The sequence below is a fragment of the Brassica napus genome, chromosome C2 (genome assembly GCF_020379485.1).
Source record: "Brassica napus cultivar Da-Ae chromosome C2, Da-Ae, whole genome shotgun sequence".
NCBI classification, from domain to species: Eukaryota; Viridiplantae; Streptophyta; class Magnoliopsida; order Brassicales; family Brassicaceae; genus Brassica; species Brassica napus.
Genome location: NC_063445.1, coordinates 13,562,895 through 13,632,659, shown reverse-complemented (window position 1 = coordinate 13,632,659; position 69,765 = coordinate 13,562,895). Strand labels below are relative to the sequence as shown.

Sequence of the window (69,765 nt, the reverse complement as noted above, 5' to 3'; positions counted from 1 at the left end):
GTAATATTTTGATTTTCTTTTTAAATTTCTGCTGAACCTTGTTTCGCTACAACTTATTTTGTTTATAATATGTGAAACTGACTGCTATTTTCTTTCTTGAAGTGCTGTGCAGAGACTTGATCTTTCCAAATCAAAAGCCTCTGTGCTTGCATCGGTTAGTCAACATCTTCTCTCAATATATTTGTGCTTCACTTTGGATCCAGTTCAATTAGAGAATCTCTAAGATGTAGTACCAAATTTCTTGCAGGACATTACTAGTGTTGGAAATTCCCTTTTCTTTTTAGGTAGCCGTTTGGGAGACAGTTTACTGGTTCAATATTCCTGTAGATCTGGGCCCGCAGCATCCTTACCTGGGTTGAGAGATGAGGTGATAGGTCAATCCTTTTTAGGCTGGTCAGGGTATTAGTTAAATGCTTATTCGGAACTTGTAAAATTTCTTGCTTAATTTTATGCAGGATGAAGATATTGAAGGTGAGAGTCATCAAGCCAAACGTCTGCGGATGTCTTCTGATGCTTTTCCAGATACAATTGGAAACGAGGAGCTTTCATTATTTGGTTCAACACCAAATAACTCCGATTCATCACAGGTAGCAAGTTCTGCCTTGGCTAGAGTTTTGTAGAATATCCTGTTGAGTTAGGGTTCTTTTGCAGAACATTCTCCATTTCGCTATCTGTATGTGCTTACAATAGCACATAAATCAATTTAAAAAATAAGTCATGCTGAATAGAAAATTAATGGTTTAGTTACTGAAGAAATAGTTTGCTTTTACAAAAAACTGCAGCATGTATTATGTCAATAAGAGTTAGATAACCTATGTTCTCATTTCCATGAAGTTTCTCATGTTTACTTTTTCAATAAATGCAGAAATCATTTTCATTTGCAGTGAGAGATTCACTAGTTAATGTTGGTCCAGTGAAAGATTTTGCGTATGGCTTAAGGATAAATGCTGATGCAAACGCCACTGGGATTTCCAAACAGAGCAACTATGAATTGGTGAGCCGTTTGTTTAGTAGTTCTTATATAAAACTAGCCGTGGAAATGTTTTATATAAAACAACATTCTTAGGGTTGTCATTCAGAGACGTCTTTGTTCCACAACTTTTAGTGTCCACCTGCCTGCCTCGTATTTTGTCTAAAAACTGAAAACGCCAGACTAAATATATGTATCTTGGCATTTAGGTGTGCTGTTCTGGTCACGGGAAGAATGGTGCTCTATCTGTTCTTCGGCAGTCAATTAGACCGGAAATGATTACTGAGGTATGCATATCCCGAATTGTTTCTGGTATATGAGATGTAGGGGGAAATATACTCCCATTACTATGGCTTGGACGTAATTTCGTATATACCTCTTTCAAAATTTGGATGCATTAGTTTATAGTAAACTCTGAACAGAAGGCTGTATTAGGACATTCTCGCGGGGTTATATCTTTCACAATTACTATCCACCACTGGAATATTTCTGTTTAGTAATATGATCTGGAAAGAAAAGTAAAAAAAAAAAAAATATGTGCGAATGGCAAGTTAAAAGTGGATATTTGATCTTACTTAGTAATGCTATCTATGCGACCTGGTATCTTCGATCCTTAACCACGATATTCTGCATGATCTTGTGGGTAGGTTGAACTTGGAAGCTGCAAAGGAATATGGACAGTTTATCACAAGAGCTCCCGTGGTCATAATGTTGATTCTTCTAAAATGGCTGCTGATGAGGATGAATATCATGCCTATTTGATTATAAGTTTGGAGGCTCGCACTATGGTATATTTCACTTCTCTGTTTCGGTCGTATATCATTAGATCCTCCTATTGTCAATAGAAATACCTTCAATGTTTGGCTTCTCAGGTACTTGAAACTGCGGACCTTCTCACAGAAGTCACTGAGAGTGTTGACTATTATGTTCAGGGAAGAACAATGGCTGCTGGAAATTTGTTTGGAAGGTTAGCTGCCATAATATGTTTTTGCTGCATCTTGTGAGATGTGTTTGTTGTAGAAGCATTTTTTTCCTTTACATCTTTTATATTATTAACCCCATGTGCCGTCTACTAATCTCTATCCATGGCTTCTTTCTAGTCATTGAACTGTATCTACTACATGCAGCTGTAAGAGATAGTAAATGGTATTATAATAATTTCCATGTTTCTTTTTCAGACGTCGGGTAATCCAGGTGTTTGAGCATGGTGCCCGTATCCTGGATGGTTCTTTTATGAATCACGAATTAAACTTTGGAGCTCCTAATACAGAATCCAATTCTGGTTCTGAAAGTTCCAGTGTCGCATCTGTTTCAATTGCCGATCCATATGTTTTACTTAGAATGACAGATGACAGCATTCGCCTGCTTGTTGGAGGTATGTTAGGGAAATATTATCTTCTTATGCAAAAGTTGATCTTGTAGTCTATTATCTTGATCATCTTAACATGTTTTACTCAAGCAGTCTCATATGGAACTTTGAATTGCAGATCCTTCGACTTGCACAGTTTCTTTAAGTACTCCATCTGTACTTGAAGGCTCTAAAAGGAAGGTATCGGCATGTACTTTGTACCATGATAAAGGACCAGAACCCTGGCTAAGGAAAGCTAGCACTGATGCATGGCTTTTGTCAGGAGTTGGAGAGGCTGTTGATAGTGCTGATGGTGGACCTCATGATCAGGGTGACATATACTGTGTTCTCTGCTACGAAAGTGGTGCCCTTGAGATATTTGATGTGCCTAGTTTCAATTGTGTTTTCTCTGTTGATAAATTTGCATCTGGAAGAAGCCACCTCTCTGATATGCCTATTCATGAGCTAGAGTATGAACTCAACAAAAAATCCCAGGATAATGTTTCTGCAAGGAATGAAGACACTGTGAAGACAAAGGTCGTTGAGTTAGCTATGCAAAGATGGTCTGGGCACCATACACGCCCATTTCTCTTTGCAGTTTTGGCTGATGGCACAATTCTTTGTTACCATGCTTACCTGTTTGAGGGTGTTGATGGTACCAACGCAGAGAATAGTGTTCCTTCAGAAAATCCTGCTGCTTTAAATTCCTCCAGCAGTTCTAAGCTTAGGAATCTGAGATTTCTTCGCATCCCCTTGGACACGTCCACAAGAGAGGAGACTTCAGACGGTGTTGCAGCTCAAAGAATTACCATGTTCAAGAATATTAGCGGTCACCAGGGATTTTTTCTTTCTGGCTCAAGACCAGGGTGGTGCATGTTGTTCAGAGAAAGACTTCGATTTCATTCACAGGTATGATACCCTCACCGAAAAAGACAATTTTTGTGTTTTTGCGTCTAAAGCAAACAATGCTATGATTTCAATATTTTGGAGTTCTTAATTAACAATGATACGAAGCTTGTATGGCTTTTCTTGAAAAAGTTCCTCTATCTCATGCTATCACACTTTTTCAGCTGTGCGATGGATCAATTGTGGCTTTTACTGTGCTTCACAATGTGAATTGCAATCACGGATTCATATATGTCACGTCACAGGTTTAATAATGTGTCTATGTCTCATTTATGTTGTTCTTTTCTATTCTTATTGTTGGCATCTAGGCTATGAATTCCTAAAGATAACTCATATCATATTGACATAAACCAGGGAGTTTTGAAGATTTGCCAATTACCTTCAGCACCAGTCTACGATAACTATTGGCCAGTGCAAAAGGTGAGTTCCATTTCATCGCTTACTGTTTCTGTATGTTAATAATAAGTATATGAGGACTGATAACGTTAATGCCTGATATTCCTGTCTAGATTCCTCTGAAGGCCACGCCTCACCAAGTTACTTACTACGCGGAGAAGAACTTGTACCCACTGATAGTATCATATCCGGTACGAATATTAGCAATGATAATATTATCTACGTTTTTCTACCTAATCCGCATTGTATCTTTGGTAGCATTGGATGATTTCTATTTTTGTGGTTGAAATGGGACGATAAGGCATTTAGGCATCACAGGCAACATTACTCGGGATATTTAAATATTTCATAGGTTCCCTAGGCTCTCAGTTTTACCATTTTCAGCTATCTGGAATTTTCTTAATTTAAATCATCAATTTGCCCCTTCTAGAGCAGGCTTGAGAAAGGAAAACAGGTTTCAAGAGCTCTAAATTCAAATGGATGCCACTGTGAATTTCATTATGAATATCACATATACCTGATTTTGGTTGGAGCAATATTATTAGATCCTGCTTATTTGCTTTGTTTGATAACTGAACACTTGAACTAATGCGTATTTATTTGTTTTCTTTTTGTTGAGAAGAAAGGAAGTTCTGTGCCTGTTATGTTTTACCTGCCTATTTAATCATTATTATTCTATCATATTAATACAGGCTATTTGGTCTCTCATTTTTGCAGGTCAGCAAGCCGTTGCATCAAGTGCTTTCTTCACTAGTTGATCAAGAAGCTGGGCAGCAGATTGACAACCATAATCTGAGCTCTGATGATCTCCAACGACCATACACCGTTGAGGAATTTGAAATCCGAATTTTGGAACCAGAAAGATCTGGTGGCCCTTGGGAAACTAAAACCACTATTCCAATGCAGAGCTCGGAACATGCACTCACTGTGCGAGTTGTCACACTTCTTGTAAGTTAGCTACTTAGCCTGCCTAAAGTCATAATATTGTTCTCTGTCTACATTAAGAATGTTAATTGAATAATATTCCTGGGAGCAAATCTAGGGGTCAATCTAATAAGTGTCATTGTTTAAACTGCAATAGCCAATGCTCATTTTATTACTATCTGGATGTTTCAGAATGCAAGCACAGCGGAGAATGAAACACTTCTTGCTGTTGGAACTGCTTATGTCCAAGGGGAGGATGTTGCTGCAAGGGGCCGTGTTCTTCTTTTCTCTTTTGGAAGAAATGGCGATAATTCTCAAAATTTGGTATGTTTAGTTGGGCCTACAACATTTTCATCTTAGATGTTGGATGTATTCTGAAGCCGCTCTTTCAATTAGGTTACTGAAGTGTACTCAAAGGAACTAAAAGGAGTTGTATCAGCTGTAGCCTCCATTCAGGGCCATCTTCTAATATCATCTGGTCCGAAAGTTACCTTGCACAAATGGAATGGCACTGAATTAACTGGTGTTGCTTTCTTTGATCCACCGCTCTATGTAGTCAGCATGAATGTGGTACGTTTTACTTTGTGTATGAGTTTTCTTCTGCGTGATTTGGCTTTGTTGCACATGCTAATTTATATTTCCTTGCGCAGGTAAAGAATTTCATCCTCCTTGGTGACGTTCACAAAAGCGTATACTTTCTTAGCTGGAAAGAACAAGGGTCCCAGCTTAGCTTACTAGCCAAAGATTTTGGATCCCTCGATTGTATGGCTTCAGAGTTTTTGATTGATGGAAGTACGCTTAGCCTGGCTGTCTCCGATCAGCAAAAGAATCTCCAGGTCAGCATCCCTCTTATCGCTTTTAGTGTGTACGTGATGGAAGATAGTGAAATACTCTTAAACTGACGGTGTACTGATCCCCAACAGATATTCTATTTCGCACCGAAGATGTCGGAGAGCTGGAAAGGTCAGAAACTTCTGTCAAGGGCGGAATTTCACGTGGGTGCGCATGTGACAAAGTTCCTGCGTCTGCAGATGGTCGAATCACTTAGCGCGGATAAAAAAAGTCGATATGCTTCGTTATTTGGTACTCTAGACGGCAGTTTTGGTTGCATAGCTCCACTAGATGAGGTCACATTCCGTAGGTTACAGTCTCTCCAGAAAAAGCTAGTGGATGCTGTTCCTCATGTTGCCGGTCTGAACCCACGCTCTTTCCGTCAGTTCCGTTCGAGTGGTAAGGCTCGAAAACCTGGGCCTGACAGCATAATCGACTGCGAGCTACTCTGCCAGTAAGTTTTCTACCGCAGTCTATATGTTACTTGAAAACCGTATGGTAGCATGATCATAGGCGGAGATGATCCTAATTGTTTGAAAATGTTTGCAGTTACGAGATGCTTCCACTAGAGGAGCAGCATGCACTTGCTCAGCAGATTGGGACAACCCGAGCTCAGATTTTCGCGAATCTAGTTGAGCTCTCTGTCGGAACCAGCTTCTTGTGAAGGTCAGATCGTAATGCGTCGTTGTTGTTCACCATGGACGACATGAAGACAAAAAAAGAAAGGCAGTCTTGCTTAATGTTGTACAGAAGCTGTATCGTATGGTAACTGTCATGAACGTTGATGTTTTGTTGCATTTAGATTATGTTAAGAAGATTCTTCTCCAAACTCTTTGTTTGTTTCATGCCTACATTGAATACGTTAAGATCTAGACAGTATCTTAATTACACAACTTTGTTTAGTTTTGAGTATTATAAAATTCGGTCGGTTTACCAATGAAAATGTCATTAAAAACAGTGAAAATAGCGAGACAGTGGAGATTATAAAATGGTAAAAAGCTTTTAAGTGTGTGAAGAAGCAAATGGGCAGGCTTGATGATTATTGTGTCCAGCACACAAATAGCAAACACGTGCGCATACTCACCACTCCACGCTCAAAAGAGATAAGCCAAATGGTACAACAAAGTAGATGAGTCTTTAGTTTTCAAAACACAATCATAGTAACATGTCGTTGTCTCTTTCTGCCCCCTATCTTGCTTTCTTTCCAATGTCTACCAAAGTAATAGCATTTTTACTTACTTTCTCTGTATCTTTTACTCTCTGTCTTTGAGAATCTATTTTGTTATTGAAATTTTATGTTTTGAGAAAGTTTTCGATCAATTCACAAACCCACTTCGCGGTGGGAATTTGTAAACTTCGCCCCTTTCAAATATCCCACTACTCAAAAAGAGACAGAGAGAAGTCAAAGTGCGAAATAAGTGTTTGACATAATAATATGTCAAGCACCATTATGTATTCATAACCACAAATTTAGGGATACATTGGCAACAGATTAGTGACTCAAATTATTAATAATTATTGTTTATAAATTATATACATTAAATGTTGTCACCCGACTAGATATTTTCATAGGAAAATGTCTCATCACATCATATGTGTACTTAAGTGCAAATTTTATGCGGTATGAAACTTAAAAGCATCCTTGTTTTGGGGGTTTTAAATGTGGGTCTTCAGAAATTGTATCTGAAGAGATTTAATTTGAGAAAAGTTGTTTTAAGATTCTGTTAAGTAACAGGAAAATGGTGGTGTTGTAAGAAACTTTCTAACGGTGAAACAAAACTCAGAGACAACATCCAATTGTCAGTTATTTTTTAAGCAATATCCACTTTTACTTGTCGCTAAGTTTTCACACACGAAAGGTTCACATGACAACATTTGCGAATAATTAAAAGTTTGAGAAGAAGAAGAAAAAGAACTGAAAAGCAAATGATTGGAGTCAGAAGGAGAATGTTGGTGAAATGCTTAGCAGCGTGGCTGAGTGTATACTGTTGCAAGTCAGCGATTTCCTCCTTTCTCATAGATCACTTTATGATTGGACTCCCGCTTCTGTTTCACTTCTTATTTTCCTCATTTCTTCTCTTTTAGTATACTGTACTCACAAATTATATATATGTGCTACGAAATACATATTGACTTCAATAATTTTTTATAAAAACCTTTATGTTATTGCGTAAATAATTTCAAAAAAAAATTATTGCATAATTTGTGTGTGTGTGTGTGTGGGTTTCTAGTTTATTCATGACTGGACATGGACGTGGACATGATTAAGAAAAGTTAACCAAAATACGAAATAATAAATAAACTGGATGCAAACCAAAATACATTTTTACAATAAGAATAATAGTACACTTTTTGTAAATATTTTCACAATTAGTATAATATTATATAATTAGAGTAATTACATATTCTATTGAATAAACTAGAAACACACACAAAAATATTTTATGTAATAATAAGAATGTATGCAAGAAATGAACGTAAACATTGATTCAAGAAGACAATTTTTTTCTTTTGTTTCGTGGAAAAGTATGCCTATAAGTGAATTTAACATGTAAATTAGATTTTCATCCGCACTTTTCTTTATTGAATAAATATTATAAATTGTACATAATATCTGTATTTTAATTTTTTACATAGTTTACAATTAAATTTATATAGATTATTTATTTTAACTAGGTTCACAAGTGTGATAAATTTTTGGGATCGGAAATAAAGTGCCATGTATTATATAAACCAAATATTTAATAGCTATGTTAAATTTTAACATGTGATCATAATTTAAAAAACAAATATTATAGTTTGAATAAAATAATCACTATAAATTTTATATGTGTTACGTTGATTTATAATATTTATATTTTTACAGAACAAAATTTGTTCATAAGAACATAATATGAAAATTAGAATAGGATAATCTGTTTATTTAATTAGAAAGATTTAAAACTGAAAAGAGAATAATTCATCTTTTTAATTAGAACTAATTTATTATAATAATTAATATAATTGCAAGATTAAATAAATTTTTAAAAGGAAAAGCTGTTTTAGCAAAAACAATATATTTATATTTTAAGTAAAAACATGGAAATGTTTTATTTTTTGAAACTAATTTAAATATTTTTGACAGATATTTGTGAAAAAAATATAATTGACAAAACTACCTTAATAATCTCACAAAATCTCAATGGCACATAATATTTAATGTAGTATTAATTTTTTTTAGAGAATATGTTCAGTTTTAATAGACGACAAGTAATGTTGTCAAATATTGAACCAATAAAATTAAACTCAAATGTAATAACCACAATCCAATTGGACCTAACAATTGTTTTTATCGCCTGTTATATTTATCGTTTCGGGGTGTTGAAGATAAAAGCATGGATTCAGTGTTAAGTTATTTGAAAGATATTTATTAGAAAATCCACTATAGAAAAATAATTCAGGGATCGGCGAAGACAATAAATTTGACAAGAATAAAATAAATTTATGAAACTCCTAGTTTTTATACCGAATTTTGTGTATTTGTGAATGTCTTGTCTTTTAACGAGTTCTTCTCTATTTATAGCTGAACTCGCCGATTTCTTTTCCTTTTTTTCTAAACTGACGTGTCTTTCTTCGATTACATCTCTTCTTAAATAGACCGAGTTCATTTACATGATGGATCTTGTCAAAGGAAATAGTCCATGTCCAATAATAACCAATGATTTTGCCATCCTAGCTCTATTGATGGTATTTTGTGTTGGTTTGGCAGTGGTTCATGTTGTAGGCATGTCGATCTAGATCTAAGAGGACCAGATCTTGGCAGTTGTAGATCATTCCATTCAGCGGTGTCGACGTAGTGGTGGTTTTGGTGAGGTTGGGAGGCATCAAGGAGGATTTCTTTTGATTGCTGAAGACCATGGGCAGCTCCTCTGGTTTTGCATCTTGAGGATACATATTTCTATTTGGAGTTCCTGGTGGTAGCTATACATCTCTGGTGGTGAGGTGTGGTTGTGTATTTTTCCCTTACTTTCCCCGGAGACCCTAAACCATTCATGCATCTTGGTTCTTCTTTTCTCTCACTCTGTGAATGTATCTTGCATTTTTTCTGGTGTGTGCGATTCTTCTGTTTCGTGCTTTGTCGTGGTAAATTTGTTAGACAAATATCAACGGTCGACATGGAATTACTAGTTGAGGTTTCTCTTTGGCGAGATTTTCGGCTTTACGGTTTGCTCTTTTGTGTTTCGTGTGTAAGTTGGTTTGTTATTTCACCGGGCGTATTTAGGTTTTGGTTTAGATGGTTTTAATTTTTTTTTTAATTTAAAAACAAAATTTCAAAAGTCCACGAAAATGAAAAATCTTTGAAAAAAAAAGAATTTTACATTCAGTATTCTATGCAAAACTGCATTCTCAAATAAAACACAATTTTGACGTGTTTTAAAAGCTGTTATTGAGAATTGATTTTTTGAATTCTATTTATGTGTCATCACCACATTCATTTTCAGTAGAAAAAAATGATGACTCAGTGATAATGATGACTTATCTTAACTCTTATTATGGCATGTCAAATTGCATTCATGAAATTTTACATTTTTGGTAAGATTCTTTAAATATAACAATAACTTATATGTATCACATTAATGAAATTTTAAAATAATATCATAATTATAAATATATAATTCTTTTACATTAACTTACAAAAAATAAAAATATTCAAAAATTTTGGATTTTATCAAAATAAATTGTGAATATATTTGTTAATTAAATGTTTGGATTATGCTTTTATTCATTAATTGGTATGAAAAATTAATCAAATTACCAAATTACTAAATTATGTTTGTTGAACGAATTTTAGTCTATTTACTGAGTTAATTAATAAATTACTTTATATCACATAAATTTAGATGTATTTCATAATTTATTAAGTTAATTAATAAATTAATTTATTATTTTTATATGTTTTAACAAAAACTAAAATTTATACATTTATACATGTATATAAATATAAGATAAACGTAATCATAAATATAAATATAATATAAAATAAGCAAGCAAAAATTATTTTATAGTTTAAATTTAAAGAAATCTAAAAGTAAAAATAAAAATTTATAAGCCAAAAATATAACTTATGAAAGCTTATTTATATTTATAGTGAAAAAAAATCTAAAAGGTTTTAAAAATATTAAAATTTGAATTTTAACTTTAGAAAATATTTTGTTTTTATAAATTTATTATTACTGTTCATGACGGAGAAAACCTTCTAGTTTAATATTTTTAAGGAAAACCGCTTAATATGTAATTTATATACAAAACAAATATCTATCTATATATATGGCAGACAAATTACTTGAGATCATAAATAAAGGTCTTACAAATCGTGAAGCGGGTCAAAGCATACGAAAAACCCCATCGTAGGATGCGTCGTCAAATCTCATAAACTAACTCTCTCACGAAGCTTCCTTCACGTTCAACTCCATAGTTTCAAAGTACGAATACATTCAATTAACCATTTATGTCACATTTGTAAATAGATAAATCATCCAAGTGGTATATCTATAGACATATGTTGATTTTCATGCTAATTTTACGGGATGTCTCTTACTCCAATCACTACAAATCCCGGTGCATCAGCATGATTAATACAATTGATTTGATTTACAAAAATATGTCATGTAAATATTAAAATGTTTAAGTAAATATGCCTGTTTGTTCCTCTTAACAACTGGCCTAACACACAATCAGACACTAGCTATAAGAAAGTAGTCAATTTTAAACGAAAAATACCACAAAATTTTGTTGTTATTTTGCATCGTATTCCAACAAATTAGTGAAGAAAAATAAATCATTATAAACTTGTTAGAAAATAACAATTGAGTATTTTGACGCAAAATGATGGCTGTGGCAACAAATGAACGAAAAATTTACGTTCTTAAGTCATTGTAAATCAACAAGGATATACCAACAAACTATTTCCTTCTACTTTGCAACGAAATGTACAACGGTTTACAAAGTAGATGAACATGTGGATGACGATCCTAGGGCGCAATGCGCAATGAGAATGTTGCGCTCTGTGAGAAATGATGAGTTATAATATTTTGGTTGTGGTATATATTAGAAAGTTTAAAAGAATTTATTTGATCACTTATGTTCCAAAGTGAAATTATATTTTCGGGTACATATTTAGAGATAATTCTAGAGTTAAAGTGTGTTTGAGCTGGAATAATTAAAGAATGTGTGACCTATTAATGTTATTGTGTGAGTGAGGCCAAATAAATGACGATTTTAGGGTCAGTAAACAAACATTCCAAGCCTCCAAAAAATGAAAGCATCATTTATAGCACGTGATAGGACCCATGGGACGAGTGAGCGGGCGTAGCAGGCTCATTACTCATTAGCCGTGGACGATCAATGCGTTACAAGAATTGTAACATCTCGATTGGTGGTATATGTGGAATGGCATAAGAAAATTGATTTGACTGCCTATGTTATCAAAGTACACTTACCTTTTCGAACACTTCTCCACAAAGAACTCTAGAGTTAATCGTTTTTGAGCTGGAGTAGTGGAAGCATGAGTGACATGTCAAAAATTATTCGCGATATCCGTGCGAGTGAGGCTAAAACACGTAAAAAATTCATGTGGTGATTGCATGGTCTGTAAACAAAGTTTTTGTCTATGAAAAATTAAGGCTACGATCGCCGGATGGGATGGAGCCCATGGACCGAATTTGGCGGTCGTGTAAATTATTAGTCGTGGATGATTGGAGTGTTACAAGTGGTATCAGAGACAAATCCCGACGAGTGTGGAGTCATGTGTGAGCTCACACTAACATGAGTTATGATCCTGAGACGTAATGTGGACATTGCATTCTGTGAGAAGTAGTGAATTGTAACATCTCAGTTTGCGGTATATTGGAATGGCTTAAAAGAATTGATTTGGCTACCTATGTCATCAAAGTGTATTTATCTTTTTGGTCACTTGTCCAGAGAGAGCTCGAGAGTTAAGTGTGCTTGAGCCGGAATAATGGATAGATGAATAACCTATCAGTAAGTATTTTGCGATATCGTATGAGTGAATAAAAAACATAGAGAAATTAATTATTATGTGATGATTGAAGGATGAGTAAAAAAATCTTTCAAGGCTTTGAGAAATTAACGTTACGACCATCACGCCTTATAATACCCATAGATTGAGTAAACAATGTAGAAAATTCTTTAACCGTGGACAATCAGAGGGTATTACAAAAATACAAATCGAAGTTAGAGAGTTTAGAACGTTTAAGTTTGAAGTTAATGTAAATAAGCTCATTTTAAAGAATATAAACCATCTGTGTTTAGAACGTCTAAGTCTAAGTTTGACATTCTACTCTAGGCAAAGGATTGAATCTTGAAGCTTTTCCAAATTGCCACCTGTGTTGTAGAAGATTTATCAATAAACTGTTTTTACGACTCTCGCGAAACACTTGGCTGAGTTGCTTAGGTTTATTTTATTTAAATATTTTTTGTCTTGTTATTTGCATTGCAGGACTAGAAAGGGGCGTTCGGATACCCGTTCAGGTTTGGATCGTGTATTTTGAATTTTTGGATATTTCGGTACAGAGGTATAGAAACGTTCGGGTATTTGTACATTCCGGGTCGGGTTCGGGTATTTTAAGTTCGGGTTCAGTTATTTCGGGTCGGGTTCGAATATTTAGATTTTGAAGAAAAAAAAAAAAATTTCTTGTTTAAGTTTTTTGTATTTAAAATATATACTTTTAACTTAACTGGTTTTATAATTTTTAATAGATTAAACTATTAATAGGTTTGAAGATAAAATTTTAAAAATAGAAAGACACTAATTTAGTTGTTATTTTAAAATTTTGGATGAAACGTTTTTTAATGTAAGAAACAAGAGTTTAATATGTATTTTAAGTGAATAACAAATGGTTTTTTTCATAATTATATGTATATTATTTGATTTTGAGCCATGTGCAAAATCAGTATAAATTTTTTGAATAAAATTACAAAAGTAAACTAGAAATATAGGATCAAGTATTCATATGTTTGATTATCTTTAGATATCATTCGTGTTTGGATATTATCCGTTCGAGTTCGGATATCCAATATATCCTAATTCAATATCCGTTCGGATACTTTGCTACTTCGGTTCAGATTTTTTGGGTTGGGTTCGGATACGGTTTCGGATATTGGGTAAAGTGTCCACCCCTATGCAGGACTGTGTGTAGTCATGGGCATTCGGGTATTCAGTTCGGTTTCGGGTAGGAACCATTCGGTTCCGGGTATATCGGATAAATCATTCTTATACCCAATAGGTACTTATGAGATTTCGGTTCGGTTTCGGTTCGGTTTTGGTCGGTTTCGGTTTGGTTTCGGATACCCATTTAATAGATGAATCAAATATACATAGACAAAATATATGAGTTAAATTGTTAATCTAAGTGATCTAGTGGTTACACGCTTGCATATTTGTCGATCCAACTAGAGTTTGAATCAATAAAGTGCTAGTTTTATAAGTATTTATTGAATTTTAATATAAAAATACCATATATATATGTATAATATAAGAGAGTACATAAAAGATAACATGGTCCGGTGATAACAATGTTCTTACTCTTTCTGTCCGAGTGGGGTTGATGACATTTTACCTTATATTAGAAAGTGGATACTTGTTTTTCGGATATTCGGGTATCCGTTCGATTTTCGGTTCGGTTCCGGTTATTCGGATATAGAAATTTAGGAACCATTCGGATATTTGAGAGTTTCAGTTCGGTTTCGGTTTTGGGTAATTTGATTCGATTCCGGTTCGGTTTTTCGGTTCCGGTTTTTTTGCCCAGGACTAACTGTGTGTGTGTTATTTTTGAAGATGCCGAAAAGGAGAAAAAAAATATGAAAAGCACATATGTAGGTTTTTATGAGGCATTATTAGTCTATATTTGGATGAAGTTTAAATCACAAAATAGTCTATTTTAGTAGTTTATGTAATAGAACAAATTACTAAATGACAGTGTTTAAGCTTTCGTATTAACAAATAAGTATTTGCTAATCTATAGCTCTAATATAAAGGGGGTGTATTCAATATAACATTTGAGGTGATTTGATTTTTAATGGATTTTTAGATGATTTCAATAAGTTCCAAAGATTTAGGTGATTTTTGTTAACCCACTGTAGAATATAACCTAAAACCTTGGGATTTGAGTTTTAATTTTTTTAGGGAAAACTGTTTTTTTAGAGCAAAAAAATAGTCACTATGTCCCTTTAGACTAATCTATATTTTGGGTCATATTTTCCTATAAAACCCTTTAATATTTATGAAAATAATTTTAATAAATAGTTTTACAAACAAATTTTTTTTTGGAAAAATAGTAACATTTGTTAAAATACCTATATGAACTTAATGGTATATTTTCCAGTTATAAAAATGTTAAAATTATAAATTTCAGATTATGTTCTAAAAAAAGTAGAAATGACATTCTACGAAGTAGAAAACGAAATCTACTTTTTTCATTGAATCTACAATGTTTAGAATACGTAATCTACGTAAATAGGAGTATTCTACAAATATGTAGAATACACATTCCGCGCTTAACCTACCATTCTAAAATTCTTAGAAATCAAAATCTACACATTAATCTAATTCTAAAACATGTAGAAACCGACTTCTACAGATTTACTATAAATCTAAAACATGTAAAAATCAAATTCTAAACATTACTATAATTCTAAAAAACTGTAGAAACTGATTTCTACATATTAGTTGTATTCTACGGATAAGAAATCAGTTCCTAAAAATATGGAAACAAAATATTTGAGAATATTCACTTTTATATTTTTAAAAAAAATCGATTTAAAAAAAAAAAACGAAAAAGGAAAAGATTTTTTAAGCGTAAGAAGTTGATTTCAAAGCACACCCACCGTTTGACCATAGATGTGGAGGAAAACATTGATAGGAGAATTGGAAAGGGAAAAACTTTCAGAGTTTACCCTGTAACTGATAGCCAGCTGCTTGTTAAAGGCGATACAATTGACTGCTTTGTTGATTTGGACAAACGGACTTGTTCTTGTGGAAAGTACGACCTCTTGAAAATCCCTTGTAGACACGCAATAAAAGCTGGTTTCTTTGTTGGTAGAGAACCATATACATTGACTGATTTTTTGTATACCACGGGAGCTTGGAGAGAAGCTTATCAAGAAAGCATAAATCCCATTTCAGTTCCTGAAGATGGTTGGTCTGTCCCACAAGTTGTGGAAAATTCTGAAGTGCTACCGCCTGAGACAAGAAGATCTCTTGGAAGAAATAGAAAACGCAGATATGAAACTGTTGAAGACAAAATCCGATCATCACAAGGATCACAGGGGGGTCAGTCTCGTAAGTGCAGTAGATGTGGTCTTGGTGGTCATAATAGAGCAACTTGCAAGATGCCAATATAGTGGATTTGTTTGCTGTGTTCTTCACAATTTAGTGAAAGTTTTCCAAACTTCATTTGCTTGATTTCTAGTAACTTTGTTTCTGTTTGTGACAACTTTGTTTCAGTTTTTCTGATTATATTTGCTTGAATTTTAGTAACTTTGTTTCAGTTTGGGACAACTTTGTTTAATTTTCATGCCGTATTAACTTGGTTAGAAGAATGGTCGATCCATCGGTCGATCCTGATCAATATGCAAAACAAACAAAAACACGGACAATCTTTTGATCGACCTGGTACAGTTCTCTCGACCGGCAAAGCTCGATCTCGTACCGACCGATCGATCGAAAATATGGATCGATCGATCGGAAATTTGGATCGATCGATTGACAGTTTGGAACGATCGATCCCATACTCTGATACATCTTATTTGAACCGAATTTAACTCAGCAAAATAGAGAGAATATGATCAAAACCTCCATTTATCTTCTCCTACATAACTATACTTTCCTCGATTTGGGATTCTTTCCTCGGCACGGGATCGATCGATCTATTCTTACAGATCGGTCGATCTGTGTAAATCGACCTTCACTGATCGAGTGAAATAGACCAGGTCGATCAGTATATATTTCGCGTTTTTTTTTGTTCTAAATAATGATCGGGATCGATCGATCCACTATAACTTGTAAAGTGGGATCGATCGATCCCCCTTGTCGAACTCAATATATATCTTTTTAAAAAAATTACAATTTTAAGGGCATTACTGCCATTTTGGAAAAAATTAGTCTAATAGGACATAAAGTAGTATAAATTAGTCTAAAGGGACATATTTACCATTTTTTTGCTCTAAAAAAACAGATTTCCCATTTTTTAACTAAGAAACTCCATCCAAACACCCCAAAATCACCTGAAAACTTTAAGGGGGATGTATTCAACCGAGAGTTTCAAGTGATTTGTATTAAAATGACAAATCCACTGTTATTGAAACATGAATTTTAAAAACTCATTTAAAGTCCACTGTTATTGAATTTGACATTTCTTAAAGTACTTTGAAATCCACTGGTATTGAAAATATTTTAAGTTGTGGAGTTTTAAAGTTTTCAGGTGATTTTAGGGTGTTTGGGTAGGATTTCTTAGTTAAAAAAATTAAAACCCAAATCTCATAGTTTTAGGTGATATTCTAGAGTAGTTTAACAAAAATCATTTAAATCTCTGCAACTTATTGAAATCATCTAAAACCCCATTAAAAATCAAATCACATCAAATGTTAAATTGAATACATCCCCCTAAAACTCCACAAACTAAAATATTTTCAATAACAGTAGATTTTAGAGTACTCTACGAAATGTTAAGTTCAATAACAGTAGATTTTAAATGAGTTTTTAAAATTCATGTTTGAATAACAGTGAATTTGTCATTTTAATACAAATCACCTAAATACACCCCCTAACTGTTTTTCATCTTGTTGCTTAGCAATAATAACTATGCGTATGAATCACATATGTTTTGAACTCGTTTATTTCGTTTATCATGAAAACATGCAGTTGGAGTGTCTTTTTCTTTAAAGTTCGTTAGCCTTCGTCTGACTGAAATCATCAAGGTAAGAAAAAAAAAATCATCAAGATAAGTATGCAAAATAAAAATTCATATGCCACGGAAATATTTTCTTAATATTCAAATACGTATATAATAAGATTTTATTTTTGATCAAACAAAACAGATTTTCAGATTTTATCCCCTGTTCGGGAACGCATTAAGCGCTAGTCGGTCGGTCAGGTTGGGCCTAGCGCTTAAGGAGAAAATCGGAGATTAATCGAAAATTATGCAGGACGGAATTTTTAGATTGTTTACTATTTTATAAAACATGTTAATATTTAATTGTGTATAACATTAATACATTTTCGTGTTTAAGACTGAATAAAACACACAAATAGAATATATAAATTTAATATAGTGTAATGTTCATCAAAATTATGAATATAAATGATATTTATAAAATTTTAGATCAAATAAATAAATAAAAATATTATTAAAAAAAAAAAAAAAAAAGATTAGGCGGCCGTCTAGACTGTCATTTAGGCGGTCTAGGCGGAAAAAATTAGATATTCGATTTTTTAAATCGATTTAGCATAAATCGGGACGGAAGAATAACGCGTAGTGCCTAGGCGGCTAGGCGGCCGATTTTTTAAACATCGATTTTATCGGAGAGGTTCTAAAAACGAAAGAGTAAATGATAGAGGCATGGTAAAGATGTTCTTGCCTCAGAGTTTAACGACAACACATCTCTTCCGCGCAAATGGTTGTTTTGCCATTGGTTGGCATTCGCATGCACCCCCAACTTATTTTAACTATCATTGTCGTTAATATAATAAACTATAACTCTAATTATGACTATGGTAATGCTCTTGGTACGCCTTTATTTGCTCCTCATGCGCTTACTCTATAATTCATTTTCCACTGTAATTTATTCAAAGAATGTCTCAGTAAAAGATCGTCTACACTTAAAAATCATTCCTTGTAATTTAAAATATCGAGCAAGTCTAAATAAAAACGAAACTGCATTTTCATGGAAAAGTGAAAGTTATGAGATAAATATCAATTGATAAAAAAAGGTAACTAGGAGTACTTAGAATTTTATATACAAATATACAGAAAAATTATACTCCGTCTATTTCATTTTAATTGTCATTTTACATTTGATTACACGGATTAAAAATATATTTAATTTATATATTTACTAATTAAAAACATCATTATCGCACCTAACGATATTTCAACAAATAGAAAAATATATTGGAATATAAAGTCAATAAATTTTACATTGAAATTATAAAGCGATATTTATTTTGAAACGAAAATTTTACTCTACAACGACAACTAAACTAAAAGGGAAGTAGGACAAAATTTAATATTCTATTTTATCCATGGGTTTTTACAATTTCATGTATTTATTATATCTTTGACCACAGAAGATTATATATCTATGTAAAAACAAAGAAATCTGGTAAAATATTGGTCATTTAATCTAGTGTGTACGTATAGAGAATGGAAGAATCATAATGAATAGAATAAGAATTTTGCTGAAGAGGACTCCTCTAACATTCATTCCAAAGTTCCAATCATTTAAATAATGTAAACGAATATCAGAATACATTATTTCACAATTCGAATACCAAAACTTATTCCTTTTTAAATAATCCTAAAGTGTAATGATGAGTAGAACACCCCACGAGCCCATTCACACATCAACTTTATCATTCCCCTAGAAGAAGAAAACTATAGCTTATATCTTAAATCTCGTTACCTCCCACTCACTCCATCAAATCAAATCATTCACTTTGCTTTGCCTCTCCAATGGCTCTCGAAACTTTCCTAATAAAACTCAAAAACGCCATTTCCTCCAAACCCACTTCTCACCGACCAACCCGATCAACATCTCCTCCGACCACCACCACTTCCTCCGTCGGAGTTTTATCGTTCGAGGTGGCACGTCTCATGACTAAAGTCCTCCACCTCACTCACTCTCTCACCGACTCCAACCTCCTTAGTCTACGCGACCACTCTCTGTCCTTAGAAGGTCTCACCAAGATCGTCACCGGCGACGAAACCTTCCACCTCAGCCTCGTCTGTGCTGAGCTCGCTGATAGTCTCGCCCACACTGCTGATTCTGTTTCCCGGCTGAGCCTCCGTTGCACCACCCCTAGCCTCCGCTCTTTCCACCGCATGTTCCATGAGTTCGCCGACATGGGTCGTGACCCTCATGGATGGGTCATCAGCTGCAAAGATACTGAATCTAAAAACAAGAAAATCGAAAGGTAAAGAAACTAATTTGCACTTAAACATTTAAAAACATGAGTCTTATTGAGTTTGTTAATGGAAACAGATACGTGAGCGTGACGACAGCTTTGTATAGAGAGATGGAAGAGATGACGAATCTGGAGAACTCCCTGAGAAAACACAGTTCACAGATTGGGATCGAATACGAAGAAGACAACAAGAAAGATTCGACGAGAGTGATGGATCTGCAGCAAAAGATTGAGAGACAGAGACAACACGTGAAGTATCTGAAAGACAGATCTCTATGGAACAAAAGCTTCGACACGGTCGTGTTGATCCTCGCCAGATCGGTGTTCACCGCACTCGCGAGGCTCAAAACCGTCTTCTCCTCCGCCGCAGCAGCATCCAGCTGCCCAACCGTCGTGTCTTTTCTCCCACGCTCTCTCTCTTCCTCCTCTTCATCGATGAACCTCGTCCACCCCAGCCCAAACGACGAGGAGAGGCTCAAAACGGCGTCGTCCTCTGCTTTCCTCGAAGAAAGCGCGAGACTCTTGAAACCGCCGGAGACGACTCTGGGCGGGTCTGGCGTGGCGCTTCACTACGCGAATCTGATCGTCGTGATGGAGAAGATGATAAAGCAACCACAGCTGGTGGGTCTCGACGCGAGAGACGATCTGTACTCGATGTTGCCGGCGAGCGTGAGGTCGTCGCTCAGGTCGAGGCTAAAAGGAGTTGGGTTCACGGCGACGGACGGTGGCCTAGCGGTGGAGTGGAAAGCGGCGTTAGGTAGGATCTTACGGTGGTTGTTACCGTTGGCGCAGAATATGATAAGGTGGCAGAGCGAGAGAAGCTTCGAGCAGAGACACGTGGCGACGGCGGTGAATAGTCAGAACAGAGTGATGTTGGTTCAGACACTTGTTTTTGCGGATAAAGTTAAGACAGAAGCAGCCATTACAGAGCTTCTTGTTGGGTTGAATTATATTTGGAGATTTGAAAGAGAGATGACTGCTAAAGCTCTGTTCAATCTGCAGTCTCCTCCTAATCACAGCTAATTTTACTGTAGTTTTGTTTGTTTGCTTTTTGGTGGGTTACTTTTGGTTTCATCTTCTTGGTTTAATTTGATAATACGCATTATGAAAAATGAAAAAGTTATTTGGGTGGGGTTATTTTCTTGACATTTAAGAAATTATATAAAATGTTTGTAAACAATGTAGATATTGGAATGAATTTGAGTGATTATTTTCTTATTATATGTATTCGTGTAATCGTTAAAGACTGAGTACATGCTAATGCTCTGAGTTCTCAAATACCGGGTTTTAGAGGTTACTAATCAACTCATAAGACATGTAATCTGAAAGAAACATGCTTTTGGAATGAAATATTTGGACTATAATTATAAACCGGGTGTTTAGGTTATTTTATGTTTCGCATATATGTAGGTCACTAATAGTGTTGTTGATATGTCATAGGCCTAATTTATATCTATAAAAATGTGTTACTTGAAGACGATTATAAGAAAGTCATCTAGTTTATGCAATCTACATGACTGATTTCTTATCAATAATATGAATTTAAAAATTAGAACAACTCGAATAATCAAATATATAATATTTTTTTTTATAAAAACAAAATATGACGGTTACATCTAAGCATTTTAAATTTTTTTTTTAAACTATATAATTTATCCGTTTGTGTGTTATACGTATGAAAATAGTGAAGTGTTTAAGAAATTGGAAAACATTATTGGAATTATATATTTATTTATTCTAAGTTTTTCTTTCATATTTAAAAATTCTCCGAGAAGCCTAATGAAAGAATTTAGTAGGTATACATTTTAAATCTCCTAGAGAAAGTTGTTTGCTTTACTCTTTCAGTTGGAAGAGCTGAAATTTAAACGAAATATACATATTTTGATGAAATGAATCTAGAGAATAGAATTAGATGTCGAATATATCTAGTGCACCTAGAATACTTTACCTTTAAAGTTTGTTTGACTTTACAATTTAAAAGTACTAATCATTTAATCAATAGCCAGATCGGTGCAACTCATGCGAGATATTAAGAGTCAACTAAGTTCTGTTTTTTCATTATCTTTTCAATTAGAATGTTTCAGAGAAATATAGACGCACCAATTGGTAATGGACCCAGATCCCGCATCCAACCGATGGGTTTTGGTTAAACTAACTCGTGGGTTGACGATGGGTTCACTTGTGGGTTGACGATGCCAATCATGATTATGAATCCAAGGTGTATGCATGTTTGTTGTTCTGGATTTGATTATTTGGATATAGTGGTTTGGTTTTCAAGTTCTTTTATTCCTATATCTAAGTTTATCAATACATTTTAATTTCTTAATTGGTTTCAAACGGATTGATCAGTGAGGGAAGCGGCCTGTAAGTTTGTATCCTCAGTCAATGGCCGTAGCTCCTCCAAGCTTAAGAAAGTGTGTGTTTCTATCTCCTTTTGTTGTGAAAACATTCACATGTATATATATATATATATATCAGTTTGATTACAACTTGACATAACCTTGAAAACGAAATTACAAGTACAATTTTCTTATTTGATCATAAGCTTAACTTTTTCGATCATTGATTCACACAGAACATAAACCATTTGTACTTATACCATTGTAAACAATAGTCTTAAAAGCTGGATGTATAAATATTCAAACCGCAGTTACAGCAAGAGCACTAGCCGTGTTAGGATATATCCAAAGGAGTGACTTCAAACTCAAAACAAAATTCAAGAACTAACAAATTCCAAGTGCACACTTAAACATTGGTGGTCAAGCTTAATTCAAAACATTAAGATATACACTAAATAAAAATAGTATGATGATTGATTTATCGCTTTAGCTTCCCGGTAAGAAGTCATTGTAATGCCAAGACTAATGAAAATTCTGCGTATCAATCAATCATGCATATCTTTTATCTTCAGGTAAGCTATAATGATTAAGGAAGATGGGATCAAACGAGGGTTTCTTCTGTGCTAGGATGTTTGTTATTCGCTCAACTTCAAAAGCAGCGTCTCTTGACATGTTGCATAAATGAATCTAGTGAGGTTGTACTTCCTTGAGAATCCGGTTCTCCCAAAAATAACACACACACTCTAACTTTGACTTGTCTTACACTCCAAGATAACTTGTTAGTCAAGAAACTCCTCAAAATCCCAAGACGCTCCATCAAATGTAAAACTCGTTTTCATTTGACTGAGGAAAGAGTAGAGATAACAACACAAGTGAGACTTTATGTGCGAATGACAGTCCACTAAAAGGTGAAGATCAAGTATAAAATTGAAGTGTCACTTTTTAATCACATAAGCTTTAATAAAAGCAGAACCAAACTCAAATGTATTCAAGGGTTTGGGTAAAAGTTACATAGACACGGACATTATCTGTCGAGCAATGCTCGGTTCTTGCTTTCCACCTCTGCAGTCTTCCAAGACTCAAAATTTTCCTTTGATGTCTGACATTGTTCATCCGCACCGAATTATGTTTGTATGTCATATAGAAAAACCATCAACTCAATCCTCTCCTAGTATAACTTATCAGATCCTCAAAAGATTTGATGTACCTGAAGAGAATCAATGGCAGCCTCACCGTCCTTGAATTTCTGCTCTTGTTCACCCACTAGAAGAACATGCTTCAACCATATAACAAAACAAAACTATATAACTCCGTCTCCCGCCAAGCAGGTTACGTCGGTTCCTTTTTGTTGGGCCGGGTATGATAAATGTGTTAATGTATATATTTGGACAGTTATTGTTACAAACGCTTTTGAATTGTTAGCTAAACTTCTTCTTCTTTTTTGGTAATCAAAAGGCAGTTAAGTTAAAGAATGTCAGGTAAACTTTTTACTTGAGTTTTTAGTATTGCTACATTTGAATGCATTTATCAGTATATTTCAAGAAAACATTCAAAACTCATAAAGTCAAATGTTTATTGCAATCCGAAAATGAAAATTCATAAATAAACTACAAAATTGGTTATTGTTGTACACATTAATCATCATATTAGATTAAATTCCCATTAAAAAAACTTTGGCTATTAAGCGCATTATGGCCAAAAGTGAGAACAAAATTAAACGAACTTAGTTGCCAAGTTTGACTGTAGGGATTTTGCGTCCACACGTCAATAAAGATTTTAAAATGTCGAAAAGAAAGAATATTAAGCTAACTACACTTTACTCTGCAAAGAAAGAAAGAAAGAAAGAAAGAAAGAAAGAAAGAGAGAAGATTGGTTGTTGGATAATACCGGAACAAAAAGTAGACACATTTGCTCTCCCAGACATACTTGTCCAGAAAGGTCCTTAGAAAGTTGACTTCGGTAGTTTTCCCTTTTTAACCACTGGTTTCTTTCCCGTTTTGGTTATTTTTCCCTGCAAAACAGAATTTTTTTTCAAATTCTTTCCTTTTAAGTCTTTACCCAGTGGTTTCTTCAGTGCTTCCCGTCCTTGAAGCCTCATCCGCCGGGTTCTCTCCCCCGACTCCGTTCGGCGGGCCAGCCATGCCAGGCCTCTGCATCTCGTTCCCGTCGGCCACTGTTATCTCGGCAGCTCTCATGGACGCTTGAGGACTTTTCATCCTTTTGGTTGTAATAACCTTTCAGACTTTGCCCTCCTTTGATTATCTCTTTGGGTTGTAATAACCTCTGGTAGTGAAGTTCCAACTCAGGTTTAAGAATTTCACCACTTCACCGAAATGTCTCGTCGTTTGTCTCGGTCCGACAAGGATAAATGGGTAGCTGTTACCCCTCCTCCGACTAAACGCCTCCCGCTACGTATCCCAGCCAGTGATAATACTGACCTCATCGCCGCCAATAAGCTAACCATTATTGGCAGAGTTACAAACCCATCGATACAAAACACAAGAGCTATCCTTAACTTCCTCCCCCAAGTATGGGGCTTGGAGGGTAGAGTTGAAGGAAGAGACCTAGGTCCCGAAAAATTTCAGATCCGCTTTCGCACTGAAAGTGATATGGAAGTAATCCTCAGTAAGAACCCCTACAACTATAAAAAATGGATGCTCTTGATGCAAAAATGGGAACCCACTGTCTCTGAGACGTTTCCCAGCTCGATATCCTTTTGGATAAGGATTCATGGCATTCCTCTTCACTTCTGTAACGAAGCTACTGTCACAACCATTGGCGAGGAGCTTGGGCTCTTAGCCGATAAGGTGGTAGAAGAAGCTAAAGTTAGAGTTGAGCTTAACGGTTTTCTCCCGCTGGTGATGAATATGGAGATTCAACTACCCTCTGATGAAATCATCACAGTGGAGTTTGAGTATATTAAAATCGAGAAGCACTGCTTCACCTGCTTCTCACTCTTCCATGAAGATGAAACATGCCCAGTCAAACCCCGTAATTCTCTCCCTGTTAAGGACAGGAAGCTAGGCATTATTCAAAGGATTGCCCTGCAACGGATAGAAGCTGACAAACGTCGTCATGATGACCGTCGAGGTTATCGTCGTTCGAACCAATTGCCACCTCCTACAGGCAACGTTAGAGACGACCACAGGCAGCGGAACACTCATTACTCTGATCATAGAGCATCTTCAAGAACCACTCAGGACGCTGCCTCCTCGAGACACCGAGAACCTCACTACCATGGTTCATCCTTTCATCGCTCGCCTCCAAGAGAGAGCAGAAGATCTATTCGAGAGGACTCTAGGGTCTTATCTAGTGGAGTCAAGGTTCAAAACCAGGATGTTCCTATTGACCCTTTATCAAATCCAATTGGGCCTTCTCGCTCATTGTCATCTCATACCCCTTCCCCACGTAACCTCCGAGAACGACTTGACTTTCCTCCAGAGGCAGGGGGTTCAGGGGGCGTCTCTCTTGCTAACTCTAGTGAAAGAAGATCTGTTCTGGCACGTATTGGTAGATCAAGCCCAGGTAACGCCCCTCCTACCCGTGGGCCTGCTAGTTTTGACTCGGCGAGACTCCAAGAGGTGGAGATTATGTACGATGGGTCTGCAGGATAGGAACATATCAGCCCTTTCCATGCGAGCGCTACTGACGGTGGCCAGAGCTTGCGCATTCCTGTGGCATTACGTCTGGGAGGTGTTAGTGACCCCAGCGCTTCTATATCTGCAAGAGATACCTCTCCACCTCCGGTCCTCAACTTCAACACTAAAACAACCGGTAAACGGAAGGTATCTAAAACAACAGCCCCTAGGAAGCGGGTTGTGGCCAGAAGCCCATTAAAAGGAGTTAAGGTGAGGAAAAATAACGTGGCCCGTTCAGTTAACCCCCCGCGTAAGAAGCAATGAGTCGAGAGGGCACATTCTCTACCTTGTGATAAGGCTGGTCCAAGTGCAACTACAAGAGCTACGACCAGGGCTAGGAGGACGGATTTTCGGCCTCCTTCCCCTCCTCTTCCTTAGCGGTTTTGAGTTGGAATTGTCAGCACATGGGGAGCGTATTGACAATTCGACGGTTACGGGAGATTCACAAAAGGATTGTCCCTGACGTAACTTTTCTTATGGAAACCAAGAACTCTGATGAATTCATAAAGAAGAAGACTAAAGCTTTCCAGTTCCCCAACTACTTCTCAGTACCGCCGGTGGGTCTGAGTGGTGGTTTATCTCTCTTATGGAAAGAAGAAGTAGACTTAACGGTCCTAGAGTCTGCACCTAACTTGATCGATACAAAGATCTCCTTTAAAGGAGTAACATCTTACATTACCTTCGTATATGGAGCGCCAGCCGCTGAGAACAGAGCAGCCTTTTGGGCCAAACTGAATGATGTAGGCGCAAATCGGGAAGATCCTTGGATGCTCACGGGTGACTTTAATGAAATACTCGATAACTCCGAGAAGGTTGGCGGACCTGCCCGTTGGGAGGGTTCTTTCACCGCGTTCAGGTCCTTTGTCTCTCAAAATGGTCTTTGGAACCTTAAACATTCCGGGAATCATCTGTCGTGGAGAGGCAATCGATATACGCATTTCATCCGCTCTAGACTTGATCGCTCTCTTACTAACTGCTCTTGGAGCGAGCAATACCCCATGGGAAGGTGTAGATACCTACGTTTTGAAGGCTCAGACCATAGGCCTCTGGTGACTTATTTTAATGGGGCTATGCCTAAGAAGAGAGGAGTGTTCCGCTTTGATAGAACATTAACGGAGAAGGAAGAGGTCGAGGCACTGGTAGAAGAGGCGTGGAATCATGATCCCCTGGAATCAGTTATCGCTAAGCTCAATGCATGTAGACGCAGTATCATCAGATGGGCGAAAGAGCAGAACTTAAAGCATAACATGGTTATAACCAAAACCAGGAAGCTCTTGAGAGGGCTCTCTCAGCCGCTGTTCCAGACCCCGCTCTGATCGGTGTGTTAACAGACACCCTGCGGGAGGCTTATAAAGAGGAGGAGCTTTTCTGGTTACAAAGGAGCAGGATTCTGTGGCTGAGAAGTGGAGACCGTAACACTGGTTTCTTTCATGCCATTACACGCCAGAGAAGGATGATGAATACCTTATCGGTGATCGAAAACGACGAAGGGAAGGAGGTCTTTGAGGAACTACAGATTGTCTCCGTTATAGCGGCCTACTTTAGGGACATCTTTAGTACGGTGGGAGATGGAGACTTCTCAGAGATTCAGAACATCCTGTCTCCGCAAGTCACCGAGGAAATGAACCGCTCTACCGAGTGAATCAGAGATCCATGCTGCAGTTTTGTCAATCAACGGTGGAAAGGCCCCGGGTCCGGATGGTTTTTCGGCCAAATTTTATCAAGCTTATTGGCATATCATAAAGGCAGATGTAGTGAGAGACATCACACAGTTCTTCACGTCTGGCTATTTGCACCCGCAACAGAATGAAACTCACATTCGACTCATTCCAAAAGGATCAGGACCACGACGGGTTGCTGATTACAGGCCCATTGCGCTTTGTAACACGCATTATAAGATCATCGCGAAGATCCTGTCTCACCGGCTCAAGCCATTGTTGCCGAACCTAATCTCAGTCTCGCAGTCCGCCTTTGTTGCTGGTAGGGCAATAGGAGATAACGTCCTAATTACTCATGAAACATTACATTACCTGCGAACCTCGGAGGCCAAGAAATATTGCTCTATGGCCGTGAAAACGGACATGAGTAAAGCATATGATCGCATGGAATGGGGCTTTGTTCGAGCAGTGCTGCTGCAGCTTGGCTTTGATCAACAATGGGTCTCTTGGGTTATGAGTTGCATTGAGTCTGTTTCATATACCTTTCTTGTTAACGGGTCTCCACAAGGTGCTGTCAAACCGTCACGTGGTATACGTCAAGGTGATCCGCTTTCACCATATATTTTCATCTTATGCACCGAGGTCTTGTCTGCACTATGTGATAAGGCTCTTCTCGATGGGACTTTGTCTGGGGTTCGGGTATCTCGAGCTAGCCCGGCTATCAATCACTTGCTGTTTGCCGATGACACTATGTTCTTCTGCAAATCAAACCCGACTAGTGTCAATACCCTCCTGAACATCCTACAACGCTACGAGGCTCTCTCTGGTCAGCGGATTAATTTCGCGAAGTCGGCCATAACTTTTTCTGCGAAGACCCCTCCTGAGGTTAAAAGACGAGTTAAAACCATTTTGTCTATTGAGGCTGAAGGGGGAGTTGGGAAGTATCTTGGCCTTCCAGAGCTGTTCGGGAGGAAGAAAAGAGACATCTTTGCGGCCATTCTGGATCGTATTAGACAACGCGCCCACAACTGGTCTACCAACTTCCTACCTGGGGCGGGGAAACAGGTCCTCTTGAAGGCGGTTTTGGCGGCTATACCTTGATATGCCATGTCTTGCTTCAAGCTGCCGAAGTCTCTGTGCAAACAGATTCAATCACTATTAACCAGATTCTGGTGGGATGCGAACCCGTCTAAGAGGAAGATGTGTTGGGTCGCTTGGTCAACCTTAACTCAACCGAAGCACGCTGGAGGTCTCGGGTTTCGGGATATTGAGATGTTCAACGATGCACTGCTGGCTAAGATAGGCTGGAGAATCCTATCTAAGCCTCAATCCCTCGTCGCCCGTGTTCTCCTTGGAAAGTATGTGCGGGACTCCACCTTTATGGACTGCCCGGTGGCTTCGTCTGCCTCTCATGGCTGGAAGAGCATTTTGGCAGGTAGAGAAATTTTGCGATTGGGCCTCAGTTGGTCAGTAGGGAATGGGGAGAAAATTAGAGTGTGGCAAGATCCATGGCTGAGCTGTTAAGCTCCATTAGTACCTATTGGCCCCCATACGCTATCCTCCTCTAATCTCTTAGTTAGTGATCTGCTGTGTAAACTCACTAATGTGTGGGACTTGGAAAAGATCAGACACGAATTGCCCCAGTATGAAAACGCTATACTCAAACTGATTACGAGCTCTGCTACTGCGGAGGATCAAGTGGCATGGTTGTTCGAGAAATCAGGCTCCTACTCAACTAGATCAGGGTATGGAGCGGGTATGGAAAGGGAACGAGCGGCGTCTTTCATACCTACCCCCTTCGACTGGAAAAAGAGTATATGGAATGTTCAAACAGCTCCTAAGATCAAGGATTTTCTTTGGAAGTTGGTCAAGAAGGCTATTCCGGTCAGTGCCAATTTAGCTTCCCGTGGCATCAATTCTTTCCCATGTAAGACCTGCGATGGGGTTGAGGATGATCTGCATACTTTCCTTCTCTGCCCCATAGCTAAGGAAGTGTGGGAATTGGCTCCGATCACCTGGGCCCAGCCCCCTTTGTCTTCCTCAATGATGGTCTTTCTTTCATCCTGTTCCAACATTAAGAATCTCCCTCTAACCGGGGTCTCTGCGCCACTGTGGCCTTGGATCCTTTGGAATTTGTGGAAAGCACGTAACAAACGATGCTTCGAAGATAAAGTCTACTCCAGTATGGAGGTTCTGATCAAGTCCATTAATGACGCCCGGGAGTGGCAAGATGCTCAGGCTCTCGTGACGGTGACGTCAAAAGAGTATCACGGTTCCTTGCGAAAGGAGAGCTACCTGCAACAACCTCCATCTTTCCCCAACACGGTTACATGTCACGTTGATGCGGCTTGGGACAGTGGTTCCAACAACTGTGGACTGGGTGGAGTTTTCTCAGGACATTCCTCAGCGCGGTCTCTCCCTCGGCTCTGTGAAGGTCGTTCGTTTGTTTCTTCTGCGCTCATGGCTGAAGCGCTTGCAGTTCGTCTTGCGGTTATGACCGCATCGTTTGCAAACATTAAATCCCTTCTAATCTTGTCTGATTCCCTCGATCTTATAAAGCTATTGAGAAAGAAAGAGTCCAGGCCTGCATTGTTTGGTGTTGTGTTTGATATCTACTTCTTTAGTTCTTATTTTGATGCAATCTCCTTTGCTTATATACCTCGTCTGAGTAACGTTGAGGCTGACTCGGTGGCTAAATCAGCCCTTGCGTTGCTTGATGTAACCTCCGTTGGTGGAGAGTAACCTCTTTATGGAATGAATTTATGTTTGATCAAAAAAGAAAGAGATGGTTTCTCAATGGGGTGCGAGAAAAGTTCGCTCCTCTAAGGTTAGATTGAACGTACAAGATAGGATAAGCCAAACAGATAACTCTGTGATGATCTGTAATGTACTCTCCCGTCTCCCGACAAAGGATGCTGTTAAGACAATTGTGTTTTATCTACAAGCTGGAGAAGTCTCTGGCTTGAGTCTCCTTGTTGGGAACTGAGTTCTCTAGATTTCCCAGATCTCAGTTCTTTTCGCAGTTTTGGCGACAGGGTTTTCGATCCCACTAGGGTTTCGTGCATACGTAAACTCAAGTTAGCTATTGGGGAGAAGGATGCGTCGTATCTCACTCCATGGTTTTCTGCTTCAGACAGGCGTAAGATCCAACACCTACATGTTAAGTGTTGTGCACATGAGCATATTCCCGTGCTCCCAATAAGCATGTATGTCTTTGAGTCACTGGTATGCTTAAAGCTTTATCTGCTGGCTTTGGTTGATTCAGAGTTTTTTGCCTTGCCTTGTTTGAAGAAGATGCGTTTAAAAGCTATTTTGTATCCCAATGAGGCCACTTTTGAGAGACTTGTATCCTCCTGCCCTGTCCTGGAAGAGTTAGAGATTGACGAATGTCTAAATGATGATGCACTTATCTTCCGGGTGCTCTCTACGTCGTTGAAGAAGCTCAGTATAGACATCCATTTGCTTATGGATGGTACAGAATCAGGAGTTGAAATCGATGCTCCTCAGCTAAGCGCTTTGCGCATAAGTGACATCTTATCAGAAACGTTTCTAGTAAAGGAAATTCATCCCAACGCCAAGGTAACCATCTCTCTCACCTTTGGCTTGGAAGATTTTGATGTAGCTAGCGTTTTATCAAAGGAAAGTAGCATCAGCAACTTTTTACAAGGGGTTTCTAAGGTCGTGGATATGACGATATGTAGTGACACTTACAAGGTGGGTATCATCAATATCTCAACTCATTAGGTCTTGGTAATGTTAAGTTTCTTACTCTTTTTTTTTTTTTTTTTTTTTTTTTTTTTTCAGCTCATCTGTCAATACTCAAAATTTAAACGGCTGCCTCGGTTTGGTTATATGTCCCGCCTGAATATTAGTCTCACGGTATCCGGGTTGAAACGTCTTACAAAGTTTCTTGAGAGCTTCCCAATCTTGAAAACCCTCATCTTGGTGATGATTCCTCTCTTGAGTATTTTTTTTTTTTTATTTGTTTCATCTCTATGAAGAATGAAGATTCAGCGTGATCTTTTCATTGCGTACTAATCTTTTTTTTTATAAAATCCTCAGGTATGCGAAGGTGATTACGATTATATGAATGAAGAAAGTCTATCATCTGTGCCTGAGTGTTTGACATTGTCCCTCGAGTTTGTTTATTTGGAAGTTCCAATCGAGGGACATCCTGGAGAGATGAAGCTAGTGAGATACTTTCTACAGAATTCGGCAATCCTCAAGAAACTCACTCTACATTCAGTGAGAGAAAAGTCTACTCTCATTGAACTCCGCAGAATCCGAAGAGGCTCTACACAATGTGAATTAGAGGTTCTGCAGACGAACTGAACAGGGTTTTGTTGGGATTTGGTTAAAACTAACTTGTGGGTTGATGATGAGAATGAATATATGTAAGAGGTTTTAGGGGCACAAGGATGAGCTGGATTACTATTATCATGATTCTGAATCCAAGTTGTTTGTGTGTTTGGTGTTCTGGATTTGATTGTTTGGATAATACTGGTTTGGTTTTCAATTTCTTTGTTTTGGTGTTATGTTATTTGGAATACTTTGGATTTAGTGTTTTGGTTTCCAAGTGTCTTATTTCTATATCGAAGTTTACCAATGCATTTTAATTTCTTAACTGTTTTCAAATGGATTGATCAGTAAGGGAAGCGGCTTGTAAGTTTAATTCAAAGGATTAATGTAGCGACTAAATTAAAACAGGATGATGATTGATTAATGGCTTTAGCTTCCCGGTAAGAAGTCATTGCAATGCCAAGACTAACGAAAATTCTGCGTATCAATCAATCATGCATGTCTTGTATCTTTAGGTAAGCTATAATGATTTAAGGAAAAACGAGGGTTTCTTCTGTGCTAGGATGTTTGTTATTCGCTCGACTTCAAAACCATCTCTTGACATGTTGCATGAATGAATCTAGTGAGGTACTTCCTTGAGAACCCGGTTACCCAAAAAAATAAACTCACTCTAACGTTGACTTGTCTTACACTCCAAGATAACTTGTTAGTCAAGAACACAAGTGAGCTTCACTGAAAGGTGAAGATCAAGTATAAAATTCAAGTGTCACTTTTTAATCACATAAGCTTTTAATAAAAGCAGAACCAAACTCAAATGTATTCAAGGGGTTGGGTAAAAGTTACATAGACACGGAAAACCGGCTCCTTCTTCCGCAAATGACCCACCTAAGCTTCCACAACCACCGTCGGAAACCTCCAAGACTCCTCCATTACCACCTCCGGTTCCAGTTCCGGTTAAGCTGGTTACATCCGTTCCATTCAATTGGGAAGAAACTCCCACCTGACCCGTTGGACCAACCGCTGTACGGTTGTGAGGCTGAAACCAGCAGTGATTGCTTCAGCTCTGTGCCGATTTCCGGTGCTTTTACAGTGGATGAATTTGATGACAACCTGAACAGGGAGACGAGCTCGATGCCAACTTCGCCAGCCTAATCCTATGATACCGATGACAGTACATGACGGGAGCTTCCAGTCTCGTGGGAGCTTCGTTCTTGGAAGAGCTGTTTCCACGTCTTCCACAGGAGAAGGTCGAAGCTGCTAATTCTCACGCTGTTCAGGTTACTACAGCTTCTACTTTGGCTTTCCTGTGAGGACGCAATATACACTCCGGGAGTTAATCATGATGAGCCGAAGGAGGAGTTACATGAGAGAGCACAATCCTTCCGTGGTAGAAGGACGTGAGTGGAAACGATACAAACAAAGGCTGAAGCTCCTTTAGAAGAAAACACTTAACAATTTGTATCAAGAAACAGAACTTGTCGCAAAGTTGTTCTCTTTTCATAGAAGTAGAAACTTGTTTTGGTACAAACAGAGCATGATGAGTTTGAATGCCAAACTCTTTTCTTCTGCAAACAATAAAGTTACATCTTCTAATTCATTCCCATCTTCCATACCTCTAAAGAACTAACTTGCGAAAAGAATGTGTAACAATGGCTTACTAACCCAAAATCTAACTCGGCCTCAAGATGTGGATGATTCAGCAAGCAGTTTGATCCGTTCCATGATCACTGGGATGTCTTCATCAGCCAAAGCCGTAAAACAGCACCTAAACCAACCCGGTTCTATACAATAACAAGCTGTTCCAGGAGTGGCATTAATCTTAGCAACACTCAGTAGCTTCTCAAACAACTCGAGCTCGCCTTTCTCGCTGTAAGACGTCAGTAAACTGCTCATGTCAACCCAACAATACAACCCACCACCACTCTCAGCACACGGAATCCCTAACTGCTTCAAACCTTCCACAAAGAGAAAATGCTTATCTCTGATCCTCTGCCTGTGGGCCGCCATGTATTCCTCGATAAACCTTGTATCCGACAGCAGAGAGATGAGTATCCTTTGGACTGGAACAGGCATAGAACAAAATCTCATCAGCTTCTTGGCCGCGCTTACAACGTCTTCATGAAAGGAATAGATGACTCCAGTTCTAAAACCGGGAAGAGAGAGGTCTTTGGACAAGCCGTAGATGATATGAACCCTACTCTTATCGAAATCCCCCGAGGCAGCTACCTCCGCCATGCTAACAAACTCCTTGTCCCCGTATACAGAACCGGCGAATATCTCGTCAGAGATGACGTGGATGTTCTTCTCCTGAGCAAAGCTCAAAATAGCGTGTAGAGTCTCTCTTGACAGTATGTTGCCAACAGGGTTTGAAGGGTTCGAAAAGAGGATGCCGGAAACCTTACTCCCTCGCTTTCTAGCTTGAGACAAGGATTGTTCAAGCGCGGAAACCGTTACAGTGAAATTGTCGGAGCTGCGACAGTGTACTGGTATAAGCTCGATTCCTGTCCTGAACTTAATATCTCTGTCAAAGCTGCAAAATTTAGTTTCTTTAGAGAAGAATCAAACACTTTCACCAGAGAGATAAACGGTTGAAAAGCATATGCTAAAAGTTACCCTGGATAATAAGGGGAGGGAATGAGAAAAGCGTTTCCATGATCAGCCAAGCAGAAGGCCAATACTTCGACAGCAGGAGTCCCACCAGCTGTGATCACCATGTTTGAAGGGTCAAAGGACACGTTGCCTCCCATTATTCGTGACATGAAATCAGCAAAAGCCTGCAAATATCAAAACATAAGATAAAGAAAGTAGAGCTCTCTCTCCTCTACACTACACAACAAGAAGCTTCTGATTCATATAACAACACATACCACTCTGACCTCTAGCAACCCTTCGAAAGGTTGATACATGGCGATGCTACTGACATCGAATCCACCATCAACATCAGATTGAATCATCAAAGACTCCATCAGATTATCAGACATCCATCTCTGAAGCAAGTCAAAGCACAGCTACAAAAACACAAACCAAATCATCTCAGATGAAACATTCGCCTCAATCTCCCAAATTTGTAAAGAACAAAATTATTAGGCCCTTCAAAATATCGAATTTTTTTTATAAAATCGTCTATTATCCCCAATTTTTTTATATTAAATAAGTCTTTTATCCCCCAAAATCTCACCGTGCTCTCAGCCAAACCAAGCTGGATAATCCCATCCCTATTAGTAACCCGATCGTACGGATCGGTCTTGACTCTCTCCAACCCTATATAGTACGGCGAATCGGGAGGCTTGGCGAGAGGAGCCGCTCTGGAGGAGACTCGAACACGTCCGATGGAGTTCCCTCGGGTGAAGAGGCTGGACCGAGACGAGGTCCTCGGTAACTCCGTCGAGTCGGAATCAGGAGGAGGAGGAGAACGGCGTCGTTTGAGGTAGAGCTGGAGGAAGTAGAAGAGGCAGCAAGGGATGAGAGAGCCGACGAAGAGGCCTCCGCGGCCTTGAACCACTCCCTGGAGAGGAACTATCAGCCTCATCGCCAAGTGCTCCGGCGTCAAAGAGATTCGAGCCGTTCGTTGAGGGTAACGAAGACGTGTCAAGTGTGAGCGTACTAAATTTCCTTTGGGAGTTGATATTAGTAAATTTTGTCTTTACTTGAGTACTCTTCATACAATTTGGAATAATTATTTTATCCGAATTTGGTTCAAGTATTTTATATATAAATTATTTAAATTTATCTAACTACCTCCCAGATATATATGTAAAAAAAAAGGATGAACATGATTTAAATCAATAATTTTTATCCGATTATAACCACGAGCATAAAGTACCAAAAAGTAGTTGAATTATCCAAAAATAAATAATGTTTCCATAGTTATTTTTGTAGTTTTCAATATGTAAATTAATAGTCAAAACCTTTTTTAACTGAAAACTAATCAGTGATTGTACATCGTATATTTTGATTATTTTCTTAGGCAATAAAACTATAGGCAAATCTTCAAAATAGCATATTTCTAAGTTTATATCACAAAAATAGAACTCAAAAACTAAAATGACCAAAATAGCACCTTTTTAAGTCTATCCTTTGAAAATTTTAATTTTTTTATTTTTTAAAATTTGAAATCTTATCCCCAAAACCTCATTTCTCAACTCTAAACCCTAAACCCTAAACTCTAAACCCTAAATCCTAAACCCTAAACCCTAAACCCTAAACTCTAAACCCTAAACCCTAAACCCTAAACCCTAAACCCTAAAATTTAAACCCTAAACCCTAAACTCTAAACCCTAAACCCTAAACCCCACCCTTTAACTCTAAACCCTAAGTTTGTGACTTTTGATAAAACATTAAGTGCTATTTTTGTGACTTTTGACCTTGAGTGCTAGTTTGGGAACATAAACTTGATTTAGTACTATTTTTGTCTTTTTCTCTAAAACTATTAACAATTATTCTTTTTTTTTTGTCAGCCTTTTAACAATTATTCAAATTAATGGAAATAAACTTACACAATATCTTCATCATTATACAAGAACCGTCAATCGTGAAAATTCATAATAATGTTGTTATACACAAATCCTCATAAAACAGATACACTTATCGGTTATAGAGTTGTACATATAATATTTTCACAATTTGTAACAGGTTAATAATTCAACTTAATTATTATAATTAAAAATAAATATATAAAAAAACTGGTTTGGAACTACTCATTTCAATTGGGGTTAAATCCAGAACCAATTCATTGGATGCAATAATTTAAGATCAGTTTGAGTATTTAATCTAGGTCCAATTCTTCGGATCATGATACTTTGCCAGTCCTAATCAAAATCACTTGAAGAGCATGCAAACATTTATCCATATCTTTATGGAAGGAAGCATTGAAAACAATACAATGAGCATTTTAACCATTACATATTATCTGTTATCGATGATATTGTTCCATAAGATGGTAATAATTCTTTTGAAAATCAATTGGAAACATATCAGACCGCTTGATCGGCGCTGCTGCTGCTGTGCCAACCTTTGGTACAAGGAGGTATCTCCATGAACTCGTCGAACTCTTTCACGTGAACATCGCAACACTTCCACTGCACAACAACAACAACAACAACAAACACAATCAAAAACAGTTTAAAGAGAAGAGTGTTCTGAGGAAAAGAAAGGTATTACAAACGCACCCCTCTCAGTCTGTCGTGGAAGACCGCAGGACCTGGATGATAGCTACAAGCAGTCTCGTGATTGTCTCTCTCCTTGAACGTTTTGCCACATCCTTTGTTTTTGCACACTTGCGGTTGATTAATGTCTATAACAACCTTTTTAACCGGAGCTGGGGCTAAGGACTCAGTCTTTTCTTCTTGAACTTGTACTGGTGTGTTCAGGGAATTCTGCATGGTCTGTTCTTTGGGCTGGGAGCCTGTGTGGTTAGGGACACAAGGTTAGAGATTTTGTTGGATTCACCAGTGTAAAGAGAAGATGGAAAACGGAGAGAGAGAGTGGAGATACCAACCATGGTCTGAGCAGAAGAAGCCTTGGCGGCATCTGGAGCAAGAGTCTTTTGTTGAAGCATTGGCATGTGGAGATGAAGTAGGAACCGTGACAGGCTGTCTTGGAGCCGGTTTGGCCAAAACTGGTTTCTCAGTTGTGTGTTTACCTGTCTTACATCTTTATTTGCAAGAAACAAACAAAAAGTATCAGTGTGTCTGCGATCAACCACAACACAAAGACGGCCATGAGGTTATTATATATGATGAGGATGTTATTGTTACCCAGGAATTTCCAAGAACAAAGTGAAATCGTGACTTCTTTGCTTGCAGCAGCTCCATTCTTTCATTCCGTCATGGAAAAAAGGCTGCACGTATGAATATTCTAGCTTTAACTCTCTGAGGAGATGAGTGTAACAAAATAATAACTAGTATTTGAAGAGTAAATTTGACTTACTCCCTGCTTGGTCAAAAACCAGCCGACAGCAAAAAGCCAAGCCAAGCCAGACCGGAAAAAAGTGTGGTAAATGAATATGTAAAGATACAATGAAATCTCCAAGCAAGCATAGATGAAGAGTTGTAAAGATGTATTCTATTGTTGGTACATCGCTAACAACAAGACCTACTTCTGTGAACAGTAGTTCTTATAGAAGGACTACATTATTTTGTTCTCTCTTTTTTTTTTAAAAAAGCATAATTTCTTGTTTGCTGGCCTCTCCAACTCTAGGTTTCATTGTCACCATGGTAGCTACCTTATATGTCACAATGGTGCCGGTGCTATTCAACTAAATTCAAAGGGATAATAAAAAATATACAAGCAATTGAAAAGTCTAATGTTTGGCAATTCGAGAGTTAAAAGCTAATGTTCTTACTAGACCTATATGATATGTAAATAAAAAAAAAACGAACTGAATCAATTAAAGGAGGGAAGAAGACCGTACAGAGGCATGAAACCGACAAGAACCGTCTGGATTGTCGTCATCGGTGAACATGGCGTTGCAGCCAATACGTTGGCACTGTAGCTTCGTTGCAGATCTTACTTCCATTATAGAGCGTCAAAGAGTACGTTGAGTGAGTGGAAAAACTCGAAGATCTGAGCAGCGCGAAACTGATTCTATGTATATCGGATTCAGATCGTCTCTGACCCTAAGAAGATTGGAGAAGCAATGCGCAGCGAAAGAGGAAGAAACGCTGTAATAGATATATTATGGGCCTGGAATGGGCTTTTGTGTTTTTCGGCTTTGGAACAATCTCGATTTTTTTTGACTTTCGTACAAGACTATGTTTTTTCTTCCGTGGCACAGTGGCCTAATAGTTCCACTTATTAGTGGCAGTTGCATTGCAGAATTCGAACCGTGGCTTGGTGAGATGGCAGCAGAGGTGGTGCAATCTGAATAACAAATTCAGTATTTTCTCTGTCATCTGAATACTTACGAAGAAAACAATTAATTAAAATTCAAAACCAATAGAAACAGACCAATAATAAAGTCAGTTTCTTTCTCCAAAGATATTTTTCTGATTTAATAATGTAAAAATATTTTCTGGTTTAATAATGTAAAAATATTTTCAAAATAGTAGAAAATAATATTTTGCATATTTTAAATTTGAATTTTTTTTTAAACCAGAGTGGATGAAAAGAAGTCCTATCCCTATTGTTAGGGTAAATCTATGCGGACTGTTTACGGAAACGAGAAGTAAACAATAATAAACAGGAACAAAGATCAAAACTAGTTTATTATTGATCAATAGAGCATGAAATACAATGTATTAGACAAACCCTAGTTCTATCCGCTGAACTCTATAGTCGAAGTCTAGAATAGCCTTCATTGTTCTAGGGTTTGGGTCTCTCGTACATAAGTTGTTTGTAGTCGGAAATTAGTAGAAATATTCCATTTAGCCGGAGGCATGAATTGACGCGGATCTGGAGCCGAGATTTGTTGAGGCAAGAATTGACAGGAGTCTGGAGTCGGGATTTGTCTAGCCAGGAATTGAAGGCCGGTGTTCTACTCGAAAGCAAGAATAATAACTTCTTGAATTATTTATTCTCAACAGTTTACCCCTTATCTTTTGATTTCATGGATGAAGTCGGGATATAACATATGGTTGACCAGAATCAATCTTTTTCAACAGGTCTATCATGAGTGTTAGGGTAAATTTATGCATGTACTTTGTTGGTACTACATAAACAGAAAGCAATAAACGAGCATGAACAAAGTTCAAAAGTAATGTTTTATTGATCAAGAGATTTGGAACTACAACAAGGTGGAAGATAAACCATAATTCTAGCCGGTTATCTCTAATTTGTTATTGCAGAATAGTCGACCCCTTTTCTAGGGTTTGGGTTCCTAAGATGATTTTGTTATTCTTCAAGTATGTGTTAAAAGGTCATAAGTGAAGCATGCATGGTGTTCTGTAAGGTGTGATTATCAAATCTTGTTGAAGCTAAGAATGAAATTTTACTGTATTAATCAAATTATCAGATGTTTCAGATATATTTTGTAGTTAATGTATATGTATCAAAAACTCACTCGGATATTTTTTTTTTCGTTTATATATGAACATCAATTTGCTTATGCTTTATTCTGTAGATTTATGTTAATTATTCAACTATATAACCATTAGTATGATGTTATTATGTAATTAGGTAGTTGAACAAAATAAATATATAGCATAGCATATTAAATTAGTATTTTGATATTTCCAAAGTTTATATTTTTTTGATGGGAAGAAATGCATGTTAGAAACGAATTGACAACTTATACATTTTTGTCCACTCCGAATCCCGCTCAAGAAAACATTCAGCATATTGAAGTTAACCTACTACAAAAATAGAAAATCAAATTACCAACTTCTGGATTGTACAATTTTAAATTGATTACTGTCGATTCTGAGGTTATTTGTTTAGCTAAATTTATAATTCTCTGCTATGTCGTTATTATTTTAGAATAATTCGTATCTTGTAGAAATGTATATTTTTCTACAATGTTTATTTCAAGGGAAGAAAATCCAAAAAACTATTCTTCATGAATGTGTTGTATATTTTCTCGATGACTTCCAAGAAAACAATTGATATTCTAAAAAAGATTTAAAGATAAAGACAAATGTAGAACCAGGACAACAAGTAACATATTTAAATTCAAATTCCGTATATCCTCCATAGTTTAGTCCATTCCTTTTTTATCCTCTTTGCTGTGCTTCTATCCTTCCAAATTCGCTGATATTGTCCATATGAGCCTTGACTTCAAAATTGTTGTTGGTGAGTAATAATATAAACTAATTTTATCAAAATAGTTCTAATCATTTTGTATTTGTTTAGTGACAATATTGATTTCAGATATTATCGGCATGTTAATTAGTTATACACCAATTCAATTTGTTGTGAATTCAGAAACAAAGGAAAATTATATTGCTTTTCGGAGCTTTTCTACCGAAGATGAGAGGTAAGTCACTCTCATTGTATACTCTACATATACATAGAATATAAATTGTCATAATATATTTTTTATATATAGTGAACGTAGAAATGAACTCCGAGCATTATATGACAATGTCGTTCAATTTTAGAGAGAAGGAGTTCGTTGTCAACAATCACTAGATGCTGAAATTTGTATTTGTTTTACCATTTTGGTATATTAATCAGTTTTCAAATGATATTTTTTATTTTATAGTTATTTGGTTAAATTACTAATAACCCTCATTAATATGACTTATTTGATTTACCTCCAAATATAATTATTCTTACAGGTTTCAATAAATACAACCCAGGGTCTAAAACGCGGCGAGTTGATCCGAGAACTCGGCGGTTAATCGCTTAGCGGTAGATCACCGTGGCGAGAAGGTGATAATCAGCAGGGTTAGACGGTGAGCCGTATTATGCCCGTGTTATCTGTGGAAGTGATCAAATCCCCGTTTAGTTTTGCCAAAATCGATTTGGTCAATTCAAGAAAAGCTTGTTAATCTCAGATTTTCAAGTTCGAAATCACAGGTTTTGTGTTAGATATGCCATATTTATGTAAAACCCACAAAAAAAAACATGTGAAATGGTGAAATCGAAGAGAAAAATGTAAACGACATATATTAGGTTACATGTTTCAGAGAAGACAGGTTGAAGATATGGATATAAATGTAATTTTTGTTCATTAAACTGAAAAAAAGAAAAAAAAAGGAAAAAAGAGACACCAGTGATATCTTGCATATTTACATTGTTTTAATTATCTTTTCTTGTGCACATTGGTCTTTTGGAATAACATTTACACATGTTTAGGTTGCATTTCCATGCATTAGTCCTTATCAGGTGTTGGAGAGAGTTTCATGATGAACTCTGTGCCCCAAGGAGTATTTTGATGCCCAAAGAATGTAGATGAGTCGTTGAAGGATCCTAGCGGCCAGGCGTAGCGGCAAAGGCTGGTCGCTACAGAAGATAGAGCTGAAAACCTGAGGCACCCAAGTACCGTAGCGGGAGTGTGTAGCGGGCTAGAGAGACCGCTAGTATTGAAGCGCCTTCTACAGCGGCCAGCCATAGCGATTTCACGAGGTCGCTATGCGTTTAAGACTTCTAAAATCTCCTAAGTATCCTAGCGGCCACACGTGGCGGGCTGGAGAGACCGCTAGAATTGAAGCGCCTTCTACAGCGGCCAGCCATAGCGATTTCACGAGGTCGCTATGCGTTCAAGTATCCTAGCGGCCACACGTAGCGGGCAAGACAAGTCGCTATAGTCGTAGCAACCTCCGGTAGCAACCTTTTCTAGTCACTACGGAGAAAAATATCTATGTTTTTGTGGGTCAAACCAGGCTTGTTGGGTTGGCCCAGCTCGAGTTTTAGTCTTTTATAAATACTTTTTAGACCAAAATTTGGGGGGTTCTTGTTATCTATCTAATCAAAAGCCACTTTTGGGAAAAAGATCTAATATTGATCATAATTTCTTATCTTTGCTTGATTATCTTGCTCTCTAATCATGTTTAACCTTGAATCATCCATGGTTTTGGGGTTATTCATGTCTATTAGTGAGTAGACTAATCTTGGATTCATGGGCTAGGGTGATTAAGTGTTATTAGAGAAGATCTAGGGTGTTTAGTGTTAGATTTATTTGTTTCCTTGCTTGTTGAGGGTTCTCAGTGTTATTTTAGTCTTGATCATACTAAAATAGATCTCAAGGCATTTCCTGCCCACAAGGTGTATGATGAAATGCCTGAACCAACTCTTCAATGCTTTTAGCTTGCTTTACCTAAGAGATTAGTTGCTAAAGGAGTTAAGATTGCTATTGGACTTGTTCTCCATGTTTGCTTTAGTAACATTCAACCTAAGAGATTAGATGCTTGAGTTGCTTTACCAAAAGAACATTCATCTAGAGATAGAGCTTGTTTAGCTTAGTGTCTAGGCATAAGGAAAATGTTTGATTGATACCTTGCCACCCTTAAATTGGATCTACATCACCTGAGATCAAATGTCTAGCCCCATGAGTCCTCTTGCTTCATATTGAGAAAGAAAGATCATTACTTTATTGCATTAGCTTATTAGTTCTTAGTTCATACCATCTTTAAAACCAGATTGCACTTAGCTTAAGCATGAACTTGCATTCCCTTTGCTTTAGAATCACCTAGGATTGGTTCGACAATCTTTTATACTACATTGATTTGATCTTGGACCCTTGAAAAGTTCTGCATCAAATTGGCGCCGTTGCCAAGTTCTAGGTTGATCGTGACATTGGGATTTAGTCACTTTTTCTTTTATTTTGTTATTGGTTCTCCTTCTTCCTCTCCCTTTGCATTTCAGGTGTATGAACTTGAGGAGCAGAGGTTCATCAAGCCTAGTTCCAAGAGTTGAAGACATTAGAGCACTTGAGAGGGAGATTGCAAGACAGAGAAGAGAAGTAGAGCATCAGGCTCACTTGCAAAGGTTGGAGTTTGATATGGAGAATCTGCCTCAAGATGGTGATGCCCTAGGGGGCATTGATCCAAGAGCTGATCATCTTAGACCACAGCACCAGCCACAACATCCACCGCGCCAAGCTTGTGTCATTGGAGCCTATGATCAACCTCATATTAATGGTCATAAGTTAGGAATCAGAGCACCAGCTGTGGAGAACAACAACTTTGAGATCAAGTCAGGACTGCTTAACACCATAGAGAACAACAAGTATCATGGCCTTGCTGCTGAAGATCCTTTTGATCACTTGTACAAGTTTGATAAATATTGTGGCTTGTCCAAGACCAATGGTGTTTCTGAAGATGCATTCAAGTTGAAGTTGTTCCTTTTTTCTTTGGGAGACAAAGCACATCAATGGGAGAAGGCTCTTCCAAGTGACTCTATCACAACTTGGAATGAGTGCAAGAGGGCATTCCTAGAGAAGTTCTTCTCTACCTCAAGGACAGCCAAGATCAGGAATGAGATCTCTATCTTTCAGCAGAAGAACCTAGAGGGATTTAGTGAAGCATGGGAGAGGTTCAAGGGCTATTGGTCTCAATGCCCACATCATGGCTTCACCAAGGAGAGTTTGCTTAGCACCTTCTATAGAGGAGCTCTACCACAATGCAGAAACATGTTTGATACTCCCAGCAATGGTTTCTTTTTGGGAAGAACTGAGGAAGAGGCAGAAGAACTGGTAGAGAACATGGCCAAGAGTGACTCAGTCTACAGTGAGGAGCATGATAGGGTCAACAGAAGTGATGATCAGCAGACAAAGAAAGAGATCAAGTCCTTACAAGACAAGATGAATTTGCTTCTTTCCAACCAAGCTAAACAGGAGCAGATGAACTTTGTGGGTGGTCCTAGTCAAGAGGTTCCTCCTAAGGTCAATGAGGTTGATGGTTTAGAAGGCCAAGAGGAGTTGTGCTTCATCAATGCTAATGACACATGGTACAGGAAAAAGCCCAATTTTCAGTACCAAAACAACTATCAGCAAAGGCCTTACTACAACAATCAGCAAGGAGGTTACCAAGCCAAACAAAACTATCCTCAAGCCAACCGGTCTCCTCAGACTCAAGGAAACTCTTCTAAAGCTCAAGCTCCAGATTCAAGTGTGGATTCTATGTTCAAGCAACTCTTGGAATTTCAGGCCAGAAATGGGAAGACCATGATTTATGAGTTCAAGAACATCCATGCAAAGATTGATGAGAACTATTATGACCTCAACAACAAGTACATGCAACTTGCCTCTCATCCCAAGGTTTTGGAGAGTCAAGTTGCTTCCATGCCTTCATCCTCCAAGCAGCCAATGAGGTCTCTACCAGGGAAACCAGAAAAGAACCCCAAGGAATCTTGCAATGTTGTCTTCTCTACTACTTCTCCAGAGATTGAGCTGAGTGATCATGAGAAAAATGAGGATGAGATTGAAAGACTGGTATTTGGAACTGAGTTTGGGGAAGTTGAGAGATTTGTTGTGGCCACAGCTGAAGCACAGATTGTGAAGGACGCTGTCAGGAAGGTTGAAGCAACGAATCTGCAAAGAGCTGAGCACAAGGCTAAGAATCAAGTTGAGAAGAGAGCTGACAACAAGCTGAAAGAGGTTAAGCTAAAGGAAGCCACTGAGGTTGAGCTATCACCCTATGATAAGCTCCCTTTCCCCCAAAGAGTTTTCACCAAAGAGTTTTCACCAAAGCTCAGAAGAAGGTGCTCTCCAAGTTCAGGAAAGATCTTAGTGATGTTGGGGCCAGGCTTCCAGAAATCTCAGGTATGCGTGAAGCCCATGTCAAGATGATGCTCATCAAGGACATTCTAGACCACCAAGCTGAAGTGGTCGAGCTTTTGGACATCTCCATTCTGAAGATTGATCCACCAATCCCTCCAAAATTCCTCCCTAAGCTTGAGTTTGAAGGGATGTTCACCTTGCCTTGCTACCTTGGTAAGCTCACTTTTGATGATGCTCTTGTTGATTCTGGTGCAAGTGTGAATGTGATCTCAATGGAGATGATGAAGAGTCTAGGGATTGAGAGCATGGAGCCAAACACATCTTCTCTACAGTTTGGAGATTCCTCTTCTACAACCCCTATTGGTCTCATCAAGGACTTCCCTTTGAAGATTGGAGCATGCACCATTCCTATAGACCTCACTGTTGTGAAGATGGCTACTGAGAAGAGAGTCTCATTGATCCTTGGCACTCCATTCCTCACAACAGTGGGAGCTTGCATAGACTTTGCCAACAAGAAGGTACACTCCTAAATGTGAACAAAGCTGTCTCCTATCCACTACAATCCCCAAAGATGAAAGCTGAGTATTGTGGAACAATCACTTGTGGAGCATCCTCCATTGAGAAGACCAAGGCTGAAGGGGTTGGTATTGAGAAAGAATGTCTTGATGGAAAGTTCTCTAAAGAGTTGTGTGATGAGCACTTGGAAAGTGCTAAAAGGGAGGAGGTGAGTAGAGCGACAAAGGCTGCTCATGACAAGAACAAGATTGTGAAAGAACCTCATCCTACACCTTTTGATAAGACTCCTCACACTCTCACTCTTCACCCAATGAAGCTTAAGGATGGGGCCATTGAGTACAAAATCAAGTGCAAGGGAAGGTCTAGGCCATTTTCAAGTGCAAGGGCCATCATCACTCTTCAGCTCCAGAATGATCCAATCAAGCTTCAAGAGCTTCTCTCTCATATCCTCACCATCACTCTTGAAACCGGGAAGGATCCTCCTCCTCCACTCTCCGCTTGAGGTACCACTCAAACCTTTCCACTGTATATACCAGTTTATCTTTGCATATTGCTTTCCTTTGGGTATCTCTCCCTTACTCACACAGAGACTGTGTGATTTAAGTATGGGGGAGGTACCAAGTATTTGACCATGTTTGCTTTGATGAATTTGAGTCTCATGCATTGTGAATACATATATGCATAGAAAAACCAAAAAAAAAAAAATTAAAATTTTTGAACATGTAGTTGCATTACTTGCATTCTTAGGATTGAGTCTAGAGCATATAGGATGCATTCACATGCATATGGAGCAGCTGATTGATATTGCCTTGTATAGAACACTGGTTTTCACTGAATTTGACACCCTAGTTAAACATATCAAGTAGCTTAAGCATCTTTTGAAAGACTTGCATGCTTCGAGCCTTGAAAACTCTTCTTGAAACTTGTTTGCTTGCTTGATATTGACATTGTTCTTAAGATCAGCTCCAATCTGAACTTGGTTTAAATGAACTTAATCTCTCTTCCATATGGGCATTTGCATACTTGATCATGGGTCTCATACACATTTGGGTTATCTTTCCCCATTGTACCACTCTTTGTTAACCCAAATGACACTTCCTTACCCTTGAACCCTGGCCATTCTTTGAAGCCTACATTGAATTGCATGAGTGAGGCCTTTTTTGATAGCTTGTCATGTGCAAAATCTTGAGAGTATTGGAGGTGACATAGATTTATTCTCATCTCTTGCTAGCATAATGAGCTAGCATTTGAGGATGGTGAGAGGGTTTTATGTGTTCTAAATGTCAATATCTTGGGTTTGGGGAGTGAGAAAGATGAGAGAGATGAGTAAAAAGGGTATCAATAGTAAAGGAAACTCTAGGGACAAAAAGAAAGTATGAAGCTCTAGATTATGCAACAAAGAACCTTCCCCCTTATAAAAAAAAAAGAGAAAAAAAAAGAGAAAGAAAAGTTGGGGAAGGAAATGAAAAAGAGTTAGAGCTTGTAAAAAGTGAATAAAAGTCCCTAGTTAGTTGAGTCCAAAGAAAAAGAGAGTTGTCCATTGGGTGAGTGATGTGAGGGGTTTATTTTGCTTTTGAGATGATGATAAAAGGGTAGAACTTGTTGTCACTTATATAAAGGGTAGAATGATGAGAATGAATCTATGTATGCATGAGTTGCTTCTAATCTTAGATAAATTTTGCATAATGATCAAGCTCCTTGTTTCGAGTGATAACCACCTTTAAATGAAAACATTTGAACCCCTCTCTTCATTCATATTAGACCATGCTTAACTAGCCAAATGATTGAGATCATGTGTCCATTTGTGAGAATTCACCTTGTGTGTGTGTGTGAATCAATGTGAGAGATGGTTGAAGGAACTTGTTGGTGATGAGTATTGCAACTTGAGTAGAGGCAAAAGAATATGGATAGGCCTAGAGAAGCTAGAGTATAATAAAGAAGATGCTCATGCTATTTGCTATGTTTCTTTAGGATGTTAAGTTGAGTGCTAGGAAGTGTTACTTTTGGCTATGAGTTCCCACCTTCAAACCTCTTTTCCTTATGAGTTCTTGCAAAGTCACTTGAGGATAAGTAAAGAACAAGTTTGGGGGAGTTGATATCTTGCATATTTACATCGTTTTAATTATCCTTTCTTGTGTACATTGGTCTTTTGGAATAGCATTTACACATGTTTAGGTTGCATTTCCATGCATTAGTCCTTATCAGGTGTTGGAGAGAGTTTCATGATGAACTCTGTGCCCCAAGGAGTGTTTTGATGCCCAAAGAATGTAGATGATTCGTTGAAGGATCCTAGCGGCCAGACGTAGCGGCAAAGGCTGGTCGCTACAGAAGATAGAGCTGAAAACCTGAGGCACCCAAGTACCGTAGCGGGAGTGTGTAGCGGGCTAGAGAGACCGCTAGTATTGAAGCGCCTTCTACAGCGGCCAGCCATAGCGATTTCACGAGGTCTCTATGCGTTTAAGACTTCTAAAATCTCCTAAGTATCCTAGCGGCCACACGTAGCGGGCTGGAGAGACCGCTAGAATTGAAGTGCCTTCTACAGCGGCCAGCCATAGCGATTTCACGAGGTCGCTATGCATTCAAGTATCCTAGCGGCCACACGTAGCGGGCAAGACAAGTCGCTATAGTCGTAGCAACCTCCGGTAGCGACCTTTTCTAGTCACTACGGAGAAAAATATCTATGTTTTTGTGGGTCAAACCAGGCTTGTTGGGTTGGCCCAGCTCGAGTTTTAGTCTTCTATAAATACTTTTTAGACCAAAATTTGGGGGGTTCTTGTTATCTATCTAATCAAAAGCCACTTTTGGGAAAAAGATATAATCTTGATCATAATTTATTATCTTTGCTTGATTATCTTGCTCTTTAATCATGTTTAACCTTGAATCATTCATGGTTTTGGGGTTATTCATGTCTATTAGTGAGTAGACTAATCTTGGATTCATGGGCTAAGGTGATTAAGGGTGATTAGAGAAAATCTAGGGTGTTTAGTGTTAGATTTACTTGTTTCCTTGCTTGTTGAGGGTTCTCAATGTTATTTTAGTCTTGATCATACTAAAATAGATCTCTAGGCATTTTCTGCTCACAAGGTGTATGATGAAATGCCTGAACCAACTCTTCAAAGCTTTTAGCTTGCTTTACCTAAGAGATTAGTTGCTAAAAGAGTTAAGATTGCTATTGGACTTGTTCTCCATGTTTGCTTTAGTAACATTCAACCTAAGAGATTAGTTGCTTGAGTTGCTTTACCAAAAGAACATTCATCTAGAGATAGAGCTTGTTTAGCTTAGTGTCTAGGCATAAGGAAAGTGTTTGATTGATACCTTGCCACCCTTAGATTGGATCTACATCACCCGAGATCAAATGGCTAGCCCCATGAGTCATCTTGCTTCATATTGAGAAAGAAAGATCATTACTTTATTGCATTAGCTTATTAGTTCTTAGTTCATACCATCTTTAAAACCGGATTGCACTTAGCTTAAGCATGAACTTGCATTCCCTTTGCTTTAGAATCACTTAGGATTGGTTCGACAATTTTTTATACTACATTGATTTGATCTTGGACCCTTGAAAAGTCCTGCATCAACCAGACACGTTATCCCCTTCGATCTTAGGGGCAGCAAGAAAGTTTTAGTACACAGACCACCAAACCAGTTGCAACATTAAGGCAAATTCACCATATATAAAATATATATATCTCTCATTTATAGATAAAACAACAACAAAAATCCTCGATTAATCCCCGTAAAATCTCCGATTATTCGATTCGGCGCTAGGCCCAAATCAAGCGCACGCATCACGCCTAGCGCAATTTTGAACATGGAATACAACCATGTATTGTGGACCCCTAATGTGCTTGAAGATAATGAGTTACAGTGATGTTATATACTCTTTCCGTTTTTTAATATAAGTCGTTTTAGAATTGTGCACATAGATTAATAAAATTATTAATTTTTTATATTTTCTAAAAAAAAATCATTAATTATTTACCTAACCACAAATCAACCAATAATAAAATAGAAGGTATATTATCATTGGTCATATAACCTTAAATGTTAATACATTTTATATAGAAAAGTGAAAACGTCATATAAATTGGAACATAAAAATTTCTCTAAAACTATTTATATTAAAAAAGAGAGGGAATACTTTTTAGTTAACTATATAACAAAAACATATTATTTAATGTATTTAATTATTGAATTTAAGATCAGGTTCTTCTTGGCAATTGAATCAGCTGAACACTCCTCAGACTGAAGTGATGTGGTGTTGGAAATGAAAATATCGTCTATGTTATCTTGAATTTTTCTTTATTTAAGTATGATTAACCAATAATTTAGTGCTTTTAATGAAACTATAATGCGATGATATTTTTGATATATTTCTTTTTAGACCAAGTTTTATATGACTGTTTAATACTATATACTAGGTTAACATGCGCCTTACACGGAAACGAACATTATATATACTATTTTATGTATTATATGTTCTTTTACATATTTATAAAATAATAAATATATATTGAATAATTAAAAAATTAATAATTATTATATATATAATTAAATTGATGTGAACACACAAATAATTTCATAAATCCAAACAATTATTTTTTCTATTTTATATTGTGTATAATTAAATTTAAATGACGTTAACATATATATATTATGTATTTTTAGTATTGATATATATTAAATGATGTTTTCTACTCATATGGTTATTTTATCATTTGTATTTTTTATAACAAAAACTTTAAATAACTGATAAAAAAATTTTCGTTGTGTGATTAATAGTTTTAGTAATTTTTAAAAAAATTCAAAGCTAAGTTTAAAATTTAAATATCAAATTATCAATATTTGTTCAATAACTTTTACCAAAATATTTGTTAAAATAAAATTTCAAAATTAAAATATTTATATATTTTAGATGGTATGCAATTTAATTTTAATATATATATATATATATATATATATATCTTTTACACTTAATATTTATTAAATGAGATTTCTTACTTATATGATTTTGTAATCATTTATATTTTATCATAACAAAAACTTTTGAACCATGGATCGCAAAAAATTGAATGTGAGAATTTTAACAGTTTTAGTAATTTATAGTCGTTTAAAAAAATTAAAATATAACATATACACAAAAAATTAAATTTTTATTATATGGTTAATGTAGTTGTTTAATTTATTTCATTAATTTAAAGTAAACAAATATGATAGATAATACACTAATTTTTATCAAATCTTTATTATTCAAAATCATTAATTTTCATATATATATTTTAGCCACATTTGACAATTCCGTAATTTTATTTAAAGAAAGAATTAAAAACATTAATAACGAATTTATGGTTAATTTAATAAAAAGTTTATTATATATTTAGAAGGACCAACAAATTTTTTTAAAGATTCTAAGATTAATTGTGGTGATGACAAGTGGCTACCTCAAATGTTGTAATGTTTCTCTTTTAATATACAGGGGATAAACATGAACAAATGATTACATAAATATATATGATATGTTAGCATAGAGAATACAATTGATCCTAAATCATAGAAATGTAACTATCAATATAAGAATCATATTAATGTTGCACATGCCCGCACCGTCCACCTAGTTTTATTATAAAAATATTTACTTATATTATTCATTTTAAATCATCAAAAATAAAATCACTGCAAAACAAGTTAAAATAAATCCAAGTCATTCAGAATTCTCAAAATTTTAACCCACCTTATATAAATAAATAAAATAAATCATACGAAAAAATTTAAAAATAAATTTTAAATAAACTTAAAATATATAAATTATGTATAAATTTTAAATAAACCAAAAATAAATCTCGGACAGCGCGGATCTAGTTTTAAATTATTTTCCGTCATTTTTGTGATACGTCTAACTAACGTATCTTCATCTCCATTAAAATAATTTTGTCTGACAAATCTTTTTATTTAATTATTTGCTCAATCCTCAAGACTGCAATAATTTTCAACTTTACATCAAAGCCCTGAGCTGTTTCTTCTAAAAGACTAAGATCAAACCAAGATCACAAAATCCTTAGGAGATCAGATCTTGCTGTCTCAGCATCATCATTAGGAGAGAATCTCTTAAAGAAATATAATACAACTAGTTAAGAGCATCAAAGCTTTTTGATGGACGATTGTCGGGAGAAAAGAAGACGCTGTACGAAACTAAGAGTAAGTACTGATAACAACGACATGGAGAAGATGATGCATAGAGAAATTGAGAGACAGAGAAGACAAGAAATGGCTTCTCTTTATGCTTCTCTTCGTTCTCTTCTCCCTCTTCATTTCATTCAGGTCACTCCCTAATTCCTAAAACCCTAATCTTAATTTTGATTTTTGATGACTCCTTTACATCTTATAATACACAGTCTTTGTCATTTGACTTGTCTACCGTGTAAGAAAATGAAAAGGGATCATAGCAGGTGTTTTGACTTTGTGTTTCTCTTACAAGATTACTTAGATCTAAGCTCTCTTGTCGCTTGTCTTGTCTTGATATTTTACATTCTGTAGGGTAAGCGTTCGACGTCAGATCAAGTGAATGAAGCGGTTAACTACATAACGTATTTAGAGAAGAAGATCAAGGAGCTGAGTTTGAGGAGGGATGAGCTGATGTTACTGTCTAGAGGAACCCGCTTGGATGATTCGAAGGATGAGATGGAGACAATGAATCATGTGGTGGTTCGTCAGTGTTTGGTGGGTGTGGAAATAGTGTTTAGCAGTCGCTCCTGCCGTGGCCAACCGCGGCTTTCGAGTGTTCTTCAAGTTCTTAGTGAAAATGGTCTCTGCCTTCTTAACTCCACCTCCTCTATTGTTGATGATAGACTGATTTACACTCTACAAGCTGAGGTAAAGTTATCTTACTCCTATATAACTTCAGCTATGCCGTTTTGCGTTTGCATTTACATGTTACAATATATATAATTTTCAACTTGCTACTAAAACATAGCAATTTTTAGTTTTCATTTAATACTTTTACAAAATGAAAGAAAAGTTTTTTTTTTATGTTTTCCGTTTTGTATTTAGTTAATATTATTACTTTCATTAAAAACTACATGTTATGGGTTCCTTTATTTAAAGATTTAACACAATTTTATAACATGTCAACTGAAACACAGAGAATATTTTTTGAAGTCCTAGTAATCAGAAGTTGTTAAAACGCTAGTGTAAATATATATAGATATCCAGATTGATATGCATGAGATTCAAGAATATACTATCTTACGTATCCAATATGTGTAAGAGATTAATCATAACTACTGCGGTCATATTTATTTCAAGAATACGTTTACACATTTCACATGTGGGTAACAGTCTTTCGGCCGCACTTTTTTATGTAATATAAATCCCAGCCTTTGTATACGAGCATACGACACTATGCATAAAGTTTATGATATGTTCTAGGGTACAATAATATGGCTAGTTTTGTTTGCAGGTCAACGATTCGAACTTGATTGACTTATCAGAACTGGAAGAGAGATTAACCAGAATGAAGTAAATGGTTTTTACTGTTTGTTAAATGATATTCTGAGTGATGTACATGGTTGTTGAGTTGGTTTCTCTTAACTTGTCAAGCAACAACTAATATAAATTACGTGGTTAGTTTATTTGTACTTGTATTGTTGTGTTGTGTTCACTTTGCATCTATTTGACAATATGTATGTATTTATCTTCTTCTTCTTTTCTCAAATGTAAATATCATTTCATAAATGAAGTTAAGATGTAATCATCAAATATAAGACATTTAGATATCCATTGCAAAAAAGGTAAAAAAAAACATGGAAGCAAAAACAATGGATATCTTAACCATTTTTCTTGAGAGCGAACATGACTAATAGTAGCGCTACAATCTTGAATAATTTGAGTTGGAGGTTGAACCGAGCCAGGCAAAAAAATGGAAGAGCCCCGAAGACAATCGAATGAGGTACACAACGCTAACAAGAAATTGATTCATCTGGCTTCATGAACGACTCGCTATTCCTCAAAAGAGTAGAAACAAGCCTGCTCAAGGACTGTCTTCCTTAGGTCAGAGCTGGGAAAACGATTTGAACTAAGTTCCCACAAACGACAAGATAACACTAACCACATCAGCTAAATAGTGCTCAACTTGTTCAACCACACTTGTCCACTAAACCGGTAAAGAGCAAGGAACAACATCACCATTTCCGGGCCTTACCCCTCTTTTTAGGAGCAAAGTGAAACCCGACGATCGATAAAGAAAGCGAAGAACCTCCACTACTGATAGCAGTTAAACCTGGAATCAAACTCAGACCAACAAGCAACGCCAAATATGGAGCAAAAGAGCGGGAATGAGCTTTTCATGAATTTATCTATTCTATGTGGATCACGTGTAATTAGGTCCCTTAGAGTATGATTATTTATAAGACGTCTCTTAGCTTTTTTAGTTAAAGAGTAAGAGACGTATTTTATATTACGCTAAAAACTCCAACCTAAGAGACCCGCATTAATCATGCTCTTGGTTGTTTCTATGATCGACATCACATTCTTTGTACTGCTCTCTTTTGTTTTTTACTATTTCTAAGTTTATATGATATGAATCATATTATTTAAATCATATTATTTAAATTGTATAAGTCAGATTGATTCAAAATTAAAATTACAAATATTTATATGACATGATCCAAATTGTATGTTAGATTATTTTTTTTAAAATTTGGATTTATTCATTAAGATCAAAATTACGAATAAGACTATATTAATAGCATCGAGGCCACATATGCAAGACTTTAAGGGTCGTAACATTTTCTGCTGATTTTATTCTTTAAAAAAACAGTATAAAGTCCAAATAGTATTTACATCATATAATTATATTCTTCCAAATCTAAATACTTACAAACTAAAATTGTTTATTTGGTAAAACTAATTTTTGCATTTAAAAATAGAAAAACAATGACAATAATAAGTGCGGATTAAACTCTAGTCTATACTAAATTTCATTACATTTTTTTTTTTGGTAACTTAGGCTTATTAATACGTTTATTTAAATTGTAGGTTTTACAATTTTCATAGATATCTTGAGGTAACTGATATGACCGATTATATACTCAAAACTTTCATTATTTATTCTCTTCCCAAACAATTGAATATGACCGTTGCTATGATCACAAAATCAAAGAGACGTATCGAGACATCATCACAAAAAAAGAGTCCACGATATATATTTATGTTTTCGGATTGCATGTGTATTTCGGTTCTTTACACCATATATATGTTTTTGAACTTTCTCCTGTATGTTCATTTCGACAACAGAATTTATCAATATAAATAGTCAATAAAAATGTTTTCCCATTGTGAACTTAACTAAATTGTTTGTGTTAATACCTAACAAACCTAAACAAGAATTAAAACGTAATCTGGGGTTTTGCTTAGTAATGGCATAAAATAAAATGTGATATCTGGAAAAGTGGAATCCATGAGCATGCTTAGGGCTGGGCAAAAAATCCAGATCCGAAAAATTGAACCGAATCCGATCCAAAAAATTAGTATCGAACCCGAACTGAAATTGATTAAATATCCGAATGGATTCAAAATTTTGGTATTTAGAGAACCGAAACCAAACTCGATCCAAACCGAAGTATTTCGGGTACTCGATTATATCCGAAATTGATTTATATACCTATATATATTAAATACTTTTAGATTTAATATATATAAAGAACATCAAAATATATATAAGATACTTTTAAGTTGTCCAAACTACTTATAAATATATACAAATAGTCAAAAATACATGTCTAAAATAGCTAAAGTATACTCAAAACACCAACAATACATAAAATATCTATTGATTCTCAATCCAAATATTCAAACCAAACCAATTTATATGTTAATTTTAGGTGCTTTAACATATGCTATTCAAATTTATATGTAATATATTGTTTTGTTTATAGATTTTGAGAAATTTAAAGTATATAATAAATTTTAAAATTTTTAAAATAATTTAAATGGGTTATCCGAACTCGAACCGAATCTGCAAAGATCTGAACCGAAATTTAGATATACCCGAACGCTCACCCCTAAGCAGGCTGGGATATTTTGAGATAGAATTGAAACAGCTGGTCTCCATCTATTAAAGTTAGGATCTTTCTTGTCTCCTCTTTCATTCTGGTTCCAAAATTGTCCGAGCTGTCTCATCTTTTAACTTGTTCCACTCCACTTCACTCATGCTATCTATTTATACTTTATTTATATTATTCAATTTGTCTTCATCGACGGCAGTTTTACTTAACTTGTCTTCATCGACGGCAGTTTTACTGTTTAAGTTTTTAATATTTTGACTTAGGCTCCGAATGGGAAAAGCGGATCAAGCGGATCAAGTGGATCGAGCGGAACAAGAGTGGTTCGAGCGGAACAAGAGTGGTTCAAGCGGATCTAGCGGTTCAAGTGCGGATCTAGCGGATCTAGCGGTTCTAAACTTATGTATGAATGGTGAAAGTGGATAAAAAGTGGTTCAAAGTACTGTTTAAATTTAAATTAATTTACATAAATTTTAAAATACTACTTATTTTCATTATTAAAAGGACTTATTTTAAAAAATACTTTATAAATGAAAAAATCAAAATATAGGATCTGATAAACTTAATTATTTAATAGAATTATGATATACTATGAGAAATAAAATTTATATAGTCTTTTCTTTTACAACAAGCTTATACAGTGTTTTCATTCATTAATAAAACTGTTAGATAGAATTAGAAACATAATTTATATTATGTTTTGTACATCTAATAAAACAAAATTACATTGAATTAAAAGTAAAACATAATCCTATTATATTTTTAACTTATAATTTTAATATAAATTCTTATTTAAAGCTGACCAAAGTACTGTATAAAATTTAAATAATGTATATAAATTAAAAAAGGTTTTAAGTACAAATATAAATTTTGATATATATTACGTAAATATATATATATATATATATATATATATATATATATATATATATATATATATATGATTTGGAATGATTAAAATAATTTTGTTTATTTTGCAGAAAAAATAGTATTCTTATGTTTGCTTAAATGGTAACTAGAAGATCAATTTTTAAATAATCAAATAAATTCAAAACTAATGTAAATTCAAATTAAACATATAAAAAATCCAAATACAATAATCAAAGAAATCAATACATACGGTTTTTATTTGCCCATAATGTATTTGCAATTTGTTCTCTTATATTCGCCATTGCATCGCCTTTAGGTGTAACAATTGTTTCCATATCATTTGAATTATACTCCAAATCAACGTTATCAGTAGGTGATTGTCCTAATGTCTCCGCAAAGTCATCATCGATAAAATTTGAAATTCTGATAAAATTGTGTAAACCCATTGTAGCAACCACCACTCTCTTCTGTACTTCAATATTATATCTTGGAAAATCACAAAGAATCCTCCATTTCTTCTTCCAAACTCCAAATGTCCTTTCAATGACAGAACGCAAAGATGCATGCCACCGGTTAAAAAATTCATGCTTATTCCGAGGAGGAGGAGCATTTTCGAATTGTGACATATGATACCGAACAACCATGTTTCGTGAAGATTTATATGGAGCAAGAAAACCTTGTTTATTTGGATAACCAGAGTCAACCACATAATATTTATCTGCGGGTGGCAAAGGAAATTCAGGATCATTATTTTGCGCCATCGTAAGAACAGCCCTGTCATGACAAGATCCTGGTGCTCCGTTCCAAACATATGTGAACAACATATTCAGATCACATATTGCCATTATGTTAAATGATGTTCTGTCATGTCGATTCCAATACATTCCTTGTAGTTCTGGCTTTACCTTAACACATACATGAACACCATCCATTGCCCCGACAAATCCACTAAAAAAAGGCAAATATTTTCCATCCATTAATCGGTCAGGAATCCTGTGTAATTCTTGCGTTGTTGGAGTGTGGATATAATCACAAGCTAGTAACTCAGTTGCTCTAAGCACTTTAAAAAACTTTCTCTTCACTATTTCTTGATTTCGTCCAAATCGTAATCCAACATCCCGCTGAACTTCGTTGTGTCCACATATTCGTAAAAACATGGCCACACTCTCTTCGATGCTTACATTCAATGTTGGTCGTAAGCCATACGTTGTCTCAAATTTATGACACAAAGTTCTAAAACAGTCAAGTGACATTCGTAGTAACTGAAGACAAGCAGCATGATCTTGTTGTAATCGATGCCAAATATTTCTCCATCCCATCCCACTATCTGTTTGGACTTGTCCTCTTTCAAAATATCGATTATAATAACTCAATGCCGGTTCAATAATCAACTCTTCAAATTGTGCGTTCTCTAAATTCCATAACTCAATTCTCTCTTCATAACTTAGAAATTGAATTCTTTGTGCTCGTAGTTGACATATGCGAAAAGCCTATATTTTGACAAATTTTTTTTTAAAAGGTATTAGATTGATTAAAAATAAGAAAAATGATCGTATTACACATAATAAAAGTAACAAATATTAAAAAAAACTTAAATCAAACATCAAACATCATCATTATTATAAAAGCATTTAAGCTACTAACTAAGCGTAATCATCATCGCTTTGATGAGTTTCATTTAAATTAGGTCCTCGTTGGGTTCCCCATATGTTAAATAATCCTCCAGTTTTACGTGTTTCTGGTATTTCCCTTCTTGATGATCCTTGCTGAGGATTTGTTGTACTTCTAGTTTGCGTTTCAAGCGGAAATCCATGTTGAACATTCGTCAAAGAAGGCCAATGTGAAGTATTTGGCGATGAACCCCACTGTGAATGATTAGATGATGAATCCCAATTTGGAGCCACCGGTGATGAACTCCTCCATTGTTGTGTATTCTGATATGCTCCCCGTTGCTGAGAATTTTGTTGTGTACTCCATTGCGGAGCATTAGGGGGTGTACCCCATTCATGTTCTTACGTAAGGTATGCATGTGTAAAATTTTATTTCCCATGTTCATGTTCTTACGTAAGGTAACATACATATATATATATATATATATATAATATTCTAGATACTGAAATTATATAAAATCTTATTAATTTAGAAAATGGTATATCTTATATGTAATATATGGATACTCATGCTCATGTAAATATTTATAACTATAAATATCACATTTGTTTTAATAAAATAGGTATATTTATTACATTTATATTTAAACTATAAAATTTGTATATAATGAATAACAAATAAACTATATATAATTTTAGTTTTTTGTTATATATTTAAGTTACAAATAAAGTTATTGTAGTTCTTTTTATAATTAGATTCAATTAAAATTATATGTAATGCATCAAAACTGTGCAATTATTTTATTTACTAGTATAAATATTATTATTATAAGTTTATATTGTATTAAGTAAACTCAAAGTATTATGTTGCTAAAATTAGTTTAACCTAATTACAAAATAACTATATAATATTAATTAACTAAATTCATTTTAATTACCATAAATTATAAACATATACATGAATGTACCTTAATAAATAGTGGAAAGGAGAATGCTGAAAAACACGTTTTAGAGGATAAAAGACGGTTCCTCCACCCTTAGTGGATGCCCCACTTATGCATTCACATTCACAAAACTGTTGAAAATAAATAATGAAAAGTGGGTGCTCCACTTGTGTTCAGAAGTACGTTGAATTGCATTGCAAAAAAAGAAGAACTGTTTTTACTTTCTCTCTTTCTCTCTTTAAAATTTTCTTTCTTTGTTATTTTTAAAACGTGTTCTAAAACGTGTTTTTCAGCATTCTCCTTTCCACTATTTATTAAGGTACATTCATGTATATGTTTATAATTTATGGTAATTAAAATGAATTTAGTTAATTAATATTATATAGTTATTTTGTAATTAGGTTAAACTAATTTTAGCAACATAATACTTTGAGTTTACTTAATACAATATAAACTTATAATAATAATATTTATACTTGTAAATAAAATAATTGCACAGATTTGATGCATTACATATAATTTTAATTGAATCTAATTATAAAAAGAACTACAATAGCTTTATTTGTAACTTAAATATATAACAAAAAACTAAAATTATATATAGTTTATTTGTTATTCATTATATACAAATTTAATAGTTTAAATATAAATGTAATAAATATACCTATTTTATTAAAACAAATGTGATATTTATAGTTATAAATATTTACATGAGCATGAGTATCCATATATTACATATAAGATATACCATTTTCTAAATTAATAAGATTTTATATAATTTCAGTATCTAGAATATTATATATATATATATATATATGTATATATATATATATGTATATATATATATATATGTATGTTACCTTACGTAAGAACATGAACATGGGAAATAAAATTTTACACATGCATACCTTACTTAAGAACATGAATGGGGTACACCCCCTAATGCTCCGCAATGGAGTACACAACAAAATTCTCAGCAATGGGGAGCATATCAGAATACACAACAATGGAGGAGTTCATCACCGGTGGCTCCAAATTGGGATTCATCATCTAATCATTCACAGTGGGGTTCATCGCCAAATACTTCACATTGGCCTTCTTTGACGAATGTTCAACATGGATTTCCGCTTGAAACGCAAACTAGAAGTACAACAAATCCTCAGCAAGGATCATCAAGAAGGGAAATACCAGAAACACGTAAAACTGGAGGATTATTTAACATATGGGGAACCCAACCAGGACCTAATTTAAATGAAACTCATCAAAGCGATGATGATTACGCTTAGTTAGTAGCTTGAATGCTTTTATAATAATGATGATGTTTGGTGTTTGATTTAAGTTTTTTTTTAATATTTGTTACTTTTATTATGTGTAATACGATCATTTTTCTTATTTTTAATCAATCTAATACCTTTTAAAATTTTTTTTGTCAAAATATAGGCTTTTCGCATATGTCAACTACGAGCACAAAGAATTCAATTTCTAAGTTATGAAGAGAGAATTGAGTTATGGAATTTAGAGAACGCACAATTTGAAGAGTTGATTATTGAACCGGCATTGAGTTATTATAATCGATATTTTGAAAGAGGACAAGTCCAAACAGATATTGGGATGGGATGGAAAAATATTTGGCATCGATTACAAGAAGATCATGCTGCTTGTCTTCAGTTACTACAAATGTCACTTGACTATTTTAGAACTTTGTGTCATAAACTGGAGACAACATATGGCTTACGACCAACATTGAATGTAAGCATCGAAGAGAGTGTGGCCCTGGTTTTACGAATATGTGGACACAACGAAGTTCAGCGGGATGTTGGATTACGATTTGGACGAAATCAAGAAACAGTGAAGAGAAAGTTTTTTGAAGTGCTTAGAGCAACTGAGTTACTAGCTTGTGATTATATCCACACTCCAACAACGCAAGAACTACACAGGATTCCTGACCGATTAATGGATGGGAAATATTGGCCTTTTTTTAGTGGATTTGTCGGGGCAATGGATGGTGTTCATGTATGTGTTAAGGTAAAGCCAGAACTACAAGGAATGTATTGGAATCGACATGACAGAACATCATTTAACATAATGGCAATATGTGATCTGAATATGTTGTTCACATATGTTTGGAACGGAGCACCAGGATCTTGTCATGACACGGCTGTTCTTACGATGGCGCAAAATAATGATCCTGAATTTCCTTTGCCACCCGCAGATAAATATTATGTGGTTGACTCTGGTTATCCAAATAAACAAGGTTTTCTTGCTCCATATAAATCTTCACGAAACATGGTTGTTCGGTATCATATGTCACAATTCGAAAATGCTCCTCCTCCTCGGAATAAGCATGAATTTTTTAACCGGTGGCATGCATCTTTGCGTTCTGTCATTGAAAGGACATTTGGAGTTTGGAAGAAGAAATGGAGGATTATTTGTGATTTTCCAAGATATAATATTGAAGTGCAGAAGAGAGTGGTGGTTGCTACAATGAGTTTACACAATTTTATCAGAATTTCAAATTTTATCGATGATGACTTTGCGGAGACATTAGGACAATCACCTACTGATAACGTTGATTTGGAGCATAATTCAAATGATATGGAAACAATTGTTACACCTGAAGGCGATGCAATGGCGAATATAAGAGAACAAATTGCAAATACATTATGGGCAAATAAAAACCGTATGTATTGATTTCTTTGATTATTGAATTTGGATTTTTTATATGTTTAATTTGAATTTACATTAGTTTTGAATTTATTTGAATATTTAAAAATTGATCTTCTAGTTACCATTTAAGCAAACATAAGAATACTATTTTTTCTGCAAAATAAACAAAATTATTTTTAATCATTCCAAATCATATATATATATATATATATATATATATATATATATATATATATATATATATATATATATATATATATATATATATATATATATATATATATATATATATATATATATATATTAAGTAATATATATCAAAAAATTATATTTGTACTTAAAACCTTTTTTAATTTATATACATTATTTAACCTTTATACAGTACTTTGGTCAGCTTTAAATAAGAATTTATATTCAAATTATAAATTAAAAATATAATAGAATTATGTTTTACTTTTAATTCAATGTAATTTTGTTCTATTAGATGTACAAAACATAATATAAATTATGTTTCTAATTCCATCTAACAGTTTTATTAATGAATGAAAACACTGTATAAGCTTGTTGTAAAAGAAAAGACTATTTAAATTTTATTTCCCATAGTATATCATAATTCTATTAAATAATTAAGTTTATCAGATCCTATATTTTGATTTTTTCATTTATAAAGTATTTTTAAAAATAAGTCATTTTAATAATGAAAATAAGTAGTATTATAAAATTTATGTAAATTAATTTAAATTTAAACAGTACTTTGAACCACTTTTTATCCACTTTCACCATTCATACATAAGTTTAGAACCGCTAGATCCGCTAGATCCGCACTTGAAACGCTAGATCCGCTTGAACCACTCTTGTTCCGCTCGATCCACTTGATCCGCTAGATCCGCAACGCTTGATCCGCTTTTCCCATTCGGAGCCTTAATTTGCATCCAAAAAATATTTTGTTTTAAAATTATTGGGAGAATTTTTTTAATCATATAACCAAACGCATTACATACAAGAGCGTCACACTGAGGTACTGGTGTTTCAAATTATGCCAATTCTATTAATTAATTTGATATTATCTATTTTGGTCCTAGATGATAAACTATGCACGAATTTGCCTTTGGAGTTCTCCCAAAAAACTTTATACTAATTAGAATTGGATATTACATAAATACTATACAATATTAGTATACGATGGTGTGAAGACTAGGTGAATAATTCTTGATAATGCTATAATTTTTATGTAAATAATTCACATTGTATAGTATTTATGTAATAACCACGTTTTTCATCGAATCTAGGATCATAGATATTAAAAATCTTTTTAGTCATCTTGTAGATTGTTGTCATTTTGGTTGTGATATCAATTGTTGGGTTTTACAAGTTCATACAATTCTATATATCTGTATGATGTTCATTTTAGGCCCAAGTGCCAAAGGTCATATAAATGTGTTTTTGGGATCATTCCCAAAACATCGTATGTGTGAACGTTACGTATATACTAGATAATTAGGTTACGATCCGCGCCTTGGATCAATATTATATATATAAATTATTTTATATATTAAATATTTTTACATGAAATAATTAATATATATTAAATAATTAAAGTTCAGTAGCTATCAAATATTTTTTTTATATTTGATAGAATATGTAATTAAATTTAAATGATACTAACATAGATAATATATTTTAGTATATTTTTAATATTAATGTCTATTAAATGATGATTTCTACTCATATAGTTTTTTCGATCATTTATATCTTTCATAGAAAAAAAATTAAATTACTGATAACAAAATTTTCATTGTGGGATTAATATTTTTAGTAATTTATAATTTAAAGAAAAAATTAGTTGTCAATGATCGTTCAAAACTTTTATCAAAAAAATTGTTCAAAGTAAATTTTGAAACTAAAATATTGTATTTTATATGGTTTATAGTTTAATTTAAAACAATATATATATTAATCTTAATAATTAATTAAATTAGACTTTTTACTTATATAATTTTTGTAATCATTTGTATTTTGTCATAACAAAATTTTTAAACCATGGATCATAAAATTTGAATGTGAGACTCTTAACAGTTTTAGTAATTTATAGCCGTTTGTAAAAATTCAAAATATAACATATACATAAAAATCTAAATTTTTATTATATGGTTATTGTGGTTGTTTAATTTATTTAATAGTTTAAAATTAAACAAATATGATAGAAGATACACTATTTTTTTATCAAATTTTTATTATTCAAAATCATTAATTGCCATATATACTTTAACCACATTAGGTAATTCCGTAAATTTTATTTAAGGAAATAATAAAGTATATTAATGATGAATTTATTATTAGTTTAATAAAAAACTTATTATATAATTAGATGGACCAACATATTTCTCTAATGATTCTAAGAATCATCTTATAGATAACATGTGGCTACAAAAAGAAGTTGTAATGTTTCTCAAATAATATACAGGGATATCTGTCTAAATTTCATATGTGTGAATTGGATTGATAATTTTGAGGCCATATATACTAGATTATATCTGTCTACTTCAACGACGAACTTTATGATTCAAGCAACCAATTTATCAATTTTAAAGCTTCTATTTTCGATTCTACCAATTAGCCGAATGCTCATCCACTATCAATAGGAAAATCGATTAATTTTATATACTGTCTAGAAGCGAAGATCCCAGTGAAGCCACTTAACAGTTTTTAACGCTTTCATAACAAAAAAAAAAGAATCAGAGCGTTACTCAATTTTTAACTCTAAAATGGTACAACACTAAAATAGAATTGAGTTTTACTCAAATGCATTACTCTATTTTTTATTCTAAAATAATTCTATTTTTATTTAATTAAGAATTGTTAATAATATCTCCCACTAATAAAAATTTACCAATTAATCCCAACTATTTTATGTTTACAAAAATTTCTTAAAATATCATTTATTTAAATTAAAATTTTATTATTAAAAAGTACAAGAAATCATAAAAAGAGACAATATATATTTTGGTTCAACAATGAGCATTAGAATATTTTTCCCACGAATGATCAACTAATGCATTTGATAATGAAAAAATGAGTTTCTTTATTTTTGATATTCATAAATCGAGCAAGAAATTTTTGAAATCAGACTATATTGAAATAGTCATTCTAAAAAATAAAATGTTGAATCAAGCTCAACAATTACAAATATTAGCAAAGCGAAATCCTGAATCACAAGATCAACAAGCTCCTTCTAAATCTTCTTCGTTTGGGCACTATTTCACCGATCTTAGCAGATTTGGATTATTAAATCATTTATTTTATGGTATCTTCATTTATATTAGGGGGATTTGCCAAATATGACTCAAAACTTGACTTTGATTGCAAAAGTATACACAAATTTGAATCAAAAGCAAAACTAACCTAAAAATCTTGTGAAATTACAGCCAGTCTCTTGTGACCAAAAAAAAAAAAAACATAAGTCATTTTTATGAATATAGCCCTAGTAAGTCGTCTGAGATGCTGGAAGTCGTCTAGCATCTTAAAAATAAGTCGTCTGGTGTAGTTGATCTTAAAAATAATTTTAAAAATTTTTAAAAAATATTTTGACAAATGAAAAATTAAAATCATGTAATTATAAACAGTTTTAAGTAATGTAAATTAAGATATGAGAAAATTGAATAGTTTTCAGCATAGATGAGTGAAAGTAGTTAATCATGATATTCTTTGGTTTTATGGTTTGACAACATATGTTATAGTATTGTATGTATTTTTAGGGTTAGATTTTGGAAAGCTTGAATGTTTTTTTGAAAAATTAAATTTTTACTTATAAGTGTTTATTTTTGTGTATAATAAACACTTTTGAAATTTAATTTGATTTTATGAAGTGTTTAGTTAGTTAATTAAGTTTAGGGGTTATGTTTAGGGGTTATGTTTAGGGTCTAGACGACTAACTTGTAAGTCGTCTGATGAATAATTTAAACAAGACGACTTACATGTAAGTCTTCCAAATATTCTCCTCTAAAATTTTTTAAAAAATTATTTTCCCGCTTAAATAATTTAAACCAGACGACTTACTTGTAAGTCGTCTAGGAAGTCTTCTATTTTAGTTTCCCGCTAAAAATATTAAAGTTTTCTGGGTGACTTACAAGTAACTCGTCTAGGAAGTCGTCTGAATCAAAAATATTTAACCTAATTGGATTTTTTGTCTCTCTATATAAAGAAAAATTTATACATTCTCTCTCATTCTCTCAAATGGTTGCAACAAAATGTTATGTTCATCATTCTAAGACTCTTCAACCTCTCTCTAATTTCTTTGAACTTATAAACACTAAGCTTTATATCAATTTATTGTTTTTGGGGGTGATTGGTTAGGCTGTAACTATAGAAAATTTATTTTACAATTTAGTCTGTAGGATTTTTTGATTTAGTTTTAAAAGATGTAGTTTTAAAGTTTCCTTCGGCCAAAAAGATGAGGCTTTAGAAAATAAGACTTTTACAGATGTTTTTTTTTTGTTTTTTGGCTGTAACTTTAATTTTTTTGGTTGTAACTTTAAAAACTAATATAGAGTATGATTGGTGCGTTTTAAGGCTGTAGATAAAAATTAAAGCTAAAGTCACTTGCTAAAGCCTAACCAATCACCCCCTTTGTCTCATGTCTTTCTCACTAATTTATCTTGTTTTTGAAGGTTTTTCATCACATGGTTCTCATCTTCCACTCATTTAAAGGTAGATCTATCATTTTTAGATATGTATTTTTGTGTGTTATATAAAAATAGATTTATCTAATCTTCCACTCATTTTCTCTGTTTTAAGCCATTTGAACGTTTTTGGATATGCAGGCTTTTCAGATCTAGATTTGGATATGCTGGTTTTTCAGATCTGGAGGACGTCTGGGACGACTTACCTGTTAGTCGTCTAAAATATAATGTGCAAGACGACTTCCAGGAAGTCTTCCACACGACTTTCAGGAAGTCTTCCAGACAACTTCATAACTTGGCTAACGGAGTCTTCTCCCATGTCTCTCCCTTTCATAACAGATCTGAGCGTTTTGGTAAGTTTTTTATGTCTGATTTTTCTTTATTTGGTAACTTTCGGTTGTATAAAGTTTTCTTTTTCCCAAACTAAAACTCTCCAAACCCACTCTAATCTCTTTGACTTGAAAACACCAAACTTTATATGAATTTTTCAGTTTTGTCTCATGTCTTTCCCACTAATCTATCTTTTTTTTGCAGGTTTTTAATCAGATGGTTCTCATCTTCCACTCATTTAAAGGTAGATCTATTAATTTTAGATATGTATTTTTGTGTGTTCTATAAAGGTATATTTATCTAATCTTCCACTCATTTTCTTTGTTTTTAAGCCATTTGAACGCTTTTTGATATGCAGGGTTTTCAGATCTGGATTTGATATGCAGGTTGTTCAGATCTGGGATGACTTACTTGTTAGTCGTCTAAAATATAATGCGCTAGACGACTTCCAGGAAGTCGTATGGACTTCCTAGAAGTCTTCTGGCGAAGCCTTCTTCCATATCAAGGGGAGTCCAAGCTTGTCTTTGTAGAGTAATGATCTATAATAGTTTGGTTTGTGGTCTATTTTGTGATTTACATGTCTACTCTTTTAGTTGTGATTTTTTTGTAAAATCAATAATAATGTTTCCCAAGATGTAATATATGTGCTACCAATGTGTTTACACATTTACAAATCAATGAAATAATATACTTCAATAGTTTTTTTCTTATCTTTGGATCTCTCATATGCAATAATAAACTCCAATGGCCTTTTTCTCTTCTTAATAAACAAGAATGTTGGTAGCCTCATATTGATACAACATTTTAAAAAACATTTTAACCCTTCTTCCAACTCATAACAATAATCATCATTGGTGTCTATAACAATAATACTTAAGAATAACAATAATACTTAAGAGATGGAAACAAACAATAGTAACTAGTCAAAGCATATCACATTTTTTACAAGTTTGTTTTGAAAAACTTAGTCAAACTTAGTTAAACTAAGGGAGAAAACATATTTTGAAAATAAGAGTTTTACATATCTTGAAGTTACTTATCACTCTTAAATATACAAGTTATTCAAAAACTAGCGTAGAAGACTTAAAAACTAGCGTAGAAGACTTCCACGGAAGTCTTCTCGGATCAGTTTAATTAACGTGAATGTTGGTAACCTCATAAATATCACCAATTAAGTTATAATTTTCATTCAGTAGCCCTAATATTGACTAATATACATGAATTAATAAACAAATATTAAAAAGTCTTTATAGGTTTAGAGAAAATGAAAGTTTATTAAACATTGACGTAGACGACTTCCACGGAGGTCGTCTGGACAACTTCTAGGAAGTCGTCCATTTAGGTTAGTTTTGAAATTGATTTTTAACCTAGACGACTTACAGGTTAGTCCTCCACCTTTGTTTGATAAAAAAAAATCGAGACGACTTTCTAGGGAAAACGGGTTAGTTTTGCATTTGACTGGAATGTGTCAGAAATTTGATTTTTCCTGAACGACTTACAAGTTAGTCGTCCAGTAGAAAATTAAAAAAATAATATTTTTTTTCTAAACGACTAACTTGTAAGTCGTCTCAGGTTAGTTTTGCAGTTGAATTATTAAACAAAAATTTTTTTTTCTAGATGAATTGTCTCGAGTTTTTTTCCCACATGACTAACCTGTAAGTCGTCCAAGATAAGCAAGGTTTGACCAGAATCTCGGAATAATATCCTGGACGACTTCCGTGTAAGTCGTCGGACGGACGACTTCCGTGTAAGTCGTCTAGAAAAAAAAATATTTTTTGTTTAATATTTCAATTGCAAAACTAACATGAGTCGTCTAGAAAAAAATATATTAATTTTTTAATTTTCAACTGGACGACTAACTTGTAAGTCGTCGAGGAAAATTCAAATTTCTTACACATTCCGGTCAAATGTAAAACTAACCCGTTTTCCCTAGATGACTTACATGTAAGTCGTCTCGATTTTTTTTTATCAAACAAAGGTGGACGACTAACCTGTAAGTCGTCTAGAAAAAATAAATTAAAAGTCAATTGCAAAACTAACCTCTGTATTGAACATACGACTTTCAGGTAAGTCGTCTACAGCCAGAAGACTTACCTGTAAGTCGTTTGGACGAACTGGAAAAAATCTCAATTTCATAGTTTCAACCAGTGAGATAACTTGTTTAGCACACTTAAGTCTTTTCCAAGCACTCAGAATCTCAAACAAAAGTGATCCACCAAGAATCACAAGCTTCAATGGCTCTATGAACCATAAAAAAATTAGAATCAAAATCTTTGGATTTTTTTGGATGAATATGGAGAGAAAGTGAAAGAAATGTTGTCTTTAGTTGATAAGAATTGAGAAAGAAGAAGTGTAAATCGATTTGAGGTGCATTAAGAGCTTCAAATTGGTTGTTTATGGTGGTTGATGTATTGATGGCAATGACAATCTTGTAAATACATGAAGATGAAGAGGTTGAGAGAGTAAAAATGTAATTTCGAAAAGAAAAAAAAACTAATGGCATTTTTTTAAATAATGTGAACTTGTGGGGTGAATGGGGCAAAAGAAAAATCCAAAAAAAAAAAACATAGGTTAGTTTTGTGGTTGACTTCATGTTTTGAGTCAATTTTACAAAAACCCCTTTATATTATTTATGTTTGTTTTAAAAAAAATAGTTTATGCATCTTTATGTAAAACTATTAAATAATTATTTTCAGAATACCCTATTATTTTTCATGTTATCGTATTATTTTTAAATATTATTTAAATAAAAAATTAAACATTAAAAAATTAAAAGACTATTTTATAAATAAAAAAAAATTCAATTCCAAAATAAAGTAATGGGTAGCCTTTGCTCCATTTTGGAGTTGTAATAATAAATATATAGTACATCAAACCAAAATATACGACTAGAGAAAAGAACAACTCCAACTCTTTTTGTTATTTTTCTAATCTATGAAATACGATTAAAGAAGACAGGCCCAGTTACATAAGGGCAAGTCTACTTACTATAAGACCTGATAAGTTAATTAAAAAAAAAGAGTGAAAGAAAACACGAATCCTACTGAGATCTGCTATTGCTAAACCTCTCAACTCATGGATCCTTGTAATAATTCAAAAAAGCCAAGGCGCCAGAGTCGTATGTCTCAACAAAGAGATGAAACGAAGAAGGAGAAGAATTCTTCATCGCAACATCAAACGGCAAAGAAGACAAGAAATGGCCATTCTTTATGCCTCTCTTCGTAGTCAGCTACCTCTCGAATACATCTTTAGCTCGTATGTTTGGTCGTAGGACTTGAAGTCTTTAGCTCGTTAACTGCACGAGTCAATGAGAGGTTCTTGTACACTATACAAATCGAGTTACGGTTTTTTATTAAAAAATGAAGTTCGGTCTAGGTTTGGATCCTACTAATTATACTAGTGGATCATATATCTCTAGAACAGAAAAGACGGAATCGAATCGAAAACTATCAGGATATTTTCATAAATGGTAAAAATATAAATTAAATATATTTTCTTTTA

The 69,765-nt window shown here is 35.0% G+C and overlaps 9 protein-coding genes and 1 non-coding gene across 15 annotated transcripts in view; 6 read left to right on the top strand and 4 right to left on the bottom strand.

Annotated features, from left to right (window-relative positions):
- Positions 1–6,277, top strand: part of LOC106380994 (cleavage and polyadenylation specificity factor subunit 1) — an 8,717-nt gene extending 2,440 nt beyond the window's left edge. The window contains exons 8-25 of the mRNA XM_013820854.3: positions 103–154; positions 248–367; positions 456–587; positions 866–994; positions 1,180–1,257; positions 1,618–1,758; positions 1,843–1,937; positions 2,149–2,345; positions 2,458–3,227; positions 3,389–3,469; positions 3,579–3,644; positions 3,734–3,811; positions 4,338–4,568; positions 4,737–4,868; positions 4,941–5,114; positions 5,195–5,380; positions 5,468–5,829; positions 5,925–6,277. Of these exons, the coding sequence (XP_013676308.1) occupies positions 103–154; positions 248–367; positions 456–587; positions 866–994; positions 1,180–1,257; positions 1,618–1,758; positions 1,843–1,937; positions 2,149–2,345; positions 2,458–3,227; positions 3,389–3,469; positions 3,579–3,644; positions 3,734–3,811; positions 4,338–4,568; positions 4,737–4,868; positions 4,941–5,114; positions 5,195–5,380; positions 5,468–5,829; positions 5,925–6,039 (3,139 nt within the window). The 3' untranslated portion in view covers positions 6,040–6,277. The remainder of the gene's footprint in view (positions 1–102; positions 155–247; positions 368–455; positions 588–865; positions 995–1,179; positions 1,258–1,617; positions 1,759–1,842; positions 1,938–2,148; positions 2,346–2,457; positions 3,228–3,388; positions 3,470–3,578; positions 3,645–3,733; positions 3,812–4,337; positions 4,569–4,736; positions 4,869–4,940; positions 5,115–5,194; positions 5,381–5,467; positions 5,830–5,924) is intronic.
- A 12,573-nt stretch (positions 6,278–18,850) lies between these two features.
- Positions 18,851–20,780, top strand: LOC106380995 (protein PSK SIMULATOR 1). The gene is made up of 2 exons (XM_013820855.3): positions 18,851–19,566; positions 19,635–20,780. Exons 1-2 carry the CDS (start codon positions 19,106–19,108, stop codon positions 20,578–20,580), a joined length of 1,407 nt encoding a protein of 468 aa, XP_013676309.2. The 5' UTR covers positions 18,851–19,105; the 3' UTR covers positions 20,581–20,780.
- Positions 20,781–24,229: 3,449 nt separating this feature from the next.
- Positions 24,230–25,510, top strand: LOC125582196. Its single transcript, XM_048748766.1, has one exon. The coding sequence runs from the start codon at positions 24,230–24,232 to the stop codon at positions 25,508–25,510; it is 1,281 nt and encodes a 426-aa protein (XP_048604723.1).
- Positions 25,511–29,977: 4,467 nt separating this feature from the next.
- On the top strand, positions 29,978–31,524 carry LOC125582195 (putative FBD-associated F-box protein At5g53635). Its single transcript, XM_048748765.1, has 3 exons — positions 29,978–30,074; positions 30,188–30,906; positions 31,255–31,524. Exons 1-3 carry the CDS (start codon positions 29,978–29,980, stop codon positions 31,522–31,524), a joined length of 1,086 nt encoding a protein of 361 aa, XP_048604722.1.
- A 1,442-nt stretch (positions 31,525–32,966) lies between these two features.
- On the bottom strand, positions 32,967–35,220 carry LOC106380997 (probable aminotransferase ACS12). Of its 3 annotated transcripts, XM_022696017.2 has the most exons (5): positions 34,670–35,220; positions 34,359–34,499; positions 34,105–34,265; positions 33,154–34,021; positions 32,967–33,056 (listed from the first exon to the last, which is right to left on the bottom strand). In XM_022696017.2, exons 1-4 carry the CDS (start codon positions 35,018–35,020, stop codon positions 33,172–33,174), a joined length of 1,503 nt encoding a protein of 500 aa, XP_022551738.2. In that variant the 5' UTR covers positions 35,021–35,220; the 3' UTR covers positions 32,967–33,056; positions 33,154–33,171. The 3 variants fall into 3 exon arrangements, with proteins under 3 accessions (XP_022551738.2, XP_013676312.2, XP_013676313.2); XM_013820858.3 differs by having other exon boundaries at positions 32,967–34,021; XM_013820859.3 differs by having other exon boundaries at positions 32,967–34,021; positions 34,368–34,499.
- Positions 35,221–36,318: 1,098 nt separating this feature from the next.
- Positions 36,319–38,158, bottom strand: LOC106380999 (cysteine and histidine-rich domain-containing protein RAR1). Of its 3 annotated transcripts, XM_013820860.3 has the most exons (6): positions 37,904–38,158; positions 37,420–37,422; positions 37,248–37,330; positions 36,989–37,143; positions 36,660–36,895; positions 36,319–36,569 (listed from the first exon to the last, which is right to left on the bottom strand). In XM_013820860.3, the coding sequence occupies exons 1-6, from the start codon at positions 38,006–38,008 to the stop codon at positions 36,465–36,467; spliced, it is 687 nt and encodes a 228-aa protein (XP_013676314.1). In that variant the 5' UTR covers positions 38,009–38,158; the 3' UTR covers positions 36,319–36,464. The 3 variants fall into 3 exon arrangements, with proteins under 3 accessions (XP_013676314.1, XP_022551737.1, XP_013676315.1); XM_022696016.2 differs by lacking the exon at positions 37,420–37,422 and having other exon boundaries at positions 37,900–38,143; XM_013820861.3 differs by lacking the exon at positions 37,420–37,422 and having other exon boundaries at positions 37,904–38,143.
- Positions 38,159–43,336: 5,178 nt separating this feature from the next.
- Positions 43,337–43,443, bottom strand: LOC125582574. The gene has a single exon (XR_007320031.1). It is a non-coding gene; the product is annotated as a small nucleolar RNA R71 (small nucleolar RNA).
- Positions 43,444–50,796: 7,353 nt separating this feature from the next.
- LOC106379318 (transcription factor bHLH36-like) lies at positions 50,797–52,805 on the top strand. Of its 2 annotated transcripts, XM_048747948.1 has the most exons (3): positions 50,832–51,424; positions 51,641–51,976; positions 52,563–52,805. In XM_048747948.1, exons 1-3 carry the CDS (start codon positions 51,257–51,259, stop codon positions 52,623–52,625), a joined length of 567 nt encoding a protein of 188 aa, XP_048603905.1. In that variant the 5' UTR covers positions 50,832–51,256; the 3' UTR covers positions 52,626–52,805. The 2 variants fall into 2 exon arrangements, with proteins under 2 accessions (XP_048603904.1, XP_048603905.1); XM_048747947.1 differs by lacking the exon at positions 52,563–52,805 and having other exon boundaries at positions 50,797–51,424; positions 51,641–52,523.
- Positions 52,806–56,080: 3,275 nt separating this feature from the next.
- LOC125582194 (putative nuclease HARBI1) lies at positions 56,081–57,847 on the bottom strand. Its single transcript, XM_048748764.1, has 2 exons — positions 57,767–57,847; positions 56,081–57,524 (listed from the first exon to the last, which is right to left on the bottom strand). Exons 1-2 carry the CDS (start codon positions 57,845–57,847, stop codon positions 56,274–56,276), a joined length of 1,332 nt encoding a protein of 443 aa, XP_048604721.1. The 3' UTR covers positions 56,081–56,273.
- A 1,668-nt stretch (positions 57,848–59,515) lies between these two features.
- Positions 59,516–61,464, top strand: LOC106377924 (putative nuclease HARBI1). Its single transcript, XM_022696441.2, has one exon. It carries the CDS (start codon positions 60,200–60,202, stop codon positions 61,277–61,279), a length of 1,080 nt encoding a protein of 359 aa, XP_022552162.2. The 5' UTR covers positions 59,516–60,199; the 3' UTR covers positions 61,280–61,464.
- Positions 61,465–69,765: the final 8,301 nt, after the last annotated feature.

Excerpts from the sequence above, each read along its gene's own strand:
- LOC125582196 (XM_048748766.1), top strand. The coding sequence starts at position 24,230 with ATGTCTCGTCGTTTGTCTCGGTCCGACAAGGATAAATGGGTAGCTGTT.
- LOC106380997 (XM_013820858.3), bottom strand. The coding sequence starts at position 35,020 with ATGAGGCTGATAGTTCCTCTCCAGGGAGTGGTTCAAGGCCGCGGAGGC. Across the intron at positions 34,500-34,669 it reads TTGGTTTGGCTGAGAGCACG|CTGTGCTTTGACTTGCTTCA; the intron begins GTGAGATTTTGG and ends GTGTTTTTGTAG. Across the intron at positions 34,266-34,358 it reads GGTTGCTAGAGGTCAGAGTG|GCTTTTGCTGATTTCATGTC; the intron begins GTATGTGTTGTT and ends TGATATTTGCAG.
- LOC106380995 (XM_013820855.3), top strand. The coding sequence starts at position 19,106 with ATGGCTCTCGAAACTTTCCTAATAAAACTCAAAAACGCCATTTCCTCC. Across the intron at positions 19,567-19,634 it reads AAAAACAAGAAAATCGAAAG|ATACGTGAGCGTGACGACAG; the intron begins GTAAAGAAACTA and ends TAATGGAAACAG.
- LOC125582195 (XM_048748765.1), top strand. The coding sequence starts at position 29,978 with ATGGTTTCTCAATGGGGTGCGAGAAAAGTTCGCTCCTCTAAGGTTAGA. Across the intron at positions 30,075-30,187 it reads AGATAACTCTGTGATGATCT|ATTTCCCAGATCTCAGTTCT; the intron begins GTAATGTACTCT and ends TGAGTTCTCTAG. Across the intron at positions 30,907-31,254 it reads TATGTAGTGACACTTACAAG|GTATGCGAAGGTGATTACGA; the intron begins GTGGGTATCATC and ends TAAAATCCTCAG.
- LOC125582194 (XM_048748764.1), bottom strand. The coding sequence starts at position 57,847 with ATGGATTTCCGCTTGAAACGCAAACTAGAAGTACAACAAATCCTCAGC. Across the intron at positions 57,525-57,766 it reads AAGGGAAATACCAGAAACAC|GCTTTTCGCATATGTCAACT; the intron begins GTAAAACTGGAG and ends GTCAAAATATAG.
- LOC106380999 (XM_013820860.3), bottom strand. The coding sequence starts at position 38,008 with ATGGAAGTAAGATCTGCAACGAAGCTACAGTGCCAACGTATTGGCTGC. Across the intron at positions 36,896-36,988 it reads CTTCTTCTGCTCAGACCATG|GCTCCCAGCCCAAAGAACAG; the intron begins GTTGGTATCTCC and ends CTAACCACACAG. Across the intron at positions 36,570-36,659 it reads TCCACGACAGACTGAGAGGG|TGGAAGTGTTGCGATGTTCA; the intron begins GTGCGTTTGTAA and ends GTTGTTGTGCAG.
- LOC106379318 (XM_048747947.1), top strand. The coding sequence starts at position 51,257 with ATGGACGATTGTCGGGAGAAAAGAAGACGCTGTACGAAACTAAGAGTA. Across the intron at positions 51,425-51,640 it reads TCCCTCTTCATTTCATTCAG|GGTAAGCGTTCGACGTCAGA; the intron begins GTCACTCCCTAA and ends TACATTCTGTAG.
- LOC106377924 (XM_022696441.2), top strand. The coding sequence starts at position 60,200 with ATGGGATGGAAAAATATTTGGCATCGATTACAAGAAGATCATGCTGCT.